This window comes from Capra hircus, chromosome 5, assembly GCF_001704415.2.
Source record: "Capra hircus breed San Clemente chromosome 5, ASM170441v1, whole genome shotgun sequence".
In the NCBI taxonomy this organism is placed as follows: domain Eukaryota; kingdom Metazoa; phylum Chordata; class Mammalia; order Artiodactyla; family Bovidae; genus Capra; species Capra hircus.
In genome coordinates this window covers 31046474-31118562 of record NC_030812.1, presented here as the reverse complement: position 1 = coordinate 31118562, position 72089 = coordinate 31046474, and the positions used below count along the sequence as shown (strand labels likewise).

General features: G+C 39.2%; 2 protein-coding genes and 1 pseudogene across 2 annotated transcripts; all 3 read left to right on the top strand.

Moving 5' to 3' along the window:
• On the top strand, nucleotides 9776-10714 carry LOC102173162 (olfactory receptor 8S1-like). The gene has a single exon (XM_005680128.2). It carries the CDS (start codon nucleotides 9776-9778, stop codon nucleotides 10712-10714), a length of 939 nt encoding a protein of 312 aa, XP_005680185.2.
• LOC102172871 lies at nucleotides 42788-60137 on the top strand (annotated as a pseudogene).
• On the top strand, nucleotides 62452-63408 carry LOC102172603 (olfactory receptor 8S1-like). The gene has a single exon (XM_005680127.2). It carries the CDS (start codon nucleotides 62452-62454, stop codon nucleotides 63406-63408), a length of 957 nt encoding a protein of 318 aa, XP_005680184.1.

Sequence of the window (72089 nt, the reverse complement as noted above, 5' to 3'; positions counted from 1 at the left end):
CCACTCCAGTTCTCTTGCCTTGAAAATCCCATGGACAGAGGAGCTTGGTGCAGGCTACTGTCCATGGGGTCACAAAGAGTCGGGCATGACTGAGCAACTTCATTTTCTTTTCTTTCTTTCTCCATCTTTGGCTGCAAAGAATATAATCAATCTGATTTTGGTATTGACTATCTGGTGATGTCCATGTGTAGAGTCTTCTCTTGTGTTGTTGCAAGAGGGTGTTTGCTATGATCAGTGCATTCTCTTGGCAAAACACTGTGAGCTTTTAACCTGTTTTGTTTTGTACTCCAAGGCCAAATTTGCCTGTTACTCCAGGTATCTCTTGACTTCCTACTTTTGCATTGTGTAGTAAATATCCAAAATTATATTCACCCTAGTGAATATAAAGAGAAATAAAAATTTTATGAATAAATTATAAAATTAATTGTAATATTAATAGTAATTAGTAGTAATAGTAATATTCAATGTTGGTGAGTGAAAATCTAAAGAGATAAGCATAGTCATATAATCATATGCTTTAGACTAAAGTGTAAACTGGTTCAATATTTCTAGATGTGTGGTTAAATGTATCACAAAGCTCATATTCTTTTCCCCTTTATTTGTAGTTTCACTTAATAAATGATATATTGCATCAATGTTTAACCACCAGATTGCTTTTCAGAATTTTTCATGATAGTGAAGAAAATTGTAAACTCTTTAATTGATATACTAGGGAATGTACAGCTTGATTAAGGTAAATCCATTCTATTGAATACTGTAATCCATATTTTGAAATCACTTTTAGAAAAGTAGTAGTCATGTATGGATGTGAGAGTTGGACTATAAAGAAAGCTGAGCACCAAAGAATTGATGCTTTTGAACTGTGGCATTGGAGAAGACTCTTGAGAGTTCCTTGGATTGCAAGGAGATCCAACCAGTCAATCCGAAAAGAAATCAGTCCTGAATATTCATTGGAAGGACTGATGCTGAAGCTGAAACTCCAATACTTTGGCCACCTGATGCAAAGAACTGACTCAATGGAAAACACCCTGATGCTGGGAAAGATTGAAGGCAGGAGGAGAAGGGGACAATAGAGGATGAGATGGTTGGATGGCATCACTGACTCGATGGACATGTGTTTGAGCAAGCTCCAGGTGTTGGTGATAGATAGGGAAGCCTGGCATGCTGCAGTCCATGGGGTTGCAAAGAGTTGGACATAACTGAGGAACTGAACTGAACTTAGAAAAGTATCTAATATAAGAAAAATTTACATGTTAAAATCTTCCATAAAATGATACTAAATTATATTTGGATGTAATCCACTGTTTACTAAGCTTTTATGCACAAATGAAGATGTGGTGAATGTAGATCTTAATTTGATAAAGCAAGCATGGAGCCTGAGTCTGGTTTTAACAAATTCCCAGATGATGCAATTAATGCTAGCCCACAGACCATAGTTTGAGTTTAGAAGCAAAGGTGTAATCATTTTTGAGGGGAAAGTTGATGGTAGATACATGGATACATGGATTGTAGATGGATGAAAGATAGATGGGTAGAATTAAAAGAAAAATATTAATACCTTAATACTAGAATATTTATCTCTGTGGCAAATAACAAGGGCTTTATATCAAATGCAGGAGATATAAGAGACAGGGGTCAATCCCTGGGTCAGGAAGATCCCCTGGAGGAGGAAATAGCAACCCATTCACAGTATTTGTGCCTGGAGAATCCCATGGACAGAGGAGCCCGGTGAGCTACAGTCCATAGTATCACAAAGAGTCAGATGTGACTGAAGAACTGAAGAGACTTAGCACATACCAGAGTATTTGTCTCTGTTGCAAATAAAGAGGGCTTTATATCTTCTTATGCTTTTATTTTACTTAAGCTTGCATTACTTTTGTTCTGACACTTTTTATTTCCTTATTTTAGTAGATGCTCAATATAGAAACACAGAGAATCCCCTCAAAAAGAATAATTAATGAAAATAATATATAATATTGTCCATTAAGAGACAACTACTATTAATACTTGGTACATGTTCTGCAACACATGCAGATACCATCATATAAAAATATGCCAACATGCATGTAACAAGTCATTAACCATATTCTTAGATTATATATATAGCTTTTATAGCCAGAGAAATAAATGAAAAATTTACTTTTTTGCATAGATTTTTCTATAGAGAAACAGTGGTCTGTACCTGAGCTGTCCAGTGTGGTAGCTACTAATCACATGACTATTTAAATTTTATTTTTAATTAATTAAAATTAAATAAAATTAAAAATCCACTTCCTCAGTCTCACTGGCCATATTTCAAAGGCTCAATAACTACATGTATCCAGTGGCTACTTTACTCTACAGTGTGTATATCGAACATTTTCCTTATGGTAGAAATTTCTACTGGACCACACCTCTCTCTAGACAGAGAGGTGGACCTGAGTTTTCCAATTTTCTTGGAAGTTTTTTTGCTCTCCTAATAAATATTAAGGATTACTTTTTATTCTAGAGTTAGTATTATTAATAAGCTTAAACTCATTTTAGTAAATAAATGGAAATTTGTTTTATATCAGGAGCATGATAACCTAAACAAATGATTTATCACATGATATCTCAATCTGTGAGCACTCAAACTTTAACAGAACCCTTAAGCGGACAGAATCTACACAGATGTATCACACAAAGGCAGTCAAACTGTTTAGAAAGATGATTGAGTTCACTCATTTTTTTCTTTTTACTAATTTGATAATCAATTTAATGAGTCAACAACTCACTTTCAAGTGAATTCCCATTGCCTCATGGGGACCAGTCAAATATTCTTGGTACAGTCTATCTCCAATTAACTCCCTCTAGAAGAGTACTGGAGTGGGGAGCCATTGCCTTCTCCGAGACTAACAAAGGTTCATGTGTAGTGCTTCATGGTCATTACACCAAGCCAGTAGTTCCATGGTAGTTCCACATTCAGGCACACTTTCTGAATTTTAACTTGTTGACATTCTTGAGTACAGCTGCTAAAGTTCTTAAGTACAAGCCTGGCTTCAAATTGTGACTACTGGGAATAGCAGAGCTGTCATTCCTCTGAACCTCTAAAGCCAGGGAGTCGATGCTTAGGCTGTCTAAACATAACTATTCTGAGAATCAGCTAGACAAGATAGACACATGTGTGGCTGAGACATGTTATAAAGAAATATGTGGAAATCCAAGTGAAGAAATGCCTGGAAGAAAGCATTTGAGATCATTTGAAAGAAGCCAGCTGTCCTGTGGCTGTTTCATGTTGTTAAGTGCTGACTCCAGTAATATATCTAATGATAATAGATTTCACAAACTTAACCACATTTCAGGATGCAGAAAAGTGCCTTCCCCAACTCATTCATCATCTTACAAGCTAGCTTTAAATCATACTCCTGCACCTTCTTGGGCATCAGGTTGCCTTGTCAGACAGAATTTATAGGTAATCATAATTGGGGTTTTGAGAAGGGCTTTGAAGCTGGGATTGTGGATGAAGAATTGATAAGTAAGGGCTCACCTTTGCTAGGTATTTATGTCTGGGCCAGACCTTGCATAATCAGGTACCAATCAACTCAGGACTAGGTAAAACCAGGAATTAATTTGGGACACCGTGATGAATCTTGAGCTACCTAAAGCATAGGCCCTATGCTAGACCAGAGCTGGAAACAGGGTAACAAAGTTTAACTAGACTCTCAGATATTATAAACTAGTTATAAAGTCTAAGAATAAAAGAGGCTTCCCCAGTGGCTTAGTGGTAAAGAATCTGTCTACAAGGCAGGAGGTGCAGGTTTAATCCCTGGGTTGGGAAGATCCCCTGGAGAAGGAAATGGCAACCCACTCCAATATTCTTGCCTGGAAAATCCCATGGACAGAGGAGCGAGGTGGGCTACAGTCTATGGGGTCGCAAAGAGTCAGACACAACTAAGTGACTGAACAACGACAACAAGTGAAAAATAAAAGTAGATCTGAGGGCAGGAGCATAACCAGGCATGAGAAAGGACTGAAACTGAACACAGAAAGTGTTTAAGGATAAAGATCAGAAAGGTACACAACTGTGATACATAGAGAGCTGAATGTTTTAAGTATGCCTTTCTAGACTGGAGAAATAAATGTGAGATCCACTTTATCTGGACACAGTAAATAGCAACTGGCAATATCAACAGAAGATAGGGACCCTCATTAAGCACCAACTGGTACAGGACCAAGAGGGTGAGTTCCCAATATTCTCTTACATTCTCTCTGTTCTCCTCTGTTTCAGGGAACTGTCCAGAGTCTTGTTCTAGAGAGGATCTTCTATCCCAGCTGCTCCTCTGAGTACTGACATAATTTCCATTTGTGTCATTCACTTCCTTCTTTGTCTAGAGTTTTCTGCCCAACTGAGCTATGCATCCATCCCCAAAGTAATATAAGGGCAAGTGCCAAAGATAAAGATATGCTGAGCATCCCTAATACTCCCTGCCCTGTCTCATTACAGCTGCTCTTCCTTTTGAGAATAATCACATGCCCATCCCTTCTGAGTCAAACTGCCCACAGTGGTTTAGCTTTGGAGGGCTTCCCAGGTAGCACAGGGAACCACTCCAGAGTGACTGCAAAATGCCAATCTTCAGCTATCTTGGTAATTTCTACATGATTTTCTTATACCTCCTTTACAAAATAAGTGCAGTAATTATCATAGCAAAAACTTGAATTTCTGATGGTGCATCACCCTGCAAGAGGATTTATTACATGAATTATGCCTACAATGTAGCTTATAATAATAATGAAAATAATAATCATAATAGGTGAGTACAAGCTAGAATCAAGATTGTCGGGAGAAATATCAATAACCTCAGATATACAGATGACACCACCCTTATGGCAGAAAGTGAAGAGGAACTAAAAAGCCTCTTGATGAAAGTGAAAGAGGAGAGTGAAAAAGTTGGCTTAAAGCCCAACATTCAGAAAACGAAGATCATGGCATCTGGTCCCATCACTTCATGGGAAATAGATGGGGAAACAGTGGAAACAGTGTCAGACTTTACTTTGGGGGGCTCCAAAATCACTGCAGATGGTGACTGCAGCCATGAAATTAAAAGACACTTACTCCTTGGAAGGAAAGTTATGGCCAACCTAGATAGCATATTCAAAAGCAGAGACATTACTTTGGCAACAAAGGTCCATCTAGTCAAGGCTATGGTTTTTCCTGTGGTTATGTATGGATGTTAAAGTTGGACTGTGAAGAAAGCTGAGCACTGAAGAATTGATGCTTTTGAACTGTGGTGTTGGAGAAGACTCTTGAGATTCCCTTGGACTGCAAGGAGATCCAACCAGCCCATCCTAAAGGAGATCAGTCCTGGGGGTTCATTGGGAGGACTGATTTTAAAGCTGAAACTCCAATACTTTGGCCACCTCATGCAAAGAGTTGACTCATTGGAAAAGACCCTGATGCTGGGGGTGTTTGGGGACAGGAGGAGAAGGGGATGACAGAGGATGAGATGGCCGGATGGCATCACTGAGTTGATGGACGTGAGTCTGAGCGAACTCCAGGAGTTGGTGGTGGACAGGGAGGCCTGGCGTGCTGCAATTCATGGGGTCACAAAGAGTTGGACATGACTAAGCAACTGAACTGAACTGAACTGAGTTTGAATATCAAAAGATTATTGTTAATTAAAATATATATATATATATCTTGAGTAAAGGAATTCAGCACTTTTCTATGTTGGGAAGATGCAAGAGCCTGGGCTCACTATAATCATTTCTTTGATAAGCACCTTAGTTATCTGGAGCCAGTATCCTGTGTTTTCCCATCCTGAGTTTCTTCAGGGCTCAATGTAAGGAGTGGCTGCAGTCTGATAGCTACTAGATCAAGGTATTCTTTCCTTCCTCAATGAGAGGGACTCTTTTAAAGTGACCAGTTCATGATGATGTTTCTCATTTAAATATAATTTTAGATATAATTTAGATATAATTTTATCTATTATTGAAGTATTAGTAACTTAATTTTTGTTATTATATTAAGTAATTTAGTTGTAAAAGAAGATGCAGTTTAAATATTAATTTTAAAAGGACAAACAGCAGATTCTGGTGTGTGTATAATAGAATGTCATTGTGGTTTAAATCACATCTCCTTTTCTTGGGCTCCAAAATCAATGCAGATGGTTACTGCAGCTATGAAATTAAAAGGTGCTTGCTTCTTGAAAGAAAAGTTATAACAACTCTAGACAGCATGTTAAAATTAGAGACATTACTTTGTCAACAAAGGTCCATCTAATCAAAGCTATGGTTTTTCCAGTAGTCATGTATGCATGTGATTTTGGACCATAAACAAGGCTGAGCACTGAAGAGCAGATGCTTTCAGACTGTGGTGTTAGAGAAGACTCTTGAGAGTCCCTTGGACTGCAGGGAGATCCAACCAGTCAATCCTAAAGGAAATCAGTCTTGAATGTTCATTGGAAGGACTGATGCTGAAGCTGAAACTCCAATACTTTGGCCACCTGATGTGAAGAGTTGACTCATTTGGAAGGACCCCAATGCGAGGAAAGATTGAAGGCAGGATGAGAAAGGGATGACAGAGGATGAGATGGTTGGATGGCATCACCCACTCAATGGACATGAGTTTGGGTAGGCTCTGGGAGTTGGTGATGGACAGGGAAGCCTGGCATGCCGCAGTCTACGGGGCTGCAAGGAGTCAGCGACAACTGAGCAATTGAACAACATACATGAATAGTCTTAGAGACATATAAGAACAAAGGTTGTAAAGAGAAAATAAATAAAGATAAAATTAGAATTCCATATAGATTAATAAAAAATTAAATGTCTAAAAAAAAGTAAATTTAATTATCCCAAACATCTTTTATATTTCTTTTGTTTACTAGTTTAATTGGCAAGTGACAGTAGGGAATAATTATTAGGTCACAAAAGTCTAGTTTGAATGAAAACCTTTTAACTCACTGTAATAAAAAAATAGAAATTTTGGTTTATATGAGACTATTCCTACTTAAGACTATAATAAACTTATGAACAAGCATTCCCCTAAATGCTCCCAAACATGGGAGCACACAAATTGTAACACAGCCCTACTTAGGAATCTAATTGGATCTATCAAAGTAAATAAAATTAAAACAGACAGTTTAAGAAAATGATTACCCTTATTTTTTTGTCTGTTCACTTATTTGATCAACAAAATACTTTTACACAGCAAGTTTAACTGGAGGTGATTTCACCAGAGAGGAGACATAGCCCCTGGAGTGTCACTTGTAAACTATTCCTTTCCTGCTTGGGGAGTCAGATAAATACTCCTTTGGCCATTCTTATTTCTAACTCCCACTAGCTCAGGCAATTTTAGAATTGATATTTAAAGGTCATTGCATCACCTAGACATTCCAAAGGACACACCTAAGAGATCCCCCTTGGCCTTTACAAAACTCAGTGTTGAAAACAGTTCTTAAAAACTAAGTCCAACTTCAGATGACTATGTGATATAAAAGCTGTGCCCTTACCACCTCCTGGGCTACCAAGGGCAAGGAATCAAACCAGCCAACTGCCTAAACATGGCTGCTCCGTGGAATGGTCAAACTCAAATCTATGTGTGGCTGGGATGTGATACTGGACACAAAGAAAACTAAGGTGTATTGAGACCCACTGAAAGAAAACTGCTCTCTGGCCATATAAGTTTTTGAGTGTAGAATTCAGTGAAACATATCATCACTGGGATTTTATAAAGTCTCTCATGACACAAGACTTAGAAACCACTTTTTCTTGGTAGATGAATCATCTTCCTTCTTAATAGATGAATCTAAATAAAAGTTCTGCAGCCACACTGGAAAGCAGAGTGCCTTCTCCAACAGGATGTACAGGTAATCAATCTGCTTTGGGGAAGTGGGGAGGATTCTGAGGTGGGTTTATGGGTAAGGAGTCAATGAGTAGGAATCAGAACTTCCCTTTGGCCAAGCTTTGGACTTGCTGGGAATGGACGGGACCAGGAAACTGACTGAGCCACCTCAGTGAGTCCTGCAGGTAACTGAAGACCAGACTTCCAGGCATGAGGACAAAGCTGGAAATCACTGGTAACTATTCAGCATTCAAGCGGAAAGAGCCTTGTTGTAATCAAGACCTGAAGACATGAGAAACAGAGTCAAGAGACATGAACAGAATCTGGCCATGGAGGAGAAACTTGGGGTATGGAGAGTGAGGACAGTATCTAAGGACAGAAGACAAAGGCTCATCTAAATATCTGTGCAAAAGAGGAATATGAGTGAATGTTCTATTCCTATTTTAAGCAGGCCTCTGAATGTGAGCAGAAAAAATGGGTAGAGATTTCCTCCTAAGGGATAGACAGTAGCCGCAGTGGGTATTTCCAACAGAAGGTAAGAGCTCTGAATTCTCACTGTCTTATAGGATTAATTTCCAAACCTGTTTGCTACACCGTATTGGAGGGAGGTCCAGAATGTGTGGTACTGGGCAGAGTCCTCTTTCCTGACTGCTACTCTTTCCTGCAGCATGAGACCTCTCAAGCACTCCTCTTGCTGGCTTTCCTAGAGATTTCAACCTGACCTGGGAACACATCCATCCCAGTAATGCTCCTCCAGGTGGGCCCAGGGGTTCACACTGAGTCCCACCCACTTTTTTCCCCCAGTCATCTCTTTAGTCTTACAGCTATACTTACAGTAGAAAATACTTATATAAATAAATATATGTATAGTGGAAATACTTTTATTTCCTCCTTTCTGAGTGAAAGTACCCACAGTAATTACGAATTGCTTTCCTCCAAAATAATTCTAAAATTTACTTTACAACTTCTCTTGGTAAAGGTATATAAGGTATATAAAGTATATACAGGTATGTAAAGTTAAGTACAACAGCAGTATTAACAGAAACAACCTTAGTCTCTAATAGAGCTTCACCATATGTGAGAATTTAGGTGACTTTTGCCTAGACTTACAATCTCAAATAATAACAGTAACGGACAGTTAGGAGTAGATGCTTTTTAAGAACTTTATATATAATCTCATATTTAATCCTAGAACCTTTCTTAGTACTGTTATTAATTTGCATTTTAAACATAAGGAAATCCAAGCAAGGAGTTCTATGCATCATAAACAAAGTCATGTACCTAATTAGAGGTAGAGCTGAAATTTGAACCTAGTCCAATGCAGGAGCCCACATTTTTAGCCACTATCTTTGATGCCCATTTATTCCCTAGGTGTCAGCATCTTAGATCTGATTTTGTGCTCAGTTACTTAGTCGTATCCAGCTCTTTGTGACTGTAGCCCACCAGGTTCTTCTATTCATGGAATTTTCCAGGCAAGAATACTGGGAGCAGGTTGCCATTATGTTAAACCAAATATAATTTGATTTTTCTCTGAGCCTTTGAATACAAACTTCATGTTCATGCAAACTAAATATCTGTCAGAAACATTTTCCAAGAGCAATCATATTGCTTTCGTAAGGATATTGTCAAATTCACTCAATGTAATGTCATTATTGGCCCTCACTAAATCTCAATTTGAGATCCCATTGTAGTGATTACAGTTATATATTTACTCTTTATATGCATATTCTTCAATGGATATCATATCTTGATCATCTTTTTGTTTCAAGTGATTGACACAAACTAAGGTCATAATAGAAAGCAAAAACATTTACAAATAATGGTGATATGAACAGAGGACAAACACAATGGAAAAATTCCAGTGTAGCCTGAGGTCACCGAGGAAAACCCCATTATCAGGGGAGGGGAGAGGTCTGGGGAAAAAGACTTTTGGCTCCCATGCCTGTTTATATTATTTCTAGGGAAAGGCCTTTGTAAATGGACTTGAAGAACCAAAGCACTGTCACAGAGTTCATCCTCCTCGGACTGTCTGCCAACCCTCACACCCAGGCTCTGCTCTTTGTGATGTTCCTGGGGATTTACCTTCTGACAATAATGGGGAACCTGATGATGCTGCTGGTGATCAGGGCTGATTCTCACCTCCACACGCCCATGTACTTCTTCCTGAGCCACCTCTCTTTTGTTGATATCTGCTTCTCTTCAGTCACCGTGCCCAAGATGTTGGAGAACCTCCTGTCTCGAAGGAAAATGATATCGGTAGAGGGCTGCCTAGCTCAGGTCTTCTTTGTGTTTGTTGCTGCAGGGACTGAAGCCTGTCTGCTCTCAGTGATGGCCTATGACCGCTATGCCGCAATCTGCCACCCTCTACTCTATGGACAGATCATGAGCAAACAGCTGTACATGCAGCTTGTGTGGGGCTCCTGGGGCCTGGGCTTTCTGGACGCACTCATCAACATCTTCCTAGCTGTGAACATGATCTTCTGTGAGGCCAAAATCATCCCTCACTACAGCTGTGAAATGCCCTCTCTCCTCTCCCTGTCCTGCTCTGATATCTCCAGAAACCTCATTGCCTTGCTCTGTTCCACTCTGCTGCATGGGCTGGGAACCTTCCTTTTGGTCTCCCTATCCTATGCCCGCATTATCACCGCCATCCTGAGCATCAGCTCTACCTCAGGCAGAAGCAAGGCCTTCTCCACCTGCTCTTCCCACCTCACTGCAGTGACACTGTACTTTGGCTCAGGTTTGCTCCGCCATCTCATGCCAAATTCAGGATCCCCTGCAGAACTGATCTTCTCTGTGCAATATACTGTCATCACGCCCATGCTGAATCCCCTCATTTACAGTCTGAAAAACAAGGAGGTGAAGGTGGCTCTGAAAAGAACTTTGGAAAAGTATTTGCAGCATATCAGATGCTGAAATGAAAATATAGGATAGTGAAGAACTGGAATAAATCTACATAGAAAAGGACATTAGGTGAGTTTCCAGTAGTAAGGAGCACTCTTGAGTACTTATAACGTCAGATGCTACAACCTACATCAGAAATACATGAGAGAACGGCATTAAGTTGTAGGAAGGAAAGCTCCCTTTATTTTCTTTTAAAATAATCACCTTACGCCAGTCTATGTCTGATGCAGGATACAGCATGCTTGGAGCTGGTGCATGGGGATGACCCAGAGAGATGTTATGGGGAGGGAGGTGGGAGGGGGGTTCATGTTTGGGAACGCATGTAAGAATTAAAGATTTTAAAATTAAAAAAAATAATAATAATAAATAAAACATTTTAAATCTTAAAAAAAATAAAAAATTAAAAATTAAAAAAAAAGACCACATAAAATAATCACCTTAATCTAGAAAATTTTGTTATGAACAAAATTGATCCATTTTTCTCATTCTGAAACATCTGTTTTAGTAAAATTATTAGTTTCATGAATCTATCATTATTTTTACTAACTCTGGAGAATATGCTAAAAGCCATACGTTTGATAAGAATGTAGGGTCCTGGATCTTTAAGAGAAAAAGTCATAGGTAAGGGTAGAGGGTTGAAAATAAAAGAAGTCCAACTGGGTGGCCATAGAAGAGAGGCATAAAAAGCTAAAAACTCTGCAGAGAGACAATGAATGTACAGAGATGGAGCTCAGGCCGGATAATAGTTCTAAGAACTCACGCATGCGCAGTGGAAAGTGAAAGTGAAAGTCGCTCAGTCGTGTCCGGCTCTTTGCAACCCCATGGACCATACAGTTCAGGAATTCTCCAGTGGGTAGCCTATCCCTTTTCCAGTGGATTTTACTGACCCAGGAATCAAACCAGGGTCTCCTGCATTGCAGGTGGATTCTTTTCCAACTGAGCTATCAGGAAAGCCTCCATGTATGTGCATCAGTTCAGTTCATTTCAGTCGCTCAGTCGTGTCCGACTCTTGTGACCCCATGAATTGCAGCACTCCAGGCCTCCCTGTCCATCACCCATCTCCTGGAGTTCACTCAGACTCACGTCCATCGAGTCAGAGATGCCATCCAGCCATCTCATCCTCTGTCGTCCCCTTCTCCTCCTGCCCCCAACCCCTCCCAGCATCAGGGTCTTTTCCAATGAGTCACCTCTTTGCATGAGGCATAGTGCTGGCCAAATCACCGGTGTAAGAGGCTATAAGGAGGCTCTGTGGCTCTAGAAACTTTATTTCTCACATAGTCGTTATTCAGACTCGCATATTCTCCAATTAGCTGATCTCATCAAGATCTTCCCCGTATAGAGTATAGGCAATGTGCCTTAGACAAATAATTTGATCTTATCATACAGGAGTCCTGAAACCATCTTTGTCCCTCACCTCTCAGCTGTCAAACTACTGGTCACTGTGTAGGGGCTGATGGTTTGCTGGTTTTAAGGCACTGCATCAATCTCACATAATTCATTAGTACCTATAAGACATAAGACCTGTAAGACATAAATCAGTTCTCATGCTGCTTCTGCTTTGTTTAATCTGTATTTTGCAATCATCTAAATAACTGTAAAATGAAAAAGGGCAAAAACTAAGCAAAAATTTTTTAATTTACTTGATATTAACTTAAACATTTCTCAGGCCCCTTTCATAAACTCAGTTCCAACTGTCTGCTGTAAAGATTTTTCAAGCTCATCTAGCCATTTATAACTCATAATTGTGGCCTCTTTTCCATTGATTCTCCAGAAAACTCTACATGCATAATCACCTTCCACAGGCAAAATATTCAAGGCCTTATTTGGTTTCTTTAACCTAAGGTGAAGCACCAGCTAAACGTCCAAGGTTCAGCTCCTAGTGGTGAAGGAACTGCACCCTGGGATGAAAGCTAGTTTTACAGTCAGTGCACAGGTGTCACAGGATGGCAGTGCTTGAGAGAAAGATACCAACAAACTCAGTCAAATCCTCTGTAGTATAAGTAAAGACACGAACTTAAGTGCATGAAGACAGCCCTATAAACCAAGAGGCCCAGCACTGTCCTCTCCTTTGGAGGGGTCATGCCCTTGAACTGCAATGACCATAATGTTACCCCACTGCTTACTAGACTGCCTGATCGGTGAAAGGATTCTGTCTAGGCTGTAAAGAAGCTCTTCTTGCCATTCTCTCAGGGTTTTTTTATGTCCATCTGGCCTCCAGAAGTTTGAGAAGACCTTGCTCACATATAGTCTTCCCATGGGGTATAAGCAAATGGTAATAATCCACCCTATACCTGAGTGTTTATCATTGAGAGGTTACATTTATGCAGAAATTCTCAGTATTAGTTTACCAGGAACACCATTCCCTTAGTAGGCCTGAAGTTTCTTCCTTCAAAAGGTGACCCAAAAAGGCCATAAATATGCCAGAGAACAAGACTCGCAAAGTGACAACTCAAGACAAGTTCTTCAATTTGACCTTAATTCATTATGTCCTTTGCTTTTTTACTGTTAAAATCTTTGCAATCTATTTTATGCCTTTTATCACTTTATCTTAAAAAAATCACACAAAAATATACAAAACACATCTGTACGAGTTAGAATAATTACAAAATGAAAGCACGTGTACTCACTCCTCAGCTTAAGACAGTGTTCATTTTACCACCTCTTCACCATGCCTCAAAACTCACACTACTCCGAATTTTTAATTATTCCCTTGATCTTCATTACATAATTTAGTTTTATCTGTTTCTGAATTTAAATAAATAGAATTAAGACATATGTATTTTGGAGACTGGGTTCTTTTCACTCACATGAAGTTATTACCACTCAGAGACTCTGGCTTTGGCACTCACCTGTGATGTGTCTAAAATCACTAACATAATCTGCTGCCTGTCTTACTAAGGGGCTCTAAAGGGGCAACTTTCTCAGGTTAGGGGCTTAGAGATCAAATGTACCTTCTGATAAGGCCTACACTAGTGTGTAGAAGAACTGAAATGATGACCTGAAAAATTCAGATGGTAAATTCCAACAAGCTGGAAATTTTCAGATTCTTAAAAGAATTAATTTAATTCACTATTTCAGTTTGATATTATAGCATCAAAATTCAACAGAATTTGAAAAACCCAGAGATTAAAACAGTTCCTTAGAATTGACCAGTTGGTTTTTCTTTGCCTCTGACAATTGGATTTAACACCTGAGGCTAAATGTTGCTATTCTGGTCAGAATGCAGATATTCTGGATGTATGAAGAGATAAGAGGATAGGACGTTGAGTGAGTATCTAACAGGAATTTTGTGGGAAAGAGAATGAAGAACTGAGAAATTCCCTGGAATAGCAGAATGGAACTTGTTATTGTAGGTTCAAAGATTCAGAGTTTGTGTCATTAGCCAAGGCCAGTATTATGAACAAGCCTCAGAGTTCTGGTAGACAGGTCAATATATTGTTGAGAGGCCACCTGCCAATGAGGTCACAGTGAGGAGCTCAATCTGAGCCACAGAGCAGGGTTAAATCTTGGCACACAAAAAAATGAATTGACTTGGATACTTGGATACTGCCACAGCTGGTTTACTGGTTAAGTGAACTCAATAAATAACTTTTGAAATAATCAATACTTAGTACAATTCATTGCTAAAACAATGACTAGATATCTGGATTGTAGCTTTCTCTCTTAGAGCTATATAACCTTGATTTTTAAACCTTTGGTGACCTCATAACATATTTTTATGGGGAATAAATGTGTTAATACTTAGTAAAACATTTAGATGTGACTGCAACATACACTGTATTATATAGGTAGTTTTTTACATATTTATTTATGTTTGGCTGTGCTGGGTCTTCACTGCTGCACAAGTCTTCTCTGGTTGTGGTCAGCAAGGACTACTCTCTAGTTATAGTCTGCAGGTTTCTCGTTGCTGCAGAGGCTTCTCTTGGTGCAGAGCCTGGGCTCTAGCGCACAGGCTTAACAGTTGTGACACAAAGGCTTAGTTGCTCTCGGGCATGTGGGATCTTCCCCAACCAGGGATTAAATTAGTGTCTCCTGCATTAGGAGCCAGATTCTTTGCCACTGGGCCACCAGGGAAGCCCTGTTTTTTACATTTTTAAATTCCATGTTAGCTCAACAAAGGCATATAGAATTCTCTTATTTGTGTGTGCTTTATATGGTAATTTACACATCGAGAACTCAATAAATAACTTTTGAAATAATAATACTTAGTACATTTCATTGCTAAAACAAAGACTAGATATCTGGATAAGGGAAGGAGGAAGGAAGAAGAGGAGAGATGTATGATAAGTGCCTCGATAGTTTCTTGGTGGTGCTGATAGCTTTTCCAATGCATATAGGTGAAGTTCACTAAGTGACATGGAATAAAGTCATCTAGTGTCAAACCAACAGTGCAAGATTCAGCGAATAAGTCTGGTACATTTCAGATTTAGGAATAACAATGAATTGGGGAAGAAGTGCCTGCAGGGAAGCAGAGAGCCAGCCCAGTAAGATGCATCACCCTGAAGCAGAGGAGCATGGCCAGAGAGAAGGATGAATAAACAGTCTGCTACCAACTGCTACTTGGGAATGTAGTCAGTAAACTTCTTGTAAAGGAAAATTCAGTGCATCATATAGGTAACAATTCATATAATTTATATATTTCAAGAAGACAGCTGTGAAAAGAATAAGACCTAGTATGAGAAGGAAAAAGGAAGCTGAAGATCAGGGATAAAGATATGAGTCGAAAGGAATGGTTCAGTTAAGGTCAAAAGTGTGAAAGGAGGATAAACAGAAAGTACAAAAAAGGATGTTAGAAATTAATCCAAACAATGGTAATCATAATAGATATAAATGGCTTGATTCTAGAAATAAATGGCTTCCTTCCACAGTTAAAAAACAAAACTTATAAGCTGTAGAAAAAATATATATTGTTTAGAGGAGACACCTCTAAAACACAAGGATAAAGAAAATTCAAAAAAATCAAAGAGTGGAAAAAGGCATGAGACAAATATAAACCAAATTATTATATTATATCATAGAAAACAAATATGGCTAAAGAATTTTATGAGATAAAATGTGTCACCTGCAATGATAAAAGTTCAAGTGATTGGTTAGAAAATGTAATTTTAAATAGGGTCCAAAATTTTAATCTACAGGGAGAAGGGAATCAAAACTGTAGCTTAAGGTCACTGAGGAAAACCCACTGTTATAGGGCAAGAGGAACAGAAAAAAGTCTTATATACAGGAAAAGGGCAGGGATATTATTAGTCAGCCAGAGGAAAAAAAGATACCCTCTCTATAGAGGACCACTTTCTTACAGCATATACAAAAATAAACTCAAAATGGATAAAAGACTTCAAAGCATAAAACTCTTAGAAGAAAACATAGGTTGTAACCTCTTTGACACTGATCTTAGAAGTATTTTTGGGGAACCGTCTCCTTAGGCAAAGAAAACAAAAGCAAAAATATATGTCAAACTAAAAAGTTTTTGCACAGTGAAGAAAACCATCAACAAAGCAAAAAGAGAACCTACTGAATGGGAGAAGAGATTAGAAGATGATACATCCAATAAGGTTTTAATATCTAACATTTATAAAGAACTCATACAACTCAGTATCAAACAACAACAACAAACAATTGAAAGATGGGCAGAAGACCTGAATAGACATTTTTCCAAGGGAGAAATACAAATAAATGACCTGTCGGCACATGGAAAGGTACTCAACGTCACTAACCATCAGGGAAATGCGAATCAAAACCACAACAATCTAATCACCTCACACCTGTCCGAGTGACTCATAAAGACAAGAAACAAGTGTTGGAGAGGATGTGGAGAAAAAGGAATCCTCATGTGCTGTTGGCGGGAATATAAATTGGTACAGTCACTACAAAAAACAGTATGGAGGTTCCTCAAAAAATGAAAAATAAATTCAGCAATTCCACTTCTGAGTATCTATCTGAAGAAAATGAAAACACTAATTCAAAAAGCTATGTATATCCTGGTGTTCACTGCAGTACTGTTTATAATACTTAAAGCAACTTAAGTGTCTGTCAAAATATGAAAGGATAAAGAAGATAGGTTTTATACACACACACACACACACACACATACACACATATATATACACACAATGGAATAATATCCAGCCATAAAAAAATAAATCTTGTAATCTGTGGCAACATGGCTTGATCTGGAGGATATTATCTAAGTGAAATAAGTCAGTCAGGGAAAAACAAATACCATATGACTTTTTAAATATACAGATATATGCCTGTGGTGGATTCATGTTGATGTGTGGCAGAACCAATACTATATTGTAAAGTAATTAGTCTCCAATTAAATGAATTTAATTTTTTTAAAAAAACAATTGAAGGCAAAAGGAGAAGGGAGCAGCAGAGGATGAGATGGTTAGATAACATCATCAACTCAGTGGACATGAATTAGCTCAAACTCCAGGATATGGTAAAAGACAGGGGAGCCTGGCATGCTGCAGTCCATGGGGTTGCAAAGAGTTGGAGAAGACTTACCAACGGTATCACAATAACTGCACGCTATCATGTTAATGCATGGCAAAAACCACTACAAGATTGTAATTAGCCTCCAATTAAAATAAATAAATTAATTTTTTAAAAGATCAAAGAAAACAGAAATAGACTAATAAATACAAAGTACCAACTGGTGGTTTCCAGAGTTGGGGGACAGACGGAATAGGTGAAGGGATTAAGAGGTATAAACTTCCAACTATAAGATAAATGTATGTGTGTGTGTGTGTGTGTGTGTGTGTGTGTGTGTGTGTGTATCCAACTCTGTGACCCCACAGGCTGTATTCTGCCAGGTTCCTCTGTCTATGGAATTTTCCAGGCAAGAATAATGGAGTGGGTTGCCATTTCCTCCTTCAGGGGATCTTCCCCACCAAGGGATTTTTTTTTCTTCTTACTTTACAATATTGTATTGGTTTTGCCATACATTGACATGAATCCGCCATGGGTGTACATATGTTCCCCATCCTGAACCCCCCTCCCACCTCCCTCCCCATCCCATCCCTGTGGATCATCCCAGTGCACCAGCCCCGAGCACCCTGTATCATGCATCGAACCTGGACTGGTGATCCGTTTCACATATGATAATATACATGTTTCAATGCCATTCTCCCAAATCATCCCACCCTCTTCCTCTCCCACAGAGTCCAAAAGACTGTTCTATACATTTGTGTCTCTTTTGCTGTCTCGAATACAGGGTCATCATTACCATCTTTCTAAATTCCATATATATGCATTAGTATACTGTATTGGTGTTTTTTTTTTTTTCTGGCTTACTTCACTCTGTATAATAGGTTCCAGATTCATCCACCTCATTAGAACTGATTCAAATGTATTCTTTTTCATGGCTGAGTAATACTCCATTGTGTATATGTACCACAGCTTTCTTATCCATTCATCTGCTGATGGACATCTAGGTTGCTTCCATGTCCTGGCTATTATAAACAGTGCTGCAATGAACATTGGGGTACACGTGTCTATTTCAATTCTGGTTTCCTCGGTGCGTATGCCCAGCAGTGGGATTGCTGGGTCATATGGCAGTTCTATTTCCAGTTTTTTAAGGAATCTCCACACTGTTCCCCATAGTGGCCTATCCAGGGATTGAAGTTGCGTCTCTTGCATCTCCTGCATTGGCAGGCAGATTCTTTACTGCTAGCACCACCTGGAACAATGTGATATACATACAGGGAATGTAGTCAGTAATATTGTAACAACTTTGTATGGTGACAATTGGTAATTGGCCTTATCCTGGTGATTATTCTTGTCTGGAGAATCCCAGGGATCGGGGAGCCTGGTGGGCTGCCATCTATGGGGTCGCATAGAGTCGGACATGACTGAAGCAACTTAGCAGCAGGAGCAGTGGTGATTATTTCATAATGTATAGAAATATCAAATCACTATGCTGTACACTGAAACAAATATATTATATTGTTAATTATAACAATAAAATAATAAAAATAGTATGTGAAATGAGCACAACTGTATGTTAGTTGAGAAATGAAAATCAAGACTACAGTGAGGCAGCACATCATACTAGTCAGAATGGCCATCATTAAGAAGTCCACAGATAATAAATGCTGGAGAGTGTGGAGAAAAAGAGACCTTCCTACACTGTTGGTGGGAATGTGACTTGGTGCAGCCACTATGAAAAATGGTATGGAGGTTCTTCAAAAAACTAAAGATAGAGTTGCCATATCTAGCAATCTCACTCCTGGGCATATACCCAGACAAAACTATAATTTCAAAAGATACATGCACCCCTATATTCATGGCAGCACTATTCACAGTAGCCAAGACATGGAAACAACCTAAATATCCATCAACAAATGAGTGAATAAAGAAGATGTGGTGCATATTTACAAAGGAATACTACTCAGTCAGAAAAATTATGCAGTAATACCATGTTGCTTTCAGCAACATGGATGGACATAGGGATTATCATACTAAGCAAAGTGAGTTAGAAAGATGAATACCATATGATACCACTTAAATGCGGAATCTAAAATGTGACACAAATGAATTTATCTACAAAACAGACTCGCAGACATAAAGAAGAGACTGGTGGTTGTAGTCAGGGAGAAAAGTTGGACTGGAAGTTTGAGACTAGCAGATACAAACTATTAAACAGGCTATGGATAAACAACAGGGTCCTATTGTATAGCACAGAGAACTATATTCAATGCCTTATAATAAACCAAAATGGAAAAGAATATATATAGATAAAACTGAATCATTTTGCTGCATACCTGAAACTAATACAATATTATAAATCAATCATACACCAATAAAATGTTTAAAATATAAAACTATATACACAAATAGAGAATATCATAAAATCTTAATCATTGTATTATGAATGATAAAGGGCAAAAAGTAACACGTATCAAATAACATGTTTAAACCACAATGCATCTTTACATTAATATTAATTCAGGTATTAAAATATATTTGGTTCTATCAATAGCAAGGAATGGCATAATCCCAATTGCAAATATAAGCCAAAACATACATACAAAAACAAATACATATAAAAAATAACCCCAAATAAAAATTGAGCTGTTTATTACAGTGAAAGCAGGAGAATAATAAATGACGTGAAATGCGTCCTGTCTGCTTGCCCAGAGTCACCCTCCAGAGCAGGGGCACAGTCTTCTATCAGAGCTTAGACTTTGCTTTATCACTCACCCCTCCCTTTCTTTTATATATCCAGCTCCTCTTCAGCCTACAACATTCCTGCGACAGACCTTCAGTTCAACTCCTCCATTTGAGGCCAGTTAACGAAAGGACAAAAACCAGATTTTGAAGCCTGTCATTTGAATTTTAATCCCAGTTCCTTCATTTAATAGCTGTGTGAACTTGGCCTAGATTATTTCACATTCCTCTGCCTCCATTTCCTCACCTGTAAAGGGGATAGTGCAATACTCTAACTCATAGAGTTGTTGTGCATAAATAGTTAACATGTCAAAAAGAAATAAAACAATATCTGGCTTTTGGATAGTAATTATAAATATGGGGTTATTATTTTGTTACTGCCCTGGTCTTATTATCTTCCAAAAATGAAAACATACTAGTTTTTCCTGCATTAATGCATAATCTAATTCATCTTCAATCTGACTAATACTCCCACTCTTCCTTCTTGATAATAAGGCCAACTCCAAAATCCAACTAATATTTTTCAGTTCTGTTCCTTCAAGATGAAAATGCCTTTGTCACTGTTTACATATCATTCAGTCCCTAACACCATCTACACCATTGGCTTTCTTGGTCCACATTCAAATGTTTTCCTGAAAATCTCTCTAATCATTGACAGAAATGGTCACTAAAATATCCATCACAGAGATGTTTATGAATTCAGATCATATGGACAAAGAAAAATAACCTGATGGTCAGTTAAAGATCAAAACACAGCTTCCCCTGGCATTCCCAAATGTGATATACTGAGAGTAAGTGCATGAAAGATGTTGTGACCCACCTTGTCTCTTTACAAATCCCACTAGACAACCAAGAGTTTTCATCGAAGTCAAAGCTTCAACACAGAATTTGCAAAATTCCACATTAAATAAAATACCCAGAGGCTCTTAGAAATTTCCTTTTGTTTTGTTCATAAGTCTAAAGTTGGGCTTCAAGCTATGACTCCAGAGAGTAAAAGACACTGACTACTCTGTCTCCTGTGCTTCCAGGCTCAGCAGCCAATTACTGCTGCCTAATTCCAATCCCAAAGAAAGGCAATGCCAAAGAATGCTCAAACTACCGCACAATTGCACTCATCTCACACACTAGTAAAGTAATGCTCAAAAGTCTCCAAGCCAGGCTTCAGCAATATATGAACCGTGAACTTCCTGATATTCAAGCTGGTTTTAGAAAAGGCAGAGGAACCAGAGATAAAATTGCCAACATCCGCTGGATCATGGAAAAAGCAAGAGAGTTCCAGAAAAACATCTATTTCTGCTTTATTGACTATGCCAAAGCCTTTCACTGTATGGATCACAATAAACTGTGGAAAATTCTGAGAGAGATGGGACTACCAGACCACCTGACCTGCCTCTTGAGAAATCTGTATGCAGGTCAGGAAGCAACAGTTAGAACTGGACATGGAACAACAGACTGGTTCCAAATAGGAAAAGGAGCACATCAAGACTGTATTATTTAACTTATATACAGAGTACATCATGAGAAAGGCTGGACTGGAAGAAACACAAGCTGGAATCAAGATTGTCGGGAGAAATATCAATAACCTCAGATATGCAGATGACACCACCCTTATGGCAGAAAGTGAAGAGGAACTAAAAAGCCTCTTGATGAAAGTGAAAGAGGAGAGTGAAAAAGTTGGCTTAAAGCTCAACGTTCAGAAAATGAAGATCATGGCATCCGGTCCCATCACTTCATGGGAAATAGATGGGGAAACAGTGGAAACAGTGTCAGACTTTATTTTGGGGGGCTCCAAAATCACTGCAGATGGTGACTGCAGCCATGAAATTAAAAGACGCTTACTCCTTGGAAGGAAAGCTATGATCAACCTAGATAGCATATTCAAAAGCAGAGACATTACTTTGCCAACCAAGGTTCATCTAGTCAAGGCTATGGTTTTCCAGTGGTCATGTATGGATGTGAGAGTTGGACTGTGAAGAAAGCTGAGTGCTGAAGAATTGATGCTTTTGAACTGTGGTGTTGAAGACTCTTGAGAGTCCCTTGGACTGCAAGGAGATCCAACCAGTCCATTCTGAAGGAGACCAGCCCTGGGATTTCTTTGGAAGGAATGATGACAAAGCTGAAACTCCAGTACTTTGGCCACCTCATGCGACGAGTGGACTCACTGGAAAAGACTCTGATTCTGGGAGGGATTGGGGGCAGGAGGAGAAGGGGATGACAGAGGATGAGATGGCTGGATGGCATCACTGACTTGATGGACGTGAATCTGAGTGAACTCCGGGAGTTGGTGATGGACAGGGAGGGTTGGCGTGCTGCGATTCATGGGGTGGCAAAGAGTCAGACACGACTGAGCAACTGAACTGAACTGAACTGAACTGAATCTATACCTGCCCTTCTAAAGGCTTATATCTGGGAATCACTCACATCATGCATTCTCTAGCACAAAATTTAGAATCAGAGAGGAAACTAAATAAACGCCCAAGTGGCTGGGCTTAAGATCATCAGAGAGAAACTCCCCATAACTTTTGTTAAGGTTTGAGAGTCCTAGAGGCTAGAAGAAAAGAAGCAGGACCAAGCCAGAGCTCATAGGATGCATGTCCTGAAGTTTTAGGGGTAAACATTTGTGAGCTAGCAACAAAAGCAAATGCTCTCAAGTTTCTGCCATTGGATTACAAAAATATTGGTCCCTATGAATACAGAGACCTCTCAGCCTCAGGAAAGATCATCAAAGCAGGGTGTGTTCTGAGTCATAAAAAGCCCAAAGCTTGGTAATGTTCTCCATGATTCTCTGAAGTTTTCCCTCTCTCTCCTGACAATTTCTTTCGCTCCCCTCATATGACCTCCTTCTGGTTCTCTGAGATCATTGGGTCTTCTTTCCACCCTAGGTTTTTCTCATAGACTTTCTATCTGTGGAAACCAATCCCCTAAATTTAGACAGACTTTCATCACTTCTTGCAGTGAGGTATTTGTTTACCTCTCTGAGCAGTTACTTGAGAAACATTCACTGTTCTTGGTGACTTTTGTTGGGCAGTGGGAATGGGATTTCATGCACTTTGGGTTCAATCCTTGCATTAGCCCAGGCTTTAGAATTTGGCAACCCACTCCAGTATCCTTGCCTGGAGAATTCCATGGACAGATGAGCCTGGCAGGTTACAGTCCATGGAGTCGCAAAGAGTCAGACACGACTGAGCAACTAACCACCACCCCTGGGATTACAATGAAAGCCGGGAACAGCAGCGAAGCTAACAAGGGAGAAATGGGGAGCATATACAGGGATAGATAGTAGGGTTTTAGTCCTTCCTAGGGCCCAATCATATGCACCTAGATGGTTCACTTTTGTGCTGTTACTAACATTATCTTCAAAATTGATCAAACTAATATAGATATTGAAGCATATGAGAGAGAGGCAGAAGCCAAGGAAAATTTAAGAAACAAATTTAAATTCAGTGATGTTATTGTTCCATACTCCCCTACTTTTATCCCACTTTCTAGTCCTAGGGCCTCCCAGATACTCATGGAATTTTCCTATTTCTGACTCTCCAAACTGTCCCACTTGGAGTCATATAGTGCATGCTTTCACGCTCAGTGAATGGAGGAAACACTGAACCTCTCTGTGCCCCTTCTTATTAACCCATCAATCCCAAGACTTGTGACGCTAACCCTTTTGTATTAAATATGTATGTGGCTAGAAAACTGTTAAGAACGTTTTGTTATATGTTCCATTCTCAAGGAATATTTCCCATCTACCTGCCTCCTTGAAAAGGATGCAATAAGGCACATTCCAGGCTACTGAGTTCAAACTCCAGCTCCACCATTTGAAACCTTTGTGATTTTGGCAAATTGCCTAATCACCTTCTGCTTCAGTTCTTCAACTATTTTTTTAAGTAAAAGGATGAAGGATAAAAACAGCCATGATCTCATATGATTTATGTGAGAAATAATTAGGCTAATATATGTAAAGTGCTTGGAGCAGTGTTTGACATCTTCATCTCATCAGCACTATCACCATTTTTCATTGAATCTAGAGGTATTAATATTGAGTCTGGTTAGAAATGCCATCCCACATTTAAATACATAATTATTCTAGTAAACTAAATGATAAACAGAATGACTATTAAAATAGCCCCCAAAATACAATATCCTGCTGATCTGTAAAGTGATACTGGGAAAAAGTGTTCTCATATCACCATTTCTACAAACTGATAAACCCACTTCCCATTAAGGCAGCATTCTAACTAACTCTCTTTTCTCCCTGTAAAGATAAAGTTCATCTCTTCTATTAATACTACTCTGGATCTGGTCTCACTCACTGAAACTTCAGTGTGAATTGGAAGCACTGTGATCTCTCTGGAAGGGTAAGTGAGCACAAGGAAGCTGAAAGACTGCTGTGGAATAACTGAAGCAATTATCTGCCTAACTCATACAGAAAATTTCGAACACAGAAATGTTCAGATTCTTGCTGATAGTGGCCTCAATTTCTGTTATTGCTTTGTTTCAGTTATACTAGTATTACTACTAGAGAAACTGTTTCCTTCCAAGAGAATTTGACAAGTCCAGAGATAAACGGACTCAAAATTTATTTTGTTCCAGCATGCTGTTTCCTTTCAGTGTTGAATCTGAATAGATATGAACTATATATACCACATATTGGCATAGAAGGAATACCTGAGATGTAAACTGAACCTAATAAGGTCCCATCATCTAGGAAAATGTATGAGTATTCAACATTAACAGTGGAGAAATGACCGGAAACAACAAAGATTGAGAAGGTGACTGCTCTATAATATATAACTTGTTGTGAATCCCTAGGGCAAAACCAAGGTCAGACTGTGGTATCAGGGCAAAGTTTGGTAACATTGGGCAGATTTATACCCCAAGAGGACTGGTCAGAAGACTGTATGGTGTAACTAAGCACTGCAAGAGTTTTCATGAATAGGCACAACCTAAATCAATTCAGTTCAGTCGCTCAGTCGTGCCCGACTCTTTGCAGCCCCATGGACTGCATGCAGCATGCCAGGCTTCCCTGTCCATCACCAACTCCCGGAGCTTACTCCAACTCATGTCCATCAAGTCAGCGTTGCCATCCAACCACCTCATCTTCTGTCATCCCCTTCTCCTTCCACCTTCAATCTTTCCCAGCATCAGGGTCTTTTCCAGTGAGTCAGTTCTTCACATCAGGTGGCCAAAGTATTGGAGTTTCAGCTTTAGCATCAGTCTTTCCAATGAATATTCAGGACTGATTTCTTTAGGATGGAATGGTTGGAGCTCCTTGCTGTCCAAGGGACTCTCAAGAGTCTTCTCCAACACCACAGTTTCAAAAGCATCAATTCTTTGGCCCTTAGCTTTCTTTATAGTCCAACTCTCACATCCATACATGACTACTGAAAAACCAGAGGTTTGACTAGATGGACCTTTGTTGGCAAAGTAATGTCTCTGCTTTTTAATACGCTGTCTAGGTTGATCATAGCTTTTCTTCCAAGGAACAAGTATCTTTTAATTTCATAGTTGCAGTCACCATCTGCAGTGATTTTGGAGCCCCCAAAATAAAGTCAGCCACTGTTTCCATTGTTTCCCCATGTATTTGCCATGAAGTGATGGGACCAGATGCCATGATCTTAGTTTCCTAAATGTTGAGTTTTAAGCCAACTTTGTCACTCTCTTCTTTCACTTTCATCAAGAGGCTCTTTAGTTCTTCTTCACTTTCTGCCTTAAGGATGGTATTATCTGCATATCTCAGGTTATTGATATTTCTCCCAGCAATCTTGATTTCTGCTTGGGCTTCTTCCAGCCCAGCGTTTCTCATGATGTCCTCTGCATGTAAGTTAAATAAGCAGGGTGACAATATACAGCCTTGATGGACTCCTTTCCCTTATTTACAAAAAGCAAGCTTCTAAAATCTACTAGAAAATTAAACAAAGAAATACTAAGACTATTTCATAAAATAGACAATGTAGCAGAAAGGCATTTTGCTATTGAACAAGATGTTAAGATACAAGAGGATAAGGCATGGTTTGAGGAGGTAAAGGGCAGATTTAACAACTGAGTCAAAGTGGAGAAAAACAGAATTAAAAATCCAAACCAGCTGGACAATGCGAACCACTAATTAAGTTGTAGGTATACCTGATGTGGTAAAAAAAATAATAATAATAATAATGACTGCTTGGTGCTGCAGTGAAAGATGAAAGTTTTCCCTAAAATTCTGCTGTAAGACACAAGACTGAGCATCTAGGATGAAACAGATTTAGGCAAGGAGGCTCCAAAGTACGGGACACAGGTTGATGCCCAGCTTACATGTATAACAAACTAGTTGTCTTTCCCTTCTCTTTCTTTGCCCTTTCCTCTTTAAAAAAAAAATTACATATTTATTTTCAGCTGTGCTGGGTCTTTGTTGCTGAGCGTCCGCTTTCTCTAGTTGGGAAAGCGGGGGCTACTCTTCAACATTGTGCAGGCTTCTCATTTCAGTGGCTTCTGTTGTTGCAGAACACAAGTTTTAGGCACTGAGGCTTCAGTAATTGTGGCGTGCAGGCTTAGATGCCCCACAGCATGTGGGATCTTCCCAGACCAGGGATCAAACCCATGTCCCCTGCATTGGCAGGCAGATTCCCAATCACTGGACCAATAGGGAAGTCCCTTTCCCTTTTCTTGATGCTCTTTTTCCCACCCAGGCACCCAGTGCTCTCAAACTCCTCTTCAGAATTCCTCTTCCATAATCTCCTTGAATTTAATAATCAGAACAAATGAGCTAAGCACAACTGAATAGGAGGAAATACCCTCAGATCAGCCAAGATGGAGGAGAATAAAGATCCTGAACTTACCTCCTATCATGGGCACATCAAAATCACAACTATCTGCAAACCAACCAACCATGAAAAAGATCAGAACCATCCAGAACAGATCTTCTACAAGTCAAGACACAAAGAAGGAACCACAATGAGATGGGTAGCAGGGGTGGACTCACAATATAATCAAATTCCATACCCCTGGGTGGGAGACTCACAAACAAGAGAATAATTACATCTCAGGGATTCTCCCAAAGGGGTGAGAAGTCTAAGTCCCATCTTGCACTCACATACTAGAGGTCCTGCAACAAGAAGACACACCCCTAGAACATTTAGTTTTGAAAGCCAGTGGGGCTTACTTTTCAGAGTCCCAGAGGGCTTGGGGGAAATAGAAACTTCCCACTTAAAGGGCACACCAGAATTTTATATGCTGTGGGACAGAGGCAGTAATTTGATAGGAGCCTGGGTCAGACCTGCCTGCTGATCTGGGACCCCCAGAGACAACTGCAGCTCATCCTGGGAACACAGACACTGGCAGCAGCCATTCTTGGAAGCTCCTTCTACCACAGGACACAAATGCTGCAAATGCCATTCTGGAATCTTTCCTCTAGTTTATTAGCTTATAAGCCCAGGACCCAGCCCTGCCGGGACCCAACTGCCTGTAGGTGCCAATGCTGGTATGCCTCAGGGTAAACAATTAACTGGGCAAGGACACAGCCCCAGCCATCTGCAGACAGGCTGCCTTAAAACCTCCCTGAGCCCACAGCCACCTCTGGACACGCCCTCCCCTTCCTCCCACCAGAGGGCCCAGGACCAGCTCCACCCACAAGTGGGCAGACCAACCTCAGAATCCCCTGGAGCTTGGCCCTGCACTCCAGGAAGCCTGCTCCAGCCTCTGGTCCAGCTTCAGCCACCAGGGGGCAGACACCAGGTGCAAGAAAATCCTAATCCCACAGCCTGCTAACACAGCTGGCTCACCAGCAGCCCAGACTCTGCCCTGGGACCAGTTGGGCCCTGATTCTACCTATTAGCAGGTCAATACAAGCTTTAAGACCCCCCAGACCTGGTATTCAACTGTCTCAGAAACTGGCATCCTTTCCCTGCAACCAGACTCTAGGACCCCACTCCACCCACCAGTAAACTGGCACTAATCCCAAGGCCTAGCTTCACCCACAAGTGGGCAGGCAACAGCACCAGAATCTTCTGGACTATGATTCCACCCACCATTAGCCAGCACTACCGCAAGGCCCCTGGGTTTCTGCAGGAGGCCACCTCTCGACCCAATCCCACCAACTAGTAACCAATGGCCTCCATATGACACAAAGCCTGGCAACAAATTGGACTGGCACCAACCAAACTTACCAGACTGCCCACACAGTCAGCCTGCCACAACAGACGGACCCACATAATTCTCACAGAGGGACTTCCTAAAGGGGAGTGCACTGCTGGGATGCATAGGATATATCCTACAAAAAGCCACTTCTCCAAAGTCGGGAAACATAACTAACCTACCAGATACCTACAAATACAAACAGCAACTCTGGCAAAACCAGGTGACAGAGGAACGTGATCCAGATGAAGGACCAAGATGAAACAGAAGAAGTACTATGTGAAGTGGAGATGGGCAATCTACCTGGGAAAGAGCTCAGGACAGTGATCATAAAGATGATCAAAAGGCTTGGGAGAATAATGATGTACAGAGCAAGAAGTTAGAAATTTCTCACAAAAAGCTGGAAAACATAAAGGACAACCAAACAGAAGTGAAGAATACAATGTGTGTGCTTAGTGCTCAGTCGTGTCTGGCTCTTTTTGGCCCTATGACTGAGCCCATCAGGCTCTTCCATCCATGGGGGTTCTCCAGGCAAGAATACCGAAGTGGGTTGCCATTTCCTACTCCAGGTGGACATCATGCTAAGTGACAAAGTGACATAAGTGAGACAGATAAAGTCAAAAATTGTATGATCTCATTTTTATGTGCAAAATTTAAAAGTCACACCTATACAACCACAGAGTACAACTGTGGCTGTTAGGAGATGGAGGATGAGGAAACGAGAAAATTTTGCTCATGGAGTACAAACTTTCACTTTTAAGATGAACAAGTTCTTCAAGGGATCTTATATAAATTACTCTGACTACATTTAAGAATATTGCATTTTATACATAAAATTTTCCAAGAGAGTATATCTGAAAAGAGTTTCCACTTAAAAAAAAGATTTTTTACAAAAAGAATAGCTATGTGAGGTGATAGATGTATTAGTGAATCTGATGGTGGTATTTGATTCACAATATATGTATATATTAAATCATCACCTTGTACACTTTTAAAAATTCATCTTGTACAACCTAAATATATACAATTTTCATTTATGAATCATACCTCAGTAAAGCTGGGTGGGGGACAATTTACCCACAAAAATAAAATATCTTCTTTCTTTTTTTATGTTTTTGTTTTAATATAAATTTATTTATTTCAATTGGAGGTTAATTACTTTACAATATTGTATTGGTTTTATCATACATCAACATGATTCTGCCACGGGTGTACATGTGTTCCCCATCCTGAACCCACCTCCCTCCCCATACCATCCTTCTGGGTCATCCCAGTGCACCAGCCCCGAGCATCCTGTATCCTGCATCGAACCTGGACTGGTAGATTCATTTCACGTATGATATTATACATGTTTCAATGCCTTTCTCCCAAATCATCCCACCCTCGCCCTCTCCCACAGAATTCAAAAGACTGTTCTATACATCTGTGTCTGTTTTGCTGTCTCGCATATAGGGTTATCGTTACCATCTTTCTAAATTCCATATATATGCTATAGTATACTGTATTGGTGCTTTTCTTTCTGGCTTACTTCACTCTGTATAATCGGCTCCAGTTTCATCCACCTCATTAGAACTGATTCAAATGTATTCTTTTTAATGGCTGAGTAATACTCCATTGTGTATATGTACCACCGCTTTCTTATCCATTCATCTGCTGATGGACATCTAGCTTGCTCCCATGTCCTGGCTATTATAAACAGTGCTGCGATGAACACTGGGGTACACGTGTCTCTTTCCATTCTGGTTTCCTCAGTGTGTATGCCCAGCAGTGGGATTGCTGGGTCATAAGGCAGTTCTATTTCCAGTTTTTTAAGGAATCTCCACACTGTTCTCCATAGTGGCTGTACTAGTTTGCATTCCCACCAACAGTGTAAGAGGGTTCACTTTTCTCCACACCCTCTCCAGCATTTATTGCTTGTAGACTTTTGGATCACAGCCATTCTTGATCGGCATGAAGTGGTCCCTCATTGTGGTCTTGATTTGCATTTCTCTGATAATGAGTGATGCTGAGCATCTTTTCATGTGTTTGTTAGCCATCTGTATGTCTTCTTTAGAGAAATGTCTGTTTAGTTCCTTGGCCCATTTTTTGATTGGGTCATTTATTTTTCTGACATTGAGCCAGAAAATATATCAATCTAAATATATCTAAAATATATTAAGACCTCATACAACTCAGTAGCAAAAATAATCTGATTTTTTTTAAAACAACAGAGAATCAGAAAAGGTATTTTTTTCCCAAAAAGACTTACGGATATGCTAGCAAGTATTGACTGAAACATGAAAAGGTTCTAAAATCACTAGTCATTCAGGAAATGCAAATCTAAACTACAATGAGAAATCACCTCACACCTGTTAAAATGGCTATTATCAAAAAGCCAAGAAATAACAAGTGTTGGTTGAGGACATGGAGAAAAGGAAAACCTCCTGCATTGTTGGGGGGAAAGTAAATCACTGCATCAAGTATCAAAAATATTGGATTGGCCAAAAAGTTCATTCAAGTATTCTTTTTTCTGTAAGATATGAAAAACTCAAACAAACTTTTTGGCCAACCCAATAGTATGGAAGTTTCCCCAAAAAGCTTAAAAATAGAACTATCATATGATGCAACAATTCTACTTCTGGGTAAAAACAACATAAGTGTCCATCAAGGAATAAACAGTTAAAGAAGATGTGATACAGATATACAGTTGACCCTCGAACAAGGCAGGATTGTTCAAGTATAACTTAAACCAACACAACAGTGAAAAATTCAAGTATAACTCTACAGTCTGCCTTCTCTATCCTCAGATTCAACCAGCTGCAGACTGCGTTGTACTGTAGTAAGCATGGCACCCCACTCCAGTACTCTTGCCTGGAAAATCCCATGGATGGGGGAGCCTAGTAGGCTGCAGTCCATGGGGTCACTAAGAGTCGAACAAGACTGAGCGACTTCACTTTCATTTTTCACTTTCATGCATTTGGAGAAGGAAATGGCAACCCACTCCAGTGTTCTTACCTGGAGAATCCCAGGGATGGGGGAGCCTGGTGGGCTGCCATCTCTGGGGTCGCACAGAGTCGGACATGACTGAAGCAACTTAGCAGCAGCAGCTGTAGTAAGCATTTAGTGAAAAATAATCCATATTAAGTGAACCCATGTTGTTCAAGGGTAAACTGTGTGTATTGATATTAATAGATTCAGATGGATGTAGATATAGATAGATAGACACCATGGCCAACTTGGATCCACTTGCCCAACGTGCGGTAAAGCCAATCCACTGGGTTGTGGTGAAGGAAAGTACAGTGTTTATTTCAGGGCCAAGCAAGAAAAATAAGTGCCTAATGCTCAAAAGACCCAAACTCAATGGCTTTCAGGGAAGGGTTTTTAAAGGCAACATTAGAGGTAAAAGTTGTGCAGTACATGATCAGCTGATGGACATCCTTCTGATTAGTTGACGATGAGGTAACAGGATAATATTTTGGGAATCTCAGTCACCAACCTTCTGATTCCAACAGGTCTGGGGTCTATGTGCTGAGGGTCAGCATACAATTAACTTCTTCTGGTGGAGGTTTTAGCATCTGATAAACAACTCAAGGACATGACTCAGAATATTATCTATAGCACTTGAGGAAGAATTAAGGGTCCATGACATTGTTCTATGGCTAAAACTTTTATTCTTTTGCCTTGCTTGATTGTTTTCCTTTGCTTCTGCCTTTTCTTACTTCTCTGACCAAATTTGCTCTTTGGAACTCAGGGATGGCTTAGGAGGCTAAAGCTATTCTACAAATAAGAGGCAGGGAACATGGAGGGGGTGTCTCTCCTGGAGAAGGCCCCACAGGATCCTGTCCATTTTCAAGATAGAGATATTATTCAGTCATAAGAAAAAAGGTAACCCTGGCATTTGCAACACGATGAATGAACCTTGAGGACATTATGCTAAGTGAGATAAGTCAGACAGAGAGAGACAAATATTACATGGTATCATTTATACGTGGAATCTAAAAGTCAAACTCATAAAAATAGAGAGTAGAATGGTAGTTAACAGAAGCTGAGGAATAGTGGAATATGTGAGATATTGTCTAACAGTACAAACTTGTAACTAGTAGATAAATAAGCTCTGGAGATCTAATGTACTTTATAGAGATTATAAACAACAGTACTATATTATAAACATTAAGCCTGCAAAGGGACTGGATCTTAATTGTTCACCAAAAAAAAAAAAAAAACTTGCCTGACTTGACAGATGTGTTAGCTAATGCTACAGTGGCAATCATATTGATACATATATGCTTGTATCAAATCAACAGAGTGTATAGTTTAAACTTACACAATGTTACATATCAATTATATCTCAATTTCATTTTTTAAATAAAAATAAAGCAAAAATTTCACATTAACTGAGTTGATTTTCATTACAGTCCAACAACTTATTCCCAGAGATAAGGATGCCTTCCACAAGGTGATTGTGCTGATTTGTACACTGCTTCTCACAGCACTGTTGTATGAAATAAGCTTTCGTAGATGCATTCAATTCAATTTGGGTAGTGTCATTGCTAACTGTTTGTGATTTTTTTATAATGGATTTAGTAGCCAACTTGTTCATCCCAGGTGTGTTTAAGCCAGTCCAGTTTCGATACATGAGACAGGGTGCTTAGGGCCGGTGAACTGGGACAACCCTGAGGGCTGGAATGGGGAGGGAGGTGGGAGGGGGCTCAGGATGGGGGACACATGTACACCCATGGCTGATTCATCTAAATGTATGGCAAAGCCCACTGCTGCTGCTGCTGCTGCTAAGTTGCTTCAGTCGTGTCTGACTCTGTGCGACCCCATAGATGGCAGCCCACCAGGCTCTCCCATCCCTGGGATTCTCCAGGCAAGAACACTGGAGTGGGTTGCCATTTCCTTCTCCAATGCATGAAAGTGAAAAGTGAAAGTGAAGTCGCTCAGTCGTGTCTGACTGCTAGCAACCCCATGGACTGCAGGCTACCAGGCTTCTCCGTCCATGGGATTTGCTAGGCAAGAGTACTGGAGTGGGGTGCCATTGCCTTCTCCCGGCAAAGCCCACTACAGTATTGTAAAGTAATTAGCCTCCAATTAAAATAAATAAATTCACACACACAAAAAAAAACTACAGTTCCTTATGAAAATGGGAAAGTGAGCTGTCAGGTGAATAACATCTTGCTAAACACCTTCCTTGATAATTTCCTAACAAAGTGTCCCTCCAGTAAGTGGCCAATAGGCAAAGACTTCTCAGCTTGCCTACTTTTCTTTTCTTAGCCACACCTCAAGACATGCAGGATCTTAGTTCCCCTAAACCCACACCCTCTACAGGGGAAGCAGAGACTCTTAACTGCTGGACTGCTAGGTAAGTTCCTCAGCTTGCCTGCTTTTAAAACCCACACTATTCCAAGGTTTACAGTAAGAACTTCAGTCCTAAAGTTCTATAGCTTATATTTGTGAGATTCCCCTAGGAGTTGAACAGCCTTCACTCTTCTAAGTTCAAATTTTGGCTTCAGATTTGACCTCAGGGACTACAGCTCTCTTGCACTGCTAAGTTTCATCAGCTCCACAAGCTTCTCTGGCTTCCCTTCAGCTGGATTATATCTGAAAATCACTTGCTTCACTGATATTCTTTGCCTGGTATATAGACTCACATCTGTGAATTGGCTTGGGATGACATGAGAGAAATTTCTCCCGTGCTCCTGTCAGAATTTGAAAGTGACAGGACCAAGGCAGCTTTCAACTTCATCTGAGTTAGTCAGTTTTCTCTCCCTTGTGATATTTGTAAATAGAAAACCTTAACATGTACACTTTATGGAATTCACCTATAGAATTATTGATTTCCCTGTGAGTAGTGGTCACCTGACCAAAGATGACTTCTTATATCACAGTGAGACTAGAGTCAAAAGATGAGCTTTATGCCGCAAAAACCCAGACCTCTACAATTTCTCTAAAATTTTCCTTCATTCCCACCTGGGACTTGCAGTCTGTTTTATTTTCCTTCTCCAGCCTTCTGCACCTGGCTTTTTTGTTGTTGTTGTTGTTGATTGTTGTTCTGTGTTTTTTTTAATAAATTTATTTTTTTTAATTTTAAAATCTTTAATTCTTACATGCGATCCCAAACATGAACCCCCCTCCCACCTCCTTCCCCATAACCTCTCTCTGGGTCATCCCCATGCACCAGCCCCAAGCATGCTGTATCCTGCGTCAGACATAGACTGGCGATTCGATTCTTACATGATAGGTATACATGTTACAATGCCATTCTCCCAAATCATCCCACCCTCTCCCTCTCCCTCTGAGTCCAAAAGTCCATTATACACATCTGTGTCTTTTTTGCTGTCTTGCATACAGGGTCATCATTGCCATCTTTCTAAATTCCATATATATGTGTTAGTATACTGTATTGGTGTTTTCCTTTCTGGCTTACTTCACTCTGTATAATCGGCTCCAGTTTCATCCATCTCATCAGAACTGATTCAAATGAATTCTTTTTTATTTTTTTAATTTTAAAATCTTTAATTCTTACATGTGTTCCCAAACATGAACCCCCCTCCCACCTCCCTCCCCATAACATCTCTGTGGGTCATCCCCATGCACCAGCCCCAAGCATGCTGTATCCTGCGTCAGACATAGACTGGCGATTCAATTCTTACATGATAGTATACATGATAGAATGCCATTCTCCCAAATCATCCCACCCTCTCCCTCTCCCTCTGAGTCCAAAAGTCCATTATACACATCTGTGTCTTTTTTCCTGTCTTGCATACAGGGTCGTCATTGCCATCTTTCTAAATTCCATATATATGTGTTAGTATACTGTATTGGTGTTTTTCTTTCTGGCTTACTTCACTCTGTATAATCAGCTCCAGTTTCATCCATCTCATCAGAACTGATTCAAATGAATTCTTTTTAATGGCTGAGTAATACTCCATTGTGTATATGTACCACCGCTTTCTTATCCATTCATCTGCTGATGGACATCTAGGTTGTTTCCATGTCCTGGCTATTATAAACAGTGCTGCGATGAACATTGGGGTACATGTGTCTCTTTCCATTCTGGTTTCCTCGGTGTGTATGCCCAGCAGTGGGAGTGCTGGGTCATAAGGTAGTTCTATTTGCAATTTTTTAAGGAATCTCCACACTGTTCTCCATAGTGGCTGTACTTGTTTGCATTCCCACCAACAGTGTAGGAAGGTTCCCTTTTCTCCACACCCTCTCCAGCATTTATTGCTTGTAGACTTTTGGATCACAGCCATTCTGACTGGTGTGAAGTGGTACCTCATTGTGGTTTTGATTTGCATTTCTCTAATAATGAGTGATGTTGAGCATCTTTTCATGTGTTTGTTAGCCATCCGTATGTCTTCTTTGGAGAAATGTCTGTTTAGTTCTTTGGCCCATTTTTTGATTGGGTCATTTATTTTTCTGGAATTGAGCTGCAGGACTTGCTTGTATATTTTTGAGATTAGTTGTTTGTCAGTTGCTTCATTTGCTATTATTTTCTTCCATTCCAAAGGCTGTCTTTTCACCTTGCTTATAGTTTCCTTTGTTGTGCAGAAGCTTTTAATTTTAATTAGATCCCATTTGTTTATTTTTGCTTTTATTTCCAGTATTCTGGGAGGTGAATCACAGAGGATTCTGCTGTGATTTATGTCGGAGAGTGTTTTGCCTGTGTTCTCCTCTAGAAGTTTTATAGTTTCTGGTCTTACATTTAGATCTTTAATTCATTTTGAGTTTATTTTTGTGTGTGGTGTTAGAAAGTGATCTAGTTTCATTCTTTTACAAGAGGTTGACCAGTTTTCCCAGCACCTCTTGTTAAAGAGATTGTCTTTACTCCATTGTATATTCTTGCCTCCTTTGTCAAAGATAAGGTGTCCATATGTGTGTGGATTTATCTCTGGGCTTTCTATTTTGTTCCATTGATCTATATGTCTGTCTTTGTGCCAGTACCATACTGTCTTGATGACTGTGGCTTTGTAGTAGAGCCTGAAGTCAGGCAAGTTGATTCCTCCACTTCCATTCTTCTTTCTCAAGATTGCTTTGGCTATTCGAGGTTTTTTGTATTTCCATACAAATCTTGAAATTATTTGTTCTAGTTCTGTGAAAAATATGGCTGGTAGCTTGATAGGGATTGCATTGAATTTGTAAATTGCTTTGGGTAGTATACTCATTTTCACTATATTGATTCTTCCGATCCATGAACATGGTATATTTGTCCATCTATTAGTGTCCTCTTTGATTTCTTTCATCAGTGTTTTATAGTTTTCTATATATAGGTCTTTAGTTTCTTTAGGTAGATATATTCCTAAGTATTTTATTCTTTTCGTTGCAATGGTGAATGGAATTGTTTCCTTAATTTCTTTTTCTACTTTCTCATTATTAGTGTATAGGAATGAAAGGGATTTCTGTGTGTTGATTTTATATCCTGCAACTTTACTATATTCATTGATTAGCTCTAGTAATTTTCTGGTGGAGTCTTTAGGGTTTTCCATGTAGAGGATCATGTCATCTGCAAACAGTGAGAGTTTTACTTCTTCTTTTCCAATTTGGATTCCTTTTATTTCTTTTTCTGCTCTGACTGCTGTGGCCAAAACTTTCAGAACTATGCTGAATAGTAGCGGTGAAAGTGGACACCCTTGTCTTGTTCCTGACTTTAGGGGAAATGCTTTCAATTTTTCAGCATTGAGGATAATGTTTGCTGTGGGTTTGTCATATATAGCTTTTATTATGTTGAGGTATGTTCCTTCTACTCCTGCTTTCTGGAGAGTTTTCATCATAAATGGATGTTGAATTTTGTCAAAGGCCTTCTCTGCATCTATTGAGATAATCATATGGTTTTTATTTTTCAATTTGTTAATGTGGTGAATTACATTGATTGATTTGCGGATATTGAAGAATCCTTGCATCCCTGGAATAAAGCCCACTTGGTCATGGTGTATGATCTTTTTAATGTGTTGTTGGATTCCTATTGCTAGAATTTTGTTGAGGATTTTTGCATCTATGTTCATCAGTGATATTGGCCTGTAGTTTTCTTTTTTTGTGACATCTTTGTCAGGTTTTGGTATTAGGGTGATGGTGGCCTCATAGAATGAGTTTGGAAGTTTACCTTCCTCTGCAATTTTCTGGAAGACTTTGAGTAGGATAGGTGTTAGCTCTTCTCGAAATTTTTGGTAGAATTCAGCTGTGAAGCCGTATGGACCTGGGCTTGGTTTGCTGGAAGATTTCTGATTACAGTTTCAATTTCCATGCTTGTGATGGGTCTGTTAAGATTTTCTATTTCTTCCTGGTTCAGTTTTGGAAAATTGTACTTTTCTAAGAATTTGTCCATTTCTTCCACGTTGTCCATTTTATTGGCATACAACTGCTGATAGTAGTCTCTTATGATCCTTTGTATTTCTGTGTTGTCTGTTGTGATCTCTCCATTTTCATTTCTCATTTTATTGATTTGATTTTTCTCTTTGCTTCTTGATGAGTCTGGCTAATGGTTTGTCAATTTTATTTATCCTTTCAAAGAACCAGCTTTTGGCTTTGTTGATTTTTGCTATGGTCTCTTTTGTTTCTTTTGCATTTATTTCTGCCCTAATTTTTAAGATTTCTTTCCTTCTACTAACTCTGGGGTTCTCCAATTCTTCCTTTTCTAGTTGCTTTAGTTGTAGAGTTAGGTTATTTATTTGACTTTTTTCTTGTTTCTTGAGGTATGCCTGTATTGCTATGAACTTTCCTCTTAGCACTGCTTTTATAGTGTCGCACAGGTTTTGGGTTGTTGTGTTTTCATTTTCATTAGTTTCTATGCATATTTTGATTTCTTTTTTTATTTCTTCTGTGATTTGTTGGTTATTCAGAAGTGTGTTGTTCAACCTCCATATGTTGGAATTTTTAATAGTTTTTCTCCTGTAATTGAGATCTAATCTTAATGCATTATGGTCAGAAAAGATGCTTGGAATGATTTCGATTTTTTTGAATTTATCAAGTTTAGATTTATGGCCCAGGATGTGATCTATCCTGGAAAAGGTTCCATGAGCACTTGAAAAACAGGTGAAATTCATTGAATTGGGGTGAAATGTCCTATAGATATCAATTAGGTCTAACTGATCTAATGTATCATTTAAAGTTTGCGTTTCTTTGTTAATTTTCTGTTTAGTTGATCTGTCCATAGGTGTGAGTGGGGTATTAAAGTCTCCCACTATTATTGTGTTATTGTTGATTTCCCCTTTCATACTTGTTAGCATTTGTCTTACATATTGCGGTGCTCCTATATTGGGGGCATATATATTTATAATTGTTATATCTTCTTCTTGGATTGATCCTTTGATCATTATGTAGTGGCCTTCTTTGTCTCTTTTCACAGCCTTTGTTTTAAAGTCTATTTTATTGGATATGAGTATTGCCACTCCTGCTTTCTTTTGGTCTCTATTTGCGTGGTATATCTTTTTCCAGCCCTTCACTTTCAGTCTGTATGTGTCCCTTGTTTTGAGGTGGGTCTCTTGTAAGCAGCATATAGAGGGGTCTTGTTTTTGTATCCATTCGGCCAGTCTTTGTCTTTTGGTTGGGGCATTCAGTCCATTTACGTTTAAGGTAATTATTGATAAGTATGATCCCGTTACCATTTACTTTATTGTTTTGGGTTCGGGTTTATACACCCTTTTCATGTTTCCTGTCTAGAGAATATCCTTTAGAATTTGTTGGAGAGCTGGTTTGGTGGTGCTGAATTCTCTCAGCTTTTGCTTGTCTGTAAAGCTTTTGACTTCTCCTTCGTATTTGAATGAGATCCTTGCTGGGTACAGTAATCTGGGCTGTAGGTTATTGTCTTTCATCACTTTAAGTATGTCTTGCCATTCCCTCCTGGCCTGAAGAGTTTCTGTTGAAAGATCAGCTGTTATCCTTATGGGAATCCCCTTGTGTGTTATTTGTTGTTTTTCCCTTGCTGCTTTTAATATTTGTTCTTTGTGTTTGATCTTTGTTAACCTGATTAATATGTGTCTTGGGGTGTTTCGCCTTGGGTTTATCCTATTTGGAACTCTCTGTGTTTCTTGGACTTGGGTGATTATTTCCTTCCCCATTTTAGGAAAGTTTTCAACTATTATCTCCTCAAGGATTTTCTCATGATCTTTCTTTCTGTCTTCTTCTTCTGGGACTCCTATAATTCGAATGTTGGAGCATTTCATATTGTCCTGGAGGTCTCTGAGATTGTCCTCATTTCTTTTAATTCGTTTTTCTTGTTTCCTCTCTGATTCATTTATTTCTACCATTCTATCTTCTATTTCACTAATCCTATCTTCTGCCTCCGTTATTCTACTATTTGTTGCCTCCAGAGTGTTTCTGAGCTCATTTATTGCATTATTCATTATATTTTGATTCTTTTTTATTTCTTCTAGGTCCTTGTTAAACCTTTCTTGCATCTTCTCAATCCTTGTCTCTAGGCTATTTATCTGTGATTCCATTTTGATTTCAAGATTTTGGATCATTTTCACTATCAATATTCGGAATTCCTTCTCAGGTAGATTCCCTACTTCTTCCTCTTTTGTTTGGTTTGGTGGGCAACTCTCCTGTTCCTTTACCTGTTGAGTATTCCTCTGTCTCTTCATCTTGGTTATATTGCTGTGTTTGGGGTGGCCTTTTTATATTCTGGTAATTTGTGGAGTTCTCTTTATTATGGAGTTTCCTCACTGTGGGTGGGGTTCTATCAGTGGCTTGTCAAGGTTTCCTGGTTAGGGAGGCTTGTGTTGGAGTTCTGGTGGGTGGAGCTGGGTTTCTTCTCTCTGGAGTGCAGTGGAGTGACCAGTAACGGGTTATGAGACATCAAAGGTTTTGGAATAATTTTGAGCTGCCTGTATATTGAAGCTCAGGGGAGTGTTCCTGTGTTGCTGGAGAATTTGAGTGGTATGTCTTGTTTTGGAACTTGTTGGCCCTTGAGTGGAGCTTGGCTTCAGTGTAGGTATGAAGGCATTTGATGAGCTCCTATTGCTTAATGTTCCCTGAATTCAAGAGTTCTCTAATGTTTTCAGGCTTTGGAATTAAGCCTCCTGCTTCTGGTTTTCAGTTTTATTTTTACAGTAACCTCTAGACTTCTCCATCTATACAGCACCGATGATAAAACATCTAGGTTAAAGATGAAAAGTTTCTCCACATTGAGGGACACTCAGAGAGGTCCACTGAGTTACAAGGAGAAGAGAAGATGGAGGGGGTAGTTAGAGGTAACTGGAATGAGATGCGGTGAAATCAAAAGAGGAGAGAGCAAGTTAGCCAGTAGTCACTTCCTTATGTGCGCTCTATAGTCTGGACCGCTCAGAGGTATTTACCGAGTTATATGGGGAAGAGGAGAGGGAGGAAGTAGACAGAGGTGACCAGGAGGATAAGAGAGAGGAATGAGAAGGAGAGAGACAAATCCTGCCAGTAACCAGTTCCTTAGGTGTTCTCCACCGTCTGGAACACACAGAGATTCACAGAGTTGGATAGAGAAGAGATGGGGGAGAAAAGAGACAGAGGCCACCTGGTGGAGAAAAAGGAGAGTCCAAAGGAGGAGAGAGTGGTCAAACCAGTAATCTCGCTCTCAGGTAAACTTGGGTAGTGAAGTTTGGGTTTTTAAATGTACAAAATTGACAACAAAAACCTAAGAGCAAAGATTAAAAATCCAGAGTAGAGGTTGGATTTTCAAAAATACAATATTAAAGAAAAGAAGCAGAAGGAAAAAGGAAGAAAGAAAAAAAAACAAGAATTATTAAAAACAAACAAACAAAAAACAAAACAAAAAACAAAAAACCACCAACAACCATCCAAAGACTATATATGGTGTTTGCCTTAAAAAAAAAAAAGTTTTTTTTTAAATAGTAATAGTAGGTTATAGAAATAAAAATTAGAGGAGAAATAGAAGACTTAACAATTTTTTAAAAAGTTAGAAAAAAAAAGAAAAAAAAGGAATGATTTTTAAAATAGTAAAACTATATCTGGCCCTTCTCTGATGTTGTGGGCCGTGTGGGATCACTTCCAAGGTGGTTCCCTCTGTTTAACTTCTTCTGTTTGCTGGTTTTTTAGGCTCACTAGTTCAGTCGCGCTGTGGGGAGGGGGGATGCTGCAAACAAATAGCACTGTCGTGTGCACACAGTGTCTCAGCCCCGCTTGACCTGTCCCTGCTCGTGGCGCACAAACCGCTCCGGCTCTACGATGCTCAGCCGGGAACCGTCTGGGGCCGGCCCTAGGCTGCGTGCACTTCCCCAGTCCAAGCTGCTCAGGTTCGGCACTCAGGCAGCCCTCAGAGGCACAGATTCGGCTGGAACTGCACTTTGTGCCCTTCCCAGGTCCGAGTAGCTCAGGAGTTTGGCGAGCGCGATTGCTGCGGCTTGTCACCTTTTCTGCCGCTGCTGCTCAGCTTTCTGGGTGGACCGCTGGCGCCCCCGTGAGGCAGATGGTGACTGTCCAGCACCCCCAGAAATCTTAGCAAAGAAGCCTGCTTGCAGTTAGGTAAGTAAAGTCTCTCTGGGTCTGCAATTGCCCCTTTCCAGCCCTTACGGCTCTGGCTGCCTGTCCCCGGCAGGGGATGGTCTGCAGCCAGCTTTTTCCATTCCGTCCTTGGTTCTGTGCTCGGTCCTGGCGGTGTCTTATGTTCGAGTTTTTCGTGCGGTAGCTATCCCACAGTCTGGTTTGCTAGCCCAAGTTAGATCGTTCTGGTTGCGCGTGGGGCGTTCCTGCCCGATTCTTACACAACACTGCAGCCCACGCCTCCTGCGCATCCCTGCCCTGCCCCCACTTCCCAGTGGCGGATGCAGGCGTCTGTGCTGCTTTTCCGCTGGGGGGGTTACTGTTGGGCTTGTAATCTCTTGGTTTTAATTATTTATCTATTTTTCCTTCCTGTTATGTTGCCCTCTGTGTTTCCGAGGCTCGCCACAGACTTGGCAGGGAGAGTGTTTCCTGGTGTTTGGAAACCTCTCTTCTTAAAATTCCCTTCCCAGGACGGGCTTCCCTTCCCGGGACGGAGCTCCCTCCCCACCTCCTTTGTCTCCTTTTTCGTCTTTTATATTTTTTCCAACCTGTTTTTGAAGACAATGGTCTGCTTTTCTGGTTGCCTGATGTCCTCTGCCAGCCTACAGAAGTTGTTTTGTGGAGTTTGCCTGGCGTTGAAATGTTCTTTTGAGGAATTTGTGAGGGAGAAAGTGGTCTTCCCATCCTATTCCTCCGCCATCTTTTCTATATCCCCCAAATGAATTCTTTTTAATGGCTGAGTAATACTCCATTGTGTATATGTACCACAGCTTTCTTATCCATTCATCTGCTGATGGACATCTAGGTTGTTTCCATGTCCTGGCTATTATAAACAGTCAAGCACTTTATCTTAAGTTCTCCCCTCATCATTTCCTTGGGCTGCAGTCTGAGTTTCATACACTAAGAACTTTATGGGTGTCTCTCTCGTTTGAAGCTCTTAGCATCTACTAAATAAATCCTATCTATGCTTTTTAGAGTTAAGCACAAACTGGTTGTGTGATCTGCATTAATCTGGGGAACTTAAAGCAAGAGCCTGAACATCCCCATTCTGGGGAGGAATAGGGAAAAGCATAACATAGTTGATAAACTTTAGTAACTTGACATCCTCCTCCTTCTTTTAGACTCTAAATACATGTGCTAAAAATAGTTCACCTTTCTGCTATTATTAAGCACCTTGCTGCTGCTGCTGCTAAGTCGCTTTAGTCGTATCCGACTATGTGCGACCCCATAGATGGCAGCCCACCAGGCTCCCCCGTCCCTGGGATTCTCCAGGCAAGAACACTGGAGTGCGTTGCCATTGCCTTCTCCGATTAAGTACCTTAGTCATCAACAATATTCTGGTCATCAACAAAATTCATGGTTAAAGGAGACCAGGAAGAGCAGGATCCGGTGAAGATTATAAGGAGAATATTAAGGTATGCAAAGTCTGTCTTCCATGAATACAAACCACATGTCCTGCATCCCTTCTCTCATTTTCCCCTTCTGTCCTTTTCAAGGTATGCTTAGGATACCCATATTCCATATACTCTTCTGAGTTTCTTATATTTCCAATAATTGTTACCCAGACCATTTCTGCCTTCCAACACTATACTTGTCTCTCGTTCTATTTTCATTAACCTGTCCATTGAGTCACTAATGTAATTAGTGGATATTTTGTGTGTGATTACACTTAATAGTCTGGAGACGGAAGTGGCAGCCCACTCCAGTGTTCTTGCCTGGAGAATTCCACGGACAGAGGAGCTTGGTGGGCTGCAGTCCATGGGGTTGCAAAGAGTCAGACACAACCGAGCAACTTTCACATATACTTAGTAGATAATTCTGGAGACTGTTTTCTTAGAATATCTTTTTGGGAATGATGTAAAATAATTGGATATAAATGAATTAATAATTTATAATGACATTTATGTTCTTTTGCTTTCAGAATTTGTTGAATTTTAAATTCAGGCAAATGTTAATTTAAGCAAAATGAATTCACAGTAGTGTAAACACAAGTAAAAAACAATAGGGTAGAAAGTGATAATAATTTTTTATTATTCTTCAGTGATCCAGAAATGCAATACCTTGCTCTTCTTCTCTTGAAGATAATATCTGACATGAACATTTATAAGATATTAAGAGCTGACCTATTTTAAGAAGTCCTCACATACAGTTACCCAGCAAATTGGTAAATAGCACATTACTATTAAGAGGATCACCTTGAGCTTTATGTTCTTATCTTCCCCTCTTCTCTATGTAAGCATCAAAACTTCTCTCTACCTTTTTCTGAATTTCAAAATAAGCATTCAACTTTAATGTGAATTGAAGCCACTGTGTTCCTTTTCAAGGTAAGTGATAAGAATTTGAAATTAGTGTATAACCTTCACTGCAAGGTTGAAATGAAGTTCTGTCTTTGCTTGCTCACAGTCAGAGGATCTATGCTGGAAGTCAGAGGGAGAAAATCATAGAATCTAACAACTTGGGCTTCCACCTACCTTGCTGATGGGCTTTGTGAGATGTTAACAGAGGACAGAGGTTTTCAAATATCGGATCTCTCACGGTTTCTCCAAAGTCCTTTGGGTATCCTAGAGTTTTCTCAGGCTGAGTGCTGGAAACAAAACTTGGATAGTAACTAGGTCTACACTGAGAGTAAATATGGGAAAACTGGAGAATAAATATGGAGCAAATGTGGCCAAACTGTGTCTGACCAAAATTAGACAGTAAATTACAAACTTTGAGAAATTTTCCAGTTAAAGTGAATGGACTGGATTGACTACTTCGCTACTGAAGAACACAAAGAATTGTTTATTTCTGTAAGATTTTACAAACTCAAAGAGAGGAAAAATTGACTTTTCCATTTGGTTATCATTCCATTATTCATCTTTCCTGAAGAGTAAATATTAATTTAGGTCACCATATTGGACTACAACTTACTCACCAGGTAGAATCAAGAGGTAATTTCAATATGGGTTCTGATAAGGGGTGAAAGTATAAGAGCTTGTCTAAACAGAAATAGGAAAATACAGGAAAGTTAGGGAAAGCAGGGCATTGGCTAGCCCAGCAAGAATTGAATCTATTCTGCTAAGTTCTTCGGGCAAGAACAACTGAAACATTGGTGAGATTATTCCCCAGGTGAAAGCTTGGGGAATTCATAGTTGATTCCCAGTTCTAGTTGACAGATCAAGATTTCAGCAAGGAGTTATCAGAGCAGGAAAGAGCACTCATGGCAGAATAGAGTCTGAGATTTCACGTTGGCTACAAAAAAATTAACCAGTGTAAGAACTCAAAGCTGGGTTCTGGAAAAATGTAACTGGAAAAACAGGACAAATAAGTGTATTTACACAATTCAGCAAAAGCTAAGCAAGGTCTTTTTGCCCAATCTATTGTAAGTAAGCCTGAAGTGAAGTCACTCAGTCGTGCCTGACTCTTTGCTACCCCCATGGACAGTGGCCTGCACCAAACTCCTCCGTCCATGGGATTTTCCAGGCAGGAGTACTGGAGTGGGCTGCCATTTACAAAAAAAAAAAAATCTATAATACTTTGAAGAATTAGATAAATGACAGAATTGATGAAGTAATACATAACTGAATGAAACAGACAAATACATTGCTGAATTGACAGGATGGAAAATGGAGTGGACAAATGAAATATTAAGTGACTAAACAAGTTAGTAACTGATCAGTAAGTTATCTGATGGATAGATGAATAATTGTCATGTTTTTAAGCAACCTTCTGAATGTGGCCCAAAATGAGCTAGTAGGTACTCCTCGGAGGGAATGAATCTTTAGGTGCCAATTAATACAATAGAAAGTAAGTCCTCTGCGATCACAAAACCCCACAGAGCCTTCGTTTTCTTTACAACTTCCCAGTCATTCTCAAGTTGTTTATTTCTGAAACCAGAAATCAAACAGGTATGGGGTAGGGCAGGGAGGAGGCGGGTATTCCTCAAACAAACCACACACAATATGTTCTAAACTAGTTTCATTATTTCCATATTCAACAAATATTGAGGACCCATCATATGCCTCTCATTCTGCTATAGTTCAAGATTTAACATAATAAAGATGATTGAATACCAAATCTGTCCTCGATAAGCAAGCAATATGCTTGGAGAAAAAGGAAATAGTATTCACACATTCTGCTGAAAACCAGAGCAATAGATATCCAAATGAAAGTTGAAAGAGTTTACAGAATAAGGAGTAAAAGAGAACAGAGAGTGGAGATAAGTAAACAGGTTTAAGAAAATGGATATCAGCTGGTCAGAACATAAAAATCAGAGATAATGACCTTTAAAATAGATAGCTTCATAGACCTGGGATGAATGTAAATCTTACCCACTCACTCTCTCAATAGCAGCAAGTTACTGCAACAGTTTCAGATTGAAGGTCCTCCTTCTAAAATTTCAGATAATTCAGCACTTATAGTTTTGTTGTGATCTTCCAGTGGAGGGAAAGCTAAATGTTTGATAATACCTAGACATAACTGACAGCAAAAAAAAAGGACAGGTATCATTCTTTTCTATAATCTGTGCAGGAAGAGAAGGAAGACATATATAATGGAGGAGGTAGAAATTATAGTGAATATTCAAGAGCAGTGTGATTTTGGTCAAAATTTGAAGAGAAAAAATTTCAACAGACTATCAGTTGAAGGCAGAGAATAGAAGAGTAATGAGGTCACCAGAACAAACAGGATCTGACAGCTGGTGCCCTGATTCTGCAACTGGGGGTGCACCAGAACCACCCGGGTTTACTGGATTTGACCAGTAGTGCTACAGAATAGGGCTTCCCTGGTGGCTCCCATGTTAAAGCGTTTGCCTGCCATGTGGGAGACCAGGGCTCGATCCCTGAGTTGGGAAGATCCCCTGGAGAAGGAAATGGCACCCCACTCCAGTACTCTTGCCTGGAGAATCCCATGGATGGAGGAGCCTGGTAGGCTACAGTCCATGGAGTCACAAAGAGTCGGACACGACTGAGCGACTTCACTTCACTTCAGGTTACAGAATAAAAGCAAGGGATGGTAGGGAATTTCCTAGTGGTCCAGTGGTTAGGACTCTGCGTTTTCACTGCAGAGGGTGTGGGTTCAATCCCTGGTCAAGGAACTAAGATCCTGCAAACCATGCAGTACAGCTGGAAAAAAAAAAATCACCAGGGATAGTTCAAGATGAAACCAGTTAGTCATAGACTAGACTGAAAAATTAAATAAAGTTCTCCAGAGCTATTTTGGTAGAGGAGTCACAAAGGGAAAGGGCATAGACAGATGGACTGGCTCATGGTTCCAGGAGTTAAACAGCTGGCAATCGAGTCAAAGAAGAATTTGGGGAAAGAAGAAAGACTTTTTTTTAATTCCTTGTAAAAGATGAGCAGGCTGAAGAGAGACATATGTGTGCATGGAATGAAATAAGAACTCTGAGATGGCATGAAGAGGAGGTGAATACTTCACACTTCTTTCTGCTTTCATTCCAGTGGAACACCTTCTCTCCTGGCTTTAGGAAACCATAGCACCATTACAGAATTCATGCTCCTTGGACTATCTGCCGACCGCCACATCCAGGTTATGTTCTTTGTACTTTTCCTGTGGATTCACCTCCTAACCCTGATAGGGAATCTGATGATGATGGCTGTCATCAGGATGGAATCTCACCTCCATTCACCCATGTACTTCTTCCTCAGTCACCTCTCTTTCCTGGATCTTTGTTTAACTTCATTCACTGTGTCCAAGATGCTGGAGAATCTCCCGTCTCACAGAAATCAGTATCAATAGAAGGTTGCCTTGCCCAGGCTTTTTCTGTGTTTTCCATTGCAGGGACAGAAGCCTTCATGCTCTCTGCCATGGCTTATGACCACTACACTGCCATCTGTCACCCTTTGCTCTATGGCCAGATGATGAGTAAACAGCCATGTGGGGGTCTAGTATGGCTCTCCTGGGGACTGGGCTTTCTGGATGCTCTCATTAACAGCCTCATGACTTTGAGCTTGGACTTCTGTGGGGCACATGTCATGCCTCACTTCAGCTGTGAGCTGCCATCTCTGTTCTCTCTCTCTTGCTCTGATATCTCCATCAACTTTTCAGTCCTGGGGTTCTCCACCATTGTGCGTGCTTCTGGAACTTTACTCCTGGTCTTCTTCTCAAAAGCCCGCATTGTCTCTACCATCCTGAACATCAGCTCCACTGCAGGCAGAAGTAAGGCCTTCTCTACCTGTTCTTCCCACCTCACCGCAGTGAGCTTCTTCTATGGATCTGCTTTTCTTTGCTATCTCGTGCCAACCTTATTTCCCTGCTGGAGTTGATTTTTTCCCTGCAGTACAGTGTGGTCACTCCCCTAGTGAATCCCCTGGTCTACAGCCTGAAGAACAAGGAAGTAAAAGAAGCTCTGAAAAGAATGTGGCAAAAAGGTTTACAGCATTTCAGAGAGCAGAGAACAGGTAGGAATGACTGGGAAATGCAAAAGCATCTCATCAGATGTTTGAATAACAAGTTGAGGAAAACTTTTCTTAGTTCATAACAGATGTGACAAAATATCTCACAAGAACCTGTTTCATTTGAAATTATTGAGAAAATCCGATAGCTCCTTGTTGTTTTGTTCAGTAAGTTTGCTCAGGGACAAAGCAATGCATCAGTTAATCATTTCAATCCAGGAGATTGAGATAATTTGGTACAGATTAATTCTTTTTTTTTTATTTATGAAACATTCCCATTGAGATTTGCACTGAGAAAATTGTCTAGAACCTGAATTCTTATCTGAATCTGAGATTTATAGGGGGAGTTTTGCTAGAAATAAAAGAGGCAAGGTCACTGATAATAAAGAGTTATAAACTTTAGACGGGGCTGGGATTGAGCTTGAATTGGACAGGGATTTGGAGAAAATATAGAAGCCAGGAATTACTGAGAGAGGGAGTATGCTATTAAAGCAAAGCAGACGTTACCCATTCTCTGTACCTTTCCTGGCACCTTTGACTGGTGGCAAAAGGGAGGGAATCTACTCCGAGGGTGGCTCAGCCCTGCTGTCCCACTGAGGGCACCACTGTTAGGTGCTGAGGAAGTACTAAGGCCAGGTGGCAGGCCATGAGCATGGAAAAGTGCCGCTGATGCTGGGAGTACTGAAGGGACGCTACCTTTCCTCCATCAGAACCATATTAGCTGTCTCTTTTAGTTTCTGCCCATACTTCTCACTGGCTGAGGCTAATCAGAAGCCAGCAGTAATAGAAATGTCCTTGGGAAATGTCCTCTGTAGTGGTCTAGTCCTGGTAATATAAAACCAAGTATACAAGACAAGTGTGGGATTGAGAGCCAACAGAAAGCTCCCTAGTGTACCAAATAATCATGTAAATAAGATCCCTTTCAGGCAAGAGAGAGACAGAACATGCACAAGAGAGAATGAGAGGGAAGACAGGTTGACCAGATGAGAGAACATGAGCCAGAAAGGAGAATGGCAATAATAAGGGGAAATTAAAGAAAGAGAAGTCTTCGGTAAGGGTCAGAAGAATGAGGAAGAGGGACACTCATGAGAGACAGGATTTGGAAACTCAGGTCTACACATGCGCTGGCATGCTTACGTGGTCTGAGGGATTTACTGCACGAATAAACAAAGAGGACATTAAGGGAGGAAGGAATTCTTCCTCCTCTATGCTCAAGCAAAATATGGTCTGAAGGGTCAGTGGTTCTTTCTTCCAACCCTGGAATCCTAAGAAACTTTCAAGGAACCTTGAGGAGCTGGCTTGTTTTGATGGCCTCCTCCTTTCTTTTCTGTTGCCCTACCATCCCATGATGTCTCTGTTTCCACCTAGCCTCTCAAAAGACCTCACCAAGATTTGGGAAATGACGCAAATTCACATAAATCTTTTTTTCTAAAGAAGATGTAGATTGAAAATTTTTGTTTCTAATCTAGAGAGACAGTCATCAGGGAAAAAAAAAAAACAAACAAACCCGCACTTATAAAATTTCAAAGTTTCACATATGTTTCAGACTTTTCCTACAATTACGCCATATTGCATGCGTAGTTTTCCTATTTTATCTTTCGTGATGATTTAAGAGATTTTTAAGTTTTCCTTCTCAATTTACCTTTTAAAGGAATTATTTTAGGAAAGATTTATTACATGTTACATAGTTATAGGTTATTCACCAAAGTTTTATATTTTAAAGATTCTTATTTTTACTATTTCTCTTTTTTATACATTTTTATATAAGAGGAATTTATGAAACAAGTTAGCATCTGCTAGTTTTTGTTCCCATTTCTCATCATAAGAATGAAAATATGAAATAGATGCTGTGAAATAGTTTCTATTTTGTTCATCATTAAATATTTCCAAAAATATCTGAAGCCAGAGTTTTTTCTTTCCTTCCTTCTATCCATCTATCCTTCCTTTCTTCCTTATTTCCTGTTTTTCTTTTTTCCCCTTTCTTTAAAACCCTACATGATATCTAGACTTATGGTGAACAGTAGCTAGACTTATCATGGTGATCATTTTGAAATGTACAGAAATATCAACTCACTATGTTGTGTACCAGGAAAGAATACAGTGTTGTAGGCCAATTATACTTCAAAAACAAACATACAAATGAACTCATAGAAAAAGAAATCAGATTTGTGGTTACCAGAAGTGGGGGTAAGGAAAGGGGGAACTGGATGAAGGTAGTCAAAAGCACAAACTTCCAGTTAACAGATATGTGAGTAATAGAGATGTAATGTACACCATGGTTAATATAATTAACACTGTGGCACATTATGTATGAAAGTTGTTAGAGTAAATCCTAAGAGTTCTCATCACAAGGAAAATATTTTTTCCATTTTTATTGTTGTATCTATATGAGATGATGGATGTTCACTAAACTTACTGTGGTAATCATTTCATGATATATGTAAGTCAAATCATAATGCTGCCATACTCAAACTTATACAGTGCTGCAGGTCAATTATATCTCAATAAAACTGTCATTTTAAAAAAGAAATGAAGGAGAAAGAAAGAAGAGACAAAACCAAAAAAGGAGAAAGAAATAAGAGCAAAAGCAAAGGACCTCGCCTCACAGAATTTAAGAAATAATAACCCTTTTTGGATGGTATGTAATGATTGGTGGACACACGTACATCTTTTACTTTATTTTATTTTACTATTAGTTTTCTTTTTATTAAAATGGTATTATAAACCCTCCAAGATCCCACAATTTACACAAATAACTAAACTATTGTGAATAACATGCATTTATCAATGACTTCTCCCCATCTCATTGCCAAATATTTCCCATGTCTTGTTTTAACATTACAAAATAAAGACCAATTTTTTTATATTAGTGTAATTTTGGTTTCCCTATTTTTAACTATTTACATATTAACCATTTCTTCTTGAAACTCAAATATCTTTGGGGGATTGTTTGCCTTCTCCCTCAAGTACACTCTACATTAAGCAGATACCAGTAAAGCAATTATTCTTCAATTAAAAATAAATAAATTAATTAAAATATATTTATATATGCTATAATAAGTAAACAAAACAAAAAGCAGACATCAGACATTCACTCAAAAAGCAGACACTCATCTCAAAATATGTGAGACTGACAACAGACTTCTTCACAAAGATTCTCCAGATTCCCCTCCAGTCTCACTACATTACATACATTCTCCTGGAGTCACAAGGAAACTTTCTTCAAAAGTACAGGATACACACAAGGGTCAGACCTCCACTTCCTGTGGTGTCTTCTAAAGCTATGTTCATATTCTTACCTCAAGAAATCTAAAAGCCTACCCCTATGTTTCAATACCCATTCACCTCCCCAACTCAATAAGTAGCCACCATTCTTTTCTGTTGTTGGATGATTCATCTTGATAAATCAGAGATAATCTAAAACAGGGAAACTCCCCCACATACATCTATCTCCCAGATAAGTGAAGGGTAAGAAAAGAGGATGAGAATGTAAAGAGAGGTAAAGTCACTAGAAACATGTAGTTGCTTTCTCTGCTTGGGCATCAATCATGGAAATAGATGATAGGTTTTTAAATCCATAACTTTTCTCATTTATATATTATTTTTGTCTTGTTTTTAGCAAAAGAAATAAGCAAATTAATATTTACTGAGCTGTTACTGAGTCAGGTATGATACATGAAATTTTATATACTTCATACCTACATGATAATCATACCTCTACAATTTTGATAATTTCATTTTCTTGCAACTTATCAGTTTTATAAAAATATTTAATATTATTGTTTTTCTGATTATAAAATAATGTACTTTATTTCTGAAAAATATAAAAACATTGTAAAAGGTTAAAAAATCAAAGTTACCCATAATCCTAAAGTGTTGTCTGTGGCTCCAAGAAGGCACAAAATAAAAATACTCTCTTCCTTGGCTACATATAGAAATATTTGCAGATATGTATGCAAACACCACTTACTACACAAATGATTTTTTTATTGCTGTTCTGTCAACTCAAAGGGCCTGAAAGTAACAACACATCACATAGATAGCAAGGAGCATAACTCAGTGCCCAGTGCTTGTTTCTAATACCTTTCCACACTGGCAGCCCACTCCAGTGTTCTTGCCTGGAGAATTCCATGGACAGAGGAGCCTGGCAGGCTACGGTCTATGGGGTCACAAGAGTCGGACACGACTGAGCGACTACACATATAGCACCCTACAATAAAAGGAAACAGAGCTACATGAGAACTGACTGATTCCAAGCCTGGGGCAGAGAAATTACAATATGAACCTGAAGCATCTTGTGTGACAGAAAGTAAGGAAGTACTTTTTTCAAAGCTGGTAATAATGGAGTTACATAAGAGAGACACAGAAGCCAAAATTATTTATAATTGCCAAGATACGAAAGCAAAATAAACATCCAACAACAGATGAATGGATAAAGAAGATGTATATATATATACACACGCAATGGAATACTACTCTACCATAAAAAAGAATGGAATTTTGCCATTTGCAGCAACACAGATGGACTTGGAGGGCATTATGCTAAGCTAAAAATGCTAGTGAATACAACAAAAAAGAAGCAGACTCACAGATATAGAGAACAAACCTGCAGCTACCAATTCAGGGGAGGGGAGAGGCAGTGAGGAGTTGGGGTGGGAGAACACAAACCACTGAGTGTAAGATATGCTCAAGGATGTACGGTACAACACAAGGAATATAGCTTATATTTTGTAATAACTATAAATGGAAAGTAAACGTTAACACTGTATAAAATTAAGAAAAAAAATTTAAAGAAAATCTATTGCCTTTCCCACACTAAAAATGAACTATCACAAAGAGAGATTAAAAAACAATTCCATCAAAAGATTATAATACTTACAGTAAATCTCACTGAGAGGTAAAAGACTTATACTCTCAAAACTATAAGATATTGATGAAATAAATTGAAGAGGACACAAATGAAAAGATGTGTCCACGCACTGTAAGAATTAATATTGTTAAGATGAGTATAATAATCAAGCAATGTACAGATTCAGCGCAATCCCTATCAAATACCAATGGCACTTTTCTGGAACTAGAACAAATAATTCTAAAATTTGTATGGAGATACAAAATACCCCAAAATCAAAGCAATATAATGAGAGATAAAAACAAAGCTGGATGTATTACACTTCCTGATTTCAGCCTGTACTATAAAGCTACATTAATCAAAACAGAACAGTATTGGCATAAAAATAAATACATGTATCAATAGAACAGAATTGCTGTTGTTCAGTCACTAAGTTATGTCTGACTCTTTGTGAACCCATGCACTGCATCATGCCAAGCTTCCCTGAACAGAATAGATAACGTAGAAATGGTGCTTTCATGGTCAGATAAACGGAAACCCACTCCAGTATTCTTGCCTGGGAAATTTCATGGACAAAGGAGCCTGACAGGCTACAGTTCATGGGGTCACAAGAGTTGCACACGATTTAGCAACTAAACCAACTAAGCAAAGCTACCACAAGGAGGCAAAAACATACATGGGGGAAGGAAACCTCTTCAATAAATAGTGTTGAGAAAAATGGACAGTTCAGTTCAGTTGCTCTGAACTGAACCCCATGAACTGCAGCACTCCGGGCCTTGCTGTCCATCACCAACCCCCGGAGTCCGCCCAAACCCATATCCATTGAGTCAGTGATGCCATGCAACCATCTCATCCTCTATCGTCCCCTTCTCTTCCTGCCCTCAATCTTTCACAGCATCAGGTGGCCAAAGTACTAGAGTTTCAGCTTCAGCATCAGTCCTTCCAGTGAACACCCAGGACTGATATCCTTTAAGATGGACTCGTTGGATCTCCTTGCAGTCCAAGGGACTCTCAAGAGTCTTCTTCAACACCACAGTTCAAAAGTATCAATTCTTCGGCACTCAACTTTCTTTATTGTCCAACTCTCACATTCATACATGACCACTGGAAAAACCATAGCCTTGACTAGATGGACCTTTGTTGACAAAGTAATGTCTCTGCTTTTTAATATGCTGTCTAGGTTGGTCATAACTTTCCTTCCAAGAAGTAAGCATCTTTTAATTTCATGACTGCGATAACCATCTGTGGTGATTTTGGAGCCCCAAAAAGTAAAGTCAGCAACTGTTTCCACTGTTTCCCCATCTATTTTCCATGAAGTGATGGAACCAGATGCCATGATCTTAGTTTTCTGAATGTTGAGCTTTAAGCCACCTTTTTCACTCTCTTCTTTCACTTGTATGCAAAAGAGTCAAACTCGAATACTTCTTCATATAATACACAAAACAAACTCAAAATGAGTTAAAAACTAAAATGTAAGACCCAAAACCATAAAACTCCCAGAAAAAAATATAGACAGCTAGGCAGTAGATACTTTGATATCAGTCTAAACAATATTTTTTTTTGATCCATATCCTCAGGCAAGGTTTAAAAGCAAAAATAAACAAATGAGACTATATCAAACTAAAGAAAGCTTTTGAACAGCAAAAGTATCATCAACAAAATGAAAAATCAGCCTAGTGAATGAGAGAAAAGTGAAAGTAAGTCACTCAGTCGTGTCCAACTCTTTGCAACTCTTATACGTGGACTGTATAAGTCCATGGAGTTCTCCAGGCCAGAATACTGGAGTGGGTAGCCTTTCCCTTCTCCAGGGGTCTTCCCAACCCAGGGATCAAACCCAGGTCTCCCACACTGCGGGCAGATTCTTTACCAGCTGAGCCACAAGGGAATGTGAGAGAAGATATTTGCAAATGATAGCTCTGATAAGGAGCTGATACCTAAAATATACAAAGGACTCATACAAGTCAACTTCAAAATATAAACACTCTCATTATAAAATGGGCTGAGGACCTGAATGGAAATTTTTCCAAAGAACACATACAGATGGCCAAGAGATAAATGAGAACATGTTCAATATCACTAATCACCAGGGAAATGCAAACCAAAACCACAATGAGATATCACTTCACACCTATAAAATAGCTATTATCAAAAAGCAACAAATACTAAGCACTAGCAATAACATGGAGATAAAGGGAACTCTCATGCACTGTTAGTGGGAATATAAATTGGTATAGCCACTGTGGAAAACAATAAAGATTCCTCCAAAGTTAAAAATAAGAATACCATACAATTCAGCAATTCCACTTCTGGGTATTTTTCTGAAGAAATCAAAAACACTAATTCAAAAAGATATATGCACCCTTATGTTCATTGCAGCACTATTTATAACAGCCAAGATATGGAAGCAACCTAAGTGTCTATGTATAGATAAATGGATAAAGAAGATAAATAGATTTCACTTAAATTGGAATATTGTATGTGTGTAATTAAAGGTACTCATGAAAGAATTTGAGGAAGATGCAAATAAATGATCAGACATCCCATGTTCATGGATTAGAAAAAACTAATATAGTTAAATGTCCATACTACCCAAAGACATCTATACTTTTTGTCTCTATCCAAATTCCAAAGGCATCTTTCAAAAGAATAGACTTCTTATGGTAAAATTAATATGGAACTATAAAAGATCCTAAGTAGTCAAAGCAATCATGAGAAAGAAAAATAGTTGACAGCATCACATTTCCTGATTTCAAGCTATAGTACAGTTATAGTAATCAAAAGAGTATCATATTGGCATAAACATAGACACATAGACCAATGGAACAGAATGAAGAGTCAAGAAATAAATTCATACATACAGAGCCAGTTACTCTTTTACAAGGGCCCCAAGAAAACACAATAGGGAAAGGACAGTCTCTTTAATAAATGGTGCTAGAAAAACTAGACATCAAAATCACTGGACCCCTGTCTTACACCACTCACAAAACCTAACTCAAAAGTGGATTATGGACTTCAATTCTTTTTGTTGTTGTTGTTGTTGTTGTGTTGTTGTGTTTTGTTTTGTTTTGTTTTTTTAATTTTTATTTTTTAGTTTTTTTTTTTTATTTTAAAATCTTTAATTCTTACATGCGTTCCCAAACATGAATTATTTTATTTGGTCTTGGCAATGATTTTTGAGTATGACATCAAAAACACAAACAATGTAAGCAAAAATAAACAAATGTGACTACATCAAACTTCAAAGCTTCTGCATGTCAAAGAAAACAATCAACAAAAAGAAAAGAAAACCCTCAGAATTGAAGAATATATCTGAAAAACATATGGCTGATATTCAAAATATGTAAGTCACTTATCCAGCTCAATAACATAATATATAATAATAATAATTCAATTCTTAAAATGGGCAAAGTACCTGAGCAGACATCTTTCCAAAGAAGACATGCAAATAGCCAACCAGGACATGAAAAGATATTCAACATCACTAATCATCAGGAAAATGCAAATCAAAATCATGAGAGATACAAGCCTTCACCTATATGATTAATTAGCTCTGGGGATCTGATACACAGCATGGTAACTATAGTTAGTACTTGAAAATGCTGAGAGTAGACCTTAAGCATTTTCACCACACATATACACAAATGCAAAAGAGGATAACTATGTGAAGTAATGGATGTGCAATTAACCTGATTGTGGTAACCATTTCATAAAGCATTCATATGTCAAATCACATTATATATTTTAAATATATAAAACTTTTAAAAATATCATTCAATAAAGCTGAAAAGGAAGGGAGAGAGGGAGGGAAGGATGGAGGAAGGGAGGAAAAGAAAAACCACCAAACACACAAGGGTTCTCACCCAAGAATTTCCAAAAAAATTCAAAGTCAAGACAAAAGGCCAATATCTGAGGGAATCTCCTGTGGTTCGTACAAAGTGTAACTTCGCTAATTAATTCACATAATTTGGGCCTCAGGCTCTAACTCTAGGGAATAAAGGGCATTGGTCCAACTTTCTCTTCGTTCTCCAGCTCAGTCTACCAATAAACTAACTGCTTGAGCTGTACCTGCTTTTCTGAGAGGTTAAAGCTGAGATTCACTCTCTTGCCTGTTAGGTAGGTCAACAATATTTATAATCACAGAGGAAACTAAATGAAATACCCTGTAGCTGGGCCTGAGACCATCTGAGAGTGATCTCTCACCAAATTCTACTTACTGAGGACTCGAGAATCTTTTCACTGCGGCCAATGGAGAAGCTGAGGACAAAGACTTCAGGACTGTTCAGATCTAGAATATTCTGTCTTCCTGTCCTCACTGTGACTCTCAACTGGAAAAATAAGAGTTGTTGTTTTCCTAGAGTTATTTTTACGAAAGTATTGGTTCTTACAACCCCAGTTAAGTTCTACTACCAGGAAATGGCAATGTTACAAAACATCTTTTGTGCCAGGACAGTACAGGAGTGGGGTAATATTTTCTATGAGTTTTCTGAAAGTGTTCCCCAAATGTGTTCCAGGCACTTTACAGTTTTATTAACATCTCTTTGACAGACCTTCTCTGTCTGTCCTTTACACATTCTCACTTTACTTTCCACATAATAGAGAGTAAACCTTTGCATTTCAAAACTCCCTAAACTGTATATTTCTTCTTATGTTCTAGTGGGCTTTTGTTCTCAAGTTCTCTGACTAGATGATGAGGAGGTCTATATTTACTCAGCGAACAATATTAATCATTGGGAAAGAGGACTCCTTGAATTTTGACAGAAAATACTTGTACCCTAAAGTATGCCTCCTTTACCCATGTCCTTAATTCTATAATGTGCACAGAATTCATTTTTCTGTTATTATTACCCATTCCCAATCTAATCTCTCATTCCTGCTAAACTAACTGAAGAACAGCAGGAGACCTATTTATAAGAATTCATTCTGGTCACCAGGTTCCTCCTATAAGAACTAAACCATTTCAGCTTCCTCTCCTCACTTGCTGTCCATTAATTCATTTAGTATCTCAGCATTTTCTGAATAAGTATACCAAGACAACTATCAGACATCTATTGAACTGTCTCATAGTCTGATTATTGAGCCTTAACTACTTGTCACATTGGAAAGCACTGATGGTCTCATTAGACCTAAAGTTTTGATACTTGACAACTGTCTCAATGTGCTAGCCTTTCCAAAATTGCTTGATTTTACTTTAGACACATATGTACTCCATTAAAAGCAATCTCTGATGTTGAAACTTCGTAGAAAGGAAGATGGTGATTATTTATGATGATACTTGAATTCAGGTCTATTATTTCACTTTATACAGTCTTGTAGCTCAGCTGGTAAAGAATCTGCCTGCAATACAGGAGACCCCGGTTCCATTCCTTGGTCAGGAAGATTCCCTGGAGAAGAGATAGGCTACCCACTCCAGTATTCTTGGGCTTCTCTGGTGGCTCAACTGGTAGAGAATCTGCCCACAATGCCGGAGACTTGGGTTCAATCCCTGAGTTGGGAAGATCCCTTGGAGAAGGGAACAGCTACCCACTCCAGTATTCTGGACTGGAGAACTTCATGGACTCTATATCCATGGGGTTGCAAAGAGTTGGACACGACTGGGAGACTTTCACTTTCATTTCACTTTCCTTAAGATGGTTTCTGGGGGGAAAGAAAAGTATGGGATGATGTATTTCTGTTTTCATTTTGAGTGTTCAAGGAAAATTGGTAAGGTAAACAGTTTGGGGGGATCCCTTGGGCTTCTCTTTTCTAGCTCTGCCTCCTCAGGAATTATCTTATGACCTCCCTACTCTCACAACCATTTTTAGATCTGGAACTACTCACTCAAACTTTGGGCTGAATTGAATTCACTGTGTTTCTTCTTGGAGGTAAGTGAGAAGATCTTGATATCAATAATTTGCCATTTCTTTAAAAATTAACATGTAGATGTTGTCCTTCCTTAAAAGAAGGTTAGTAAAGAGTTTTGTGCTTCGGGCCTGGAATGAGATGGGGTCATGAATTTACATAATGTAGCTGTCTCACTGATAAACTGTGGTACTTCCATTTTAGGATAGAAGTTCTCAGGTTTGGGATCCATAATCTAAACTTCTCTAAAATTCTCTGAAGATTCTAGAGTGTTCTCAAGCTAGGACTTGGTCCTTATGGTCAGATCTATATCACAGAGTAAATAGGGAAGAATTGGACCAGCTTCTACGATGAATTTTTATACTTAATCCCAAATTCTTAAATTTTCACATTCTTGAAAAGGATGACTTATGTTCACTGTATTATTTTGTTTGTACAAAATCCAGAGAAGTTCTTTATTTTCAAAAGTATTTTTACAGACTCAGATAAAACTGACTTTTACAGGTTCTTCATTGATGAATTGTCATTATTTTGAGTCAACTCCTTGGACAACAGATCACACACTGGACAAAACTCATAGGTGATTCAGATATACATATTCTAAATAAGGGCCCAGAGTTTGGGAGTTATATGAGTCCTTGATAGGCACAGGGATAGGGTAGTGTGCAATAGCAAGTTCAAGGACTGGGAAATTTACCTTCTGAGCAGGGTCATACCTTTTATTGCAAGTCACAAAAGATACCAAAATTAGATTTGTCTGGTAGACAACCAAAGCTAGAGATCCCAGGAATGATTCAGAGTTCAAGAGGTAGATTAGAGTTACTCTAATAGACAGCAAAGCAGGCATGAGAGACCCAGTAAAGACTGAATCTGAACATACAACTACATATCAGGGTTCTATCTGACAATGAGAAAAAAGGCTAGAAGGATTGATCACCTTGAATAATGGAGAATAGTCTCTCAGGTAGGTGCATTCATACAGCAATTTAACAAGATTTACAAAAAAAAACCACCAACAACAAAGAAAATGGTAATAGGATGGTATATATTGGCTATTACCTTAAATGTAAATAGATTAAATGCACCAAGCAAAAGACAAAGACCAATTGGGTGAATACAAAGACAAACATACATGCAGACTTGTCTTCAACTGCATGTATAACACAGTACCTTAGAGTGAACAGACTCAAAACTACTTATTAAATAACTGATGAATGCAGGGCTTCCCTGATAGTTCAGTTGGTAAAGAATCCACCTTCAATGCAGGAGACCCTGGTTCAATTCCTGGGTTGGGAAGATCCACTGGAGAAGGGAACGGCTACCCACTTCAGTTCTGGCCTGGAGAATTCCATGGACTATATAGTCTATGGGGTTGCAAAGAGTCGGACACGACTGAGCAACTTTCACTTTTGATGGATGGATGGATAGATAAACGGATGTTGCATGTTAAGCACAGTGTAATGTGATCCCTCTGAAGCAGGGATCTGTAGGTGCTGATTTCAGAAAGAACTAAGCTCTCAGTCAGTCTATTATACAAAAGGAGATAAACAATCCACCTCCTCCCTTTCTCTCCTAATTTCAGGCTCCCTTAACGCCCTTAACTCATTTCACAGGTGAGAAAATTTAAGCCCCAATATTATCTAACTTGCCTAAATCCCCACACTGATTAGTTCTTTGAACTACAACTTGAACATCTGGGCTTGGAAATAATCACCAAGAGTTTTTGCTACATAATCTGTCCAGTTTTCTTAATTTTTGTCATTATTTAACAATAATTGATTGCAGGTTCATTACATTTTGATCTGTCTGTGTGTGACTATAGGCATAGAAACTAACAGCCCAATTCCTGCCCTGTCATTGTAGAAACTGCACTCTGATTGTAGAGACAAAAATGACACACATATCACTAAGTGATGAAGATTTTAATACAGATGATGGAAAAACTTAGTGTGTTGATGAATTGTTATATATCAAAGGGAAACAGACAAGGTTTTAAGTCCCTGGACTAGAAGGAGGTAAATTAGAATCTTGAATTTGCTTATTTATCTTTATTTTCCTCATTTGAAAAGCTGGGGTTAGTAATTATTTCCACAGAGGTTTAAGTGAGAAATGAGCAGGAACTGATCAAAGAAGAACTCATGGAACAAGTGCACCACAAAATATATCAGCTTGAACCAAGTCAGAGAAAAAAAGGAAGGTTCACAGGGTGATCAGAAACAAGCAAAGCTATCTGACCTCAGCAGTGGGGCATCAAGAGAATCCATAGGTCATCAATGCTTTGAAATGCAACTAAAGAGTTTGGCCTGTTCTCTAAGTAAGTGGTATAGAAGAAAAGCCTTTAACAACCAAATGAAGCAGATTTAAATCCTTGCTGTTGAAAGAACTAATACGTGTGCGGATCTAGACAAGTTAGATAATATTGGGGCTTAAATTTTCTCACCTGTGAAATGAGTTCAGTGTCTTCTCTCACCATCCATCATATACACACAAACATAATACATACACACAAACACACATCCCACAGGAGAAAACATGGGAAAGTCATTTGTATAAGATAAACTGCTACCCAAACACAACATGCTATTAATACCATTAATCAGTTAATAAATCAGTTTTAAATGGACAGTAAATACCAGGTAGTAAAGGTGACTGGAGATCTGCACCTCTCCTGGAGGTTTGTTGGAATCCCTAAAAGATGATGAGGAAAGCTGTGGAATACAAGGGCTCAGACGAAGAAGATGGTATAAGATAGTCATAAACGCAGTTCTCTGGTAGGCCTGTAGAGTGGATGATATCCTCACATTTCATCCTATTGGGAAAAATCTTGTGGGGCAGGTTCAGAGCTCACAGATAGCCCAGCAGAAAGCCAGGGAAAACAACTCCATGGAACCAGTGAAGGCAGATATGAGGGCTATGAAAATGAAGATCAGACAGAGGAAGGAACATATAATTGCCTCTTGAACATCACAGGAGTTAGGGGCAGCAACCACCCTCACACCTTCCCACAAGTTGAAAATCTGAGTACTGTGATCTCTGCCTCAAAAATCAATGACTTTGAGCTAGGTCAAAGATATCTCTTGGTAAATGTCACATTGCACTTGAAAATAAGTGCATTATTTTTAAATATCTTTTGATATTGATCTCTAATTCTACAGAGATAAGAGAATAGACTCTGTATGATTTCAATACCTTTAGATCATCAAATGTTTGCACCTAAAGTTTTGTCCCTCGATATGTTCCAGTGTCTCCTAGTTTGTAGTCTATGAGAACTTGAATAGAATTTGTATCCTACTGTTGTGTGAAAATTATGGGCTTCCCTGGTGGCTCAGACAGTAAAGAATCTGCCTACAATTCAGAAGACCTGGGTTTGATCCCCTGGTTGGGGAAACTGTATAAATCTTAATTATGTTGAATTGATTCACAGTGCTTTTCAGACCTACTATATCCTTCTACTTCTCTGTATATTCATTCTATTAGGTTTTGAGAGTTTTATATTGAAACTCCAACTAAAATTCTTATCTATTTTTTTAATTGTAATATATAGTAAAACTATACGTAACTTTGTTCAGTATTTTCCAAGTCTCCTGTAAATGTGTTATCATGTTTTCATAATTTAAAAAATGACACTGATAAAAGGCATACAATGGCAGGAAGCTAAAACAGTTAAATTAGAACTCAAGACTAGTTCTTTTGAGTCCACATATTGTGATCTCTAATCTAACATAAATCTTTTCTTCATACTTAGTTAAAGATCTGTAAAATGAAAACATAAGTACTATATTTATTTAAAAATATAAGTGGACTGCCATGATTCATACCCATGTTGTTCAAGGATCGACTCTGTAAGGAAAGAGAACAGAACAATGCCTTCTGGAAACTGCTGTAGAAACAAGAAATTTCAGTCCTCTTCCTAATTTTTCTCTGAAGAACAGTGACCATAAATGGCCACAGGGAATCACAGCAGCATCAAGGAGTTCATCCTCCTCGGGCTGTCTGCCGACACCCCCATCCAGGCTCTGCTCTTTGTCCTGTTCCTGACGATTTACCTTCTGACTGTTCTGGGGAACCTGCTGATAATACTTGTGACCCATACAGATTCTACACTCCATACGCCCATGTACTTCTTCTTGAGCCATCTCTCCTTCCAAGACCTGTTCTATTCTTCAGTCACTGTACCCAAGATGCTTGAGAACCTCCTGTCTCAGAGGAAAGTCATCTCAGTAGAGGGATGCATGGCTCAGGTCTTCTTTGTGTTTGCCACCACCGGGATTGAGGCTTGCCTGCTCTCAGTGATGGCCTATGACCGCTATGCTGCCATCTGCCACCCTCTGCTCTACAGACAGGTGATGAGGAAACAGCTGTGTGTGAGGTTGGTGTGGGGCTCCTGGGTCGTGGCCTTTCTGGATGCACTCATCAACATTCTCCTGGCTTTGGATTTGGACTTCTGCGAGGTTCAAACCATCCGCCACTACTCCTGTGAGTTGCCTTCCCTCCTTCCCCTCTCCTGCTCTGATGTCTCCACCAATGCTGCAATGCTGCTCTCCTCTGTCCTCCTGCACGCCATTGGGACCTGCCTCCTGATCTTCTTTTCTTACACCCGCATTGTCTCCACCATCCTGAGCATCAGCTCCACCACAGGCAGAAGCAAGGCCTTCTCCACCTGCTCCTCCCACCTCACTGCAGTGATCCTGTTCTATGGCTCAGCCATTCTTCGTTATCTCATGCCAACCTCAGGTTCGCCTCTGGAGTTGATCCTCTCCATACAGTACAGTGTAATCATCCCCCTGGTGAATCCTCTCATCTACAGCTTGAGGAACAAAGAGGTGAAAGCAGCTCTGAGAAGAACAATTCTAAAATATTTACAAAGTCTCAGACAGCATGGAAGAGACAGACCGTGAAGGGAATGCAGAAGAGAACTGCAAGAAATCTAAAGATTGACATTAAGAAGTTCCTGATTTCCTATTGTCACACGTAGCACTGTGCATTGCTGATTCTCCCTTCTTAAAATTATCAAGGTAAAGTATAGGAGCTATTTCCCTTGCCATGGCTCAGAATCAGTCCTACTCAAAGACAGAACATATGACTGAGAAAAACCTCAGTGTCCTAGATTTAGTTAATGACATGTCACCTTATGAGTCACATTTTTGAAAATCACTCATATTAGGATAAACCCTGAAATATTTTTTGTTCTCAATTTTGTGTTTGAATTGATGTGTCTGGTGGGGGGACAGTTTTTTTCTAGGAATAAAAAATCCTGAAACTCTGAAAAAGGAAAAACAAAGACTTGGGCTTTATGGGGTAGAGCACAAGCCTGTTATGGGGCAGTGCCTCCAAAGACAGGCATAAGTAAATAAATATGATCAACAGACGGGAGTTGCAATTTGCCAGGTGTATGCCTGGTGCATGCTCATTCAGTCACATCCCATTCTCTGCAACCCTATGAACTATAGCCCACCAGGTTCCTATGTCCGTGGGATTTTCCAGGCAAGAATACTGGAGTGGGTTGCCATTTCCTCCTCCAAAGCATCTTCCAGACCTAAGGATCAAACCCCAGTCTCCTGTGTCACCTGAACTGCAGGCAGATTCTTTACCACTGAGCCACCAGGGAATGTATACTTCTTCTCTGTTACAGCCATAATAAATTATCACAAATTTATCAAATTAAAATAACACCCATTAATACTGTACAGTTCTCTAGGTCAAAAACGTCAGTGGATTCCACTGGGTTCTCTGTTTAGCATCTTACAAGGCTGAAATTAAGGTGTTGGCTGGGCTGGGCTTTTACCTAGAAGCTCCAGGGAAGAATCTGCTTCCAAGTTCATTCAGGTACTTGGCAGAATTCAGCTCCTTGAAACTGTAGGTTTGAGGTCACCAAATCCTCGCTGCCTGTGGGATGAGAATTGCTTTCAATTTCAGAAGTCTCTTCACTTCTTAAGTGGCAATCTCCATTTTCAAAACAGCCAGCATATATGGAGTACTTCTCATGTGATGAACCACTCTCCTTTCCTCTCTTCTACACCTGGAGATAATACTCTGCTTCAGAGGGGCTCCTGGGATGAGATTAGGACCACCTGTATAATCTTGTATTTTAGTTTTCTCATATTTTAAGATCAACTAATCTGGGACTTTAATTACATCTACAAAATCCCTTTGCAGCAGTTTCTAAATTAGTGTTTGATAACCAGAGAATAAGAACTTTGAGGGGCTATCTTTAGAATTCTTCCTTTCACGCTAGTACATTTATAAATATGATACTTCTACTACAAAAATACAGCACAAAAGGGATTAAAGTTGTAGTGATGTGGAGAGAAGGAATGATGAGAGATGTGGAAAGGGAAAGGGTTCAGTAAGAGCAAATAGTGTTAAAAATAACCAGAGAAGGAATCAGTCTAGAGAGGGAGATGATTAAACAACTGTCAAAAGCGGAACTTCTGTCTGTTCCAGAATAAGTCTGGATCTAAGAAATTCATTGCATCAATGCTTGGGACTGATAATGAAGAAAAACTTTTGTTCTGGACTTTACAATGAAGCAAAATACAGAAACATGCTCCTACACAAAGCCTGTGGTAACATCTTTCAAATTAGGGTGGGAGGGCTTAAGAGCATCAGGAATCCTTTTAGTCTTTCTCTTTCTCCATGTCTCCCACTTTGTGTCTCTGTGCCCACCCAGGACCCTCAATTTACCTTCGTAACACAGAAGAAACTTTGTATTCCATTACAAGTTAATCATTAAAGGGATGTTGCCTATAAACTTAATTATACATAATAATCCATCTCTAGGAACCCTACCTCCCAGGTAATGAAGAGCATTAAGCTAAAATACCTTTGTTTAAAAATATACAAGCAACTTATGCAGCTCAATTCCAGAAAAATAAATCAAAAAATGGGCCAAAGACCTAAATAGACATTTCTCCAAAGAAGACATACAGATGGCTAACAAACACATGAAAAGATGCTCAACATCACTCAATATCAGAGAAATGCAAATCAAGACCACAGTGAAGTACCATTTTACACCAGTCAGAATGGCTGCGGTCCAAAAGCCTACAAGCAATAAATGCTGGAGAGGGTGTGGAGAAAAGGGAACCCTCTTACACTGTTGGTGGGAATGCAAACTAGTACAGCCACTATGGAGAACAGTGTAGAGATTCCTTAAAAAACTGGAAATAGAACTGCCTTATGACCCAGCAATCCCACTGCTGGGCATACACACTGAGGAAACCAGAATGGAAAGAGACACATGTACCCCAATGTTCATCGCAGCACTGTTTATGATAGCCAGGACATGGAAGCAACCTAGATGTCCATCAGCAGATGAATGGATAAGAAAGCGGTGGTACATATACACAATGGAGTATTACTCAGCCATTAAAAAGAATACATTTGAATCAGTTCTAATGAGGTGGATGAAACTGGAGCCTATTATACAGAGTGAAGTAAGCCAGAAAGAAAAGCATCAATACAGTATATTAACACATATATATGGAATTTAGAAAGATTGTAATGATGACCCTATATGTGAGACAGCAAAAGAGACACAGATGTATAGAATGGACTTTTGGACTCTGTGGGAGAGGGAGAGGGTGGGATGATTTGGGAGAATGGCATTGAAACATGTATAATATCATGTAAGAAACAAATTGCTAGTCTAGGTTCAATACAGGATACAGGATGCTTGGGGCTGGTGCACTGGGATGACCCAGAGAGATGATATGGGAGGGTGGTGGGAGGGGGGTTCAGGGTTGGGAACTCATGTACACCTGTGGTGGATTCATGTCAATGTATGGCAAAACCAATACAGAATTGTAAAGTAAAAAAGATAATAAAATAAAATAAAATACCTTTGTTTAGCTCACAGGAAATATCCTGACCAGACCCATCTGTCAATGACTGCAGGGAAGAAGAAATTAACACATCCACTCAGGAAGCTGACTGGAACAAGGAAATATTTGACTTGACTCCCTCTCCTTGTGGTATAAATGAAGCCTGAACTCTTTTAATAACTCAGGGAAGATGGTTCTTTGGGATACAAGCCCACCATCTTCTTGGTCTGCTGGCTTTCCGAATAAAGTTGTTATTCCTTGTCTCAGCAATTCATCCCTCAATTTACTGGCCTGTCATGTGGCAAGGAGTGGGAGCTCAGACTCAGTAACAAATTCTGCAGAAGTCCTTCAACTTTTCACCTAAAAGATATCTGCCTAAAAGCCATTTTGCCAATTATCAACTCTTCTTGCAAAACACTTTTTATACAATTACCAAACTTAAGTTTTTCACACAAAGTAAATATGTTTCAGCCCACTTTAACATTTTGTTTCACTTTCAATCTATGCCCCTGTTTTGCTTCTTTGGGGGACTTTGGCCAATTTATCTTACTGTATTGGCACATTTTAATAAGTTTCATCAAACATGTAATATTCATTTGTGATTCACTAAATGTTTTTGAAGACCCTTATGTTTTGCTATTTTCAACATTTTACTTTATATGAAACAAAATGCCTACTCAATTTTTGTTGCTATGTCTTCACTAAATTTTTCCCACCAATTTAGAGTAAGAATAAAAATATGTCATGGATGTTTTAAAACATTTAAAATTTGATACACTTTATTTTTTACTCAAATTATAAATGATTATTGAATTATATTTTATTAATTAACACTAGCTGGGAGGGATTGAGGGCAGGAGGAGAAGGGGATGACCGAGGATGAGATGGCTGGATGGCATCACTGACTTGATGGACGTGAGTCTGAGTGAACTCTGGGAAATAGTGATGGACAGGGAGGCCTGGTGTGCTGCGATTCGTGGGGTCACAAAGAGTCAGACACGACTGAGCGACTGAACTGAACTGAACTGAATTAACACTAATTGACATTTTCTGTGTAAATATTTAAATAATAATATATTAAAATAGATCAACTACCTAACTAAAACTGCAACACAGAAATAATTTTATTTCTATCCTTCTAAATGTGTTCTACAGAAAAATGTTTTTGTAGGCATTCTTTGATACATTTATTATTAACTCTATCATTATACCAAGAATGATATCATAAACATTTCCCATTACTTTCAATTTTCAAAAACCTAATTTTCAATTATCATCCAGTGTCACTAAGTATGAGCTTTCCAGGTGGTGCAGTGGTAAAGAATCCACCTGCCAATGCAGGGGACATGGATTTGATCCCTGAGTCAGGAAGATCTCCTGGAGTAGGAAATGACAGCCCACTCCAGTATTTTTGCCTGGAAAATTTCATGGACAGAGGAGACTGACAGGCTACAGTCCGCAGGGTTGCAAAACAGTCAGACACGACTGAGCATGCACACGTGCATCATTAAGTATACCCCCGAAATCTAATGTGAAAATTCCACTATATTAGACATATTTTCAGCCTTTTACCACAATGCCAGCTTCTTTATTTCTTATGTTGCTGCAAATTGTATCAAGGGCAGAGTTTTGCTGTGGTAACAATACTGCATTAACCAATTTTGAGCATGAACTTTTCTCTCACGCTTATTTCTCCCTCTTATTTCTCAGAGTCCAAATAATTGGGTCCAAGGTTATTAACACTGTTAGAGTTCTTGATACTGCTCAATTTAAATAAGACAAGACTAAAACCCTCTGAGTAGTAAATCCAGCATATTCATGAATTTTGTTCTCAACTACAGCAAGTGACAGAAGAAAGGGATTCCAATTATCCTATTCTGCCTTAAGGAATGAATATCAAAACCTCTTAACTTTCAGAAGCAGAATGTCACTCTAAATTTTATTTCCAAGGCAACATACCATGAAATTATTGCCTTTTGGAGATTAAAGGTTACATTCATGCATCAGAGCAGCAGTGTCTCAAGTTCCGCAGCCTTACAATGACACATTTCACGTAGAATAGTATTTGCTTTTCTGTAACTAAAAGGTAAGAACCATTATCTGCTTTTTTTTTTTACTGAGATTTCTCTGACAAGCATCTAGAGGGCCTGGAGTTTTTAAAGGCAAGTGTTGAAACCACTTTACTTAAAGGCAAAAATGGGATTACTTACAGAATGAATATGAGTCACACAATATTACAGTAGTGTCACTTGAAGGTAATACATCTTATATTTGAATCTGCATATATTTCCTATATCTTGCACAAATGATTTCCTTTTTCATTATGCACTTGCATTTTAAATCTGGGTTAGAGAGTTTGTAATTCACCTTTGTAGGTTACAAATTATACAACATTTAAAAAGCAGTATTGCTAAACATGAAATGAATTTCTAAAATTACTTCAGTTCAGTTCAGTTCAGTCCCTTAGTCATCTCCAGCATGCCAGGCCACCCTGTCCATCACCAACTCCCAGAGTTCACTCAAACTCATGTCCATTGAGTTGGTGATGCCATTCAACCATCTCATCCTCTGTCGTCCCCGTCACCTCCCACCTTCAATCTTTCCCAGCATCAGGGTCTTTTCAAATGAGTCAGTTCTTCACATCAGGTGGCCAAAGTATTGGAGTTTCAGTGCCAGCATCAGTCTTCCAATTAATATTTAGGACTGATTTCCTCTAGGATGGACTGGTTGGATCTCCTTGCAGTCCAAGGGACTCTCAAGAGTCTTCTCCAACACCACAGCTCAAAAGCATCAATTCTTTGGCGCTCAGCTTTCTTCACAGTCCAACTCTCACATCCATACATGACTACTGGAAAAGCCATAGCTTTGACTAGATGGGCCTTAGCTGGCTAAGTAATGCCTCTGCTTTTTAATATGCTGTCTAGGTTGGTCATAACTTTTCTTCCAAGCAGCAAGCATCTTTTAATTTCATGGCTGCAATCACCATCTGCAGTGATTTTGGCAATGGCACCCCACTCCAGTACTCTTGCCTGGAAAATCCCATGGATGGGGGAGCCTGGCAGGCTGCAGTCCATGGGGTCGCAAAGAGTCAGACACGACTGAGCGACTTCACTTTCACTTTTCACTTTCATGCATTGGAGAAGGAAATGGCAACCCACTCCAGTGTTCTTGCCTGGAGAATCCTAGGGACAGGGGAGCCTGGTGGGCTGCCGTCTATGGGGTCGCACAGAGTCGGACATGACTGAAGTGACTTAGCAGCAGCAGCAGTGATTTTGGAGCCCCCAAAAATAAAGTCTCTCATTGTTTCCACTGTTTCCCCATCTAATTGCCATGAAATGATGGGACCAGATGCCATGATCTTAGTTTTCTGAATATTGAGTTTTAAGCCAGCCTTTTCTCTCTCTTCTTTCACTTTCATCAAGAGACTCAATCTCCTTTCCTTTTTTTAAATTTTTTTCTAGTGATTAAGGAGGTATATATGCTTACCTGTTTAATTCAATTATTGTCTTCCTTAACAGAGGTTTAAAACACGTATGCTAGCAAATCTGAGAATGTAGTTGTCCTTTGGATAAAACACATTTTCTGGATTTCAGATGTTTTAGCCCAAATCTGGAAATGTATAATTTAATTCTAATTATATACATTTATTTATTCAATAAATACACTTTTGACAAATGAAAAAAAAAAGAGGCTTTTTAGTTCTTTTTTGCTTTCTTCCATAAGGGTGGTGTCATCTGCATATTATTGATACAGGAGGTTATTAATATTTCTCCCAGCAATCTTGATTCCAGCCTGTGCTTCATCCAGCCCAGCTATTCTCATGATGTACTCTGCATAGAAGTTAAATAAGCAGGGTGACAATATACAGCCTTGATGTACTCCTTTCCTGATTTGGAAACAGTTTGTTGTTCCATGTCCAGTTCTAACTATTGCTTCCTGACCTGCATACAGATTTCTCAGGAGGCAGGTCAGGTAGTCTGGGATTCCCATCTCTTTCAGAATTTTCTACAGTTTGTTGTGATCCACACAGTCAAAGGCTTTGCTGTAGTCAATAAAGCAGAAGTAGTTGTTTTTCTGGAACTCTCTTGCTTTTTCGATGAAACAAAGGGTGTTGGCAATTTGATCTCTGGTTCCTCTGCCTTTTCTAAATCCAGCTTGAACATCTGGAAGGTCGCGGTTCACATACTGTTGGAACCTGGCTAGGAGAATTTTGAGCATTACTTTACTAGCATGTGAGATGAGTGCAGTTGTGCGGTAGTTTGAGCATTCTTTGGCATTGCCTTTCTTTGGGATTGGAATGAAAACTGACGTGGCCACTGCTGAGTTTTCCAAATTTGCTGGCATATTGAGTGCAGCACTTTCACAGCATCATCTTTTAAAATTTGAAATAGCTCAACTGGAATTCCATCACCTCCACTAGCTTTGTTCATAGTGATGCTTTCTAAGGCCCACTTGACTTCACATTCCAGGATGTCTGGCTCTAGGTGAGTGATCATACCACCGTGATTATCTTCGTCGTAAAGATCTTTTTTGTATAGTTCTTCTGAGTATTCTTGCCACCTCTTCTTAATATCTTCTGCTTCTGTTAGGTGCATACCATTTCTGTCCTTTATTGTGCCCATCTTTACATGAATTGTTCCCTTGATATTTCTAATTTTCTTGAGGAGATCTCTAGTGTGCTCTATTTTTTCAGTATACTACCACTGGTCAACTTCTTTTTGGATGTGCTTTATCATGGAGGACAAACGCTTTAGGAAAATAGATTGAGTACACTTGTTGTTTATATCCCTACTCCTCCTTGGTTAGCCAATGTAAAATCTAGAGCCATGTGAATCAATAGGACTATATTTCTCATGACCAATCAGCAGTAATAGATTATAAAGAATTAAGTCAACTACTAATTTGTTCTAAAGAGTTAACCAAGTGTTTCAGCTAATAGGACTGCAAGTTCACTTCATGGAAATTTTACCCAAATCATGGCGCTTCATTCATGCCAGGGATAGTGGGACCTATCCTTCTGTGAAAGTTAGTAAATCATGGGTTACAGTCTCCCATACCACAAAAGCCACACCAGCTGTGTGATGACTTTAGGTATGCATCAGTTCCACAAATGAAAAAGGTGCCTCCATAATTTATCATACCTTCTTCCTCAAAGATGCAAGTTTCACCTAGATATACAGTAGTAGAAAATCATACCTGATTCTATGATTTAGGTGGCTGAAAAAGGTGACTGACTCTCCTCTTTATTTGCATGTTCCAGGCTATGGGTTACACAAGCAAGATAGGGATGAAAATCTACAGCCTTTTAAGCAGCCATGGAAGTAAGACCAAAGATAGTCTGAGTGGAAAAGGGCCCTTCACATTCTGCAAAGTTTCTGAAATAGGGCTTGATTTTGGAGAACAGTGACAGGCGTAAGGGCAAATACAACTTAAAAATAAGAGGCTTATTTTTCCCTGTGAAAATACAGGAGACTTCTCCTCCCACCCTCTTCTTAGAGCATTTACTATGGAAATTTTTAAGTTCTTTCTCTGACTCTAAAATGCACACAAATATTTTTAAAAGTTAAATAAGCTTCTTACCAGCTTTATGATGGAGGAATGTGTTTCTCAAGGACCCAAAAGCAAGTGAATGCAATATGTGCCTCCCTCCAAAACTGTCTTATAGATGTGAGAAGTTTATTTTTCCTTTAGATAAAGCCAATTAGCAAACAGAGATGGCCACCTCAATTACCATGTGAATCTGAGATGAACTATGA

Excerpts from the sequence above, each read along its gene's own strand:
- LOC102173162 (XM_005680128.2), top strand. The coding sequence starts at position 9,776 with ATGGACTTGAAGAACCAAAGCACTGTCACAGAGTTCATCCTCCTCGGA.
- LOC102172603 (XM_005680127.2), top strand. The coding sequence starts at position 62,452 with ATGGCCACAGGGAATCACAGCAGCATCAAGGAGTTCATCCTCCTCGGG.